This window comes from Microtus oregoni, unplaced genomic scaffold (assembly GCF_018167655.1).
Source record: "Microtus oregoni isolate MIOR12 unplaced genomic scaffold, Mior012 000048F_ref0000485, whole genome shotgun sequence".
NCBI lineage: Eukaryota > Metazoa > Chordata > Mammalia > Rodentia > Cricetidae > Microtus > Microtus oregoni.
The window spans coordinates 17,344,781-17,413,820 of record NW_024543222.1 but is presented as its reverse complement, the minus strand read 5'-3'; the positions used below and the strand labels follow the sequence as shown (position 1 = coordinate 17,413,820).

At 51.0% G+C, this 69,040-nt stretch overlaps 2 protein-coding genes and 1 non-coding gene across 8 annotated transcripts in view; 1 reads left to right on the top strand and 2 right to left on the bottom strand.

Annotated features, from left to right (window-relative positions):
- Hrob (homologous recombination factor with OB-fold) overlaps positions 1-14,233 on the bottom strand; it is a 16,651-nt gene extending 2,418 nt beyond the window's left edge. The window contains exons 1-9 of the mRNA XM_041636032.1: positions 14,044-14,233; positions 12,604-12,654; positions 7,090-8,145; positions 5,128-5,211; positions 3,443-3,583; positions 2,848-2,956; positions 2,637-2,722; positions 2,170-2,295; positions 612-726 (exon numbers count right to left, since the gene is read on the bottom strand). Of these exons, the coding sequence (XP_041491966.1) occupies positions 612-726; positions 2,170-2,295; positions 2,637-2,722; positions 2,848-2,956; positions 3,443-3,583; positions 5,128-5,211; positions 7,090-8,145; positions 12,604-12,654; positions 14,044-14,046 (1,771 nt within the window). The 5' untranslated portion in view covers positions 14,047-14,233. The remainder of the gene's footprint in view (positions 1-611; positions 727-2,169; positions 2,296-2,636; positions 2,723-2,847; positions 2,957-3,442; positions 3,584-5,127; positions 5,212-7,089; positions 8,146-12,603; positions 12,655-14,043) is intronic.
- A 17,468-nt stretch (positions 14,234-31,701) lies between these two features.
- LOC121436368 lies at positions 31,702-31,833 on the bottom strand. Its single transcript, XR_005972699.1, has one exon. It is a non-coding gene; the product is annotated as a small nucleolar RNA SNORA33 (small nucleolar RNA).
- An 852-nt stretch (positions 31,834-32,685) lies between these two features.
- Hdac5 (histone deacetylase 5) lies at positions 32,686-68,273 on the top strand. 6 transcript variants are annotated; one of them, XM_041635580.1, is made up of 28 exons: positions 32,686-32,842; positions 38,468-38,678; positions 45,289-45,360; positions 49,694-49,810; positions 56,124-56,383; positions 56,473-56,617; positions 56,702-56,816; positions 57,326-57,456; positions 57,619-57,765; positions 57,854-57,966; positions 58,296-58,427; positions 58,594-58,816; positions 60,671-60,882; positions 61,122-61,400; positions 62,075-62,240; positions 62,787-62,920; positions 63,234-63,354; positions 63,666-63,715; positions 63,870-63,977; positions 64,339-64,394; positions 64,513-64,600; positions 65,934-66,053; positions 66,314-66,411; positions 66,573-66,691; positions 67,081-67,214; positions 67,679-67,763; positions 67,899-68,064; positions 68,152-68,273. In XM_041635580.1, exons 5-28 carry the CDS (start codon positions 56,153-56,155, stop codon positions 68,189-68,191), a joined length of 3,213 nt encoding a protein of 1,070 aa, XP_041491514.1. In that variant the 5' UTR covers positions 32,686-32,842; positions 38,468-38,678; positions 45,289-45,360; positions 49,694-49,810; positions 56,124-56,152; the 3' UTR covers positions 68,192-68,273. The 6 variants fall into 6 exon arrangements, with proteins under 6 accessions (XP_041491514.1, XP_041491511.1, XP_041491512.1 ...); XM_041635577.1 differs by lacking the exon at positions 49,694-49,810; XM_041635578.1 differs by lacking the exon at positions 49,694-49,810 and having other exon boundaries at positions 45,286-45,360; positions 56,476-56,617.
- Positions 68,274-69,040: the final 767 nt, after the last annotated feature.

Here is a 69,040-nt window from a genome sequence, read left to right as displayed (position 1 = left end):
ATCTAAACAAATGGGCTTTGTGGCTTACATATTGGTATATTGTGAATGTGGTTGGTCTGAGATGCTTACCCACAATCCTACTGCCTCCAGACCATGCAGGATTGAATTTCTGAAATCGAAAGCTAAGGAAGTGATGGGACATGATGGCTCCACCTGAGGGTAGCTCCATCCAGTTGATCCACTCAGGTTTGTGTTCCCATCCCCCTGGCCACATGGGTATGTGACTCCTTGGCACTGTCCACAGCACCTTGGGGATCCTGAATGTGGGTAGAGCGGGAAATCTGCCTCCATGATCTGCTCATGAGGATTTGAAATAGGCCACAACTGTGCCATGCACCCAGGGGTTGGTGATGTCTCCTTCTGCAGCTAAGGTACTGCCAGCGAATGGGGGAGCTATGGGTCACACTGTGTGTGCTTTACCCGGCTCTACCACACTGTTACAGAGAGTGGTGGCTCTTAACAAGGCTGCAGCTTGCTCAACAAGACAGCCTCTGATTTCTGAGGAACGCTGTACCAGTCCACAGAGGTACAGCAGGAGCTGGAAGGCACAGCTAACCGCACAGCATTCTCACTGAGTGAGGCAGAAGATGCTGAGGAGCTGTGTGCCTTACCTGCCTCTGGGAGCTCTTCCTCAGGAGACACCGCGGGGTTCTGTGCTGTGCTGAGGCCCTGTGTGGGCTCGGCAGCCACATTAGGCTGGAGGTTTCCATGGAAGCTTCCTAGATTCTGAGGACAGTGGATCTGGTTACAGGTGCTCAATGCCCCGGAAATCCCTAGGGTGGGGGTGCCCCTACCCAGATGACCTCAAAGGGAGGGCCTTTCAGGACAAAGACACAATAAGGGAATGGGGTGGGGACCAGATCACCCAGGCCCAAGCTGAGGGAGAGAAATGAAACACCAGACACTCACAACAGCAATAACCAAACCAAAACAGGCCTCTAGACTCATCTTTCCAGGTTCTACCAGTGTCTGTGTCTTAGGGACTCTGCGTGACCACAGAAGGTAAAGAGGCCATTCTATTAGTGTCTAAGTCTTAGGGACTCTGCGTGACCATCACAGAAGGTAAAGAGGCCATTCACCGGTGTGTTGAGGAGCTAGCCTGGGATTAAAATAAGTGGTTATTAAGGCTAGAGAGAATGTTCAGTGTTTAAGAGCACATGCTGTTCTTCTAGAGGATTCGGGTTCACAACCACTTAAAACTCCAGTTCTAGGAGATCTGATGCACTCTTCTGGCTTCCACAGGAACCAAGCACACACATGGTACATGTACACACATGCAGGCAAACACAATGAATACGTCTTTAAAAAAAGAAAGAAATAACAAGAAAACCCTACACACACACATACACACACACACACACACACACACACACACACACACACAGGAAGGATGACTATTAAAGAGAAATGAAGGCTAGAGGTGGGGTAGCTGTAAGGGCATATAAAATGGCCCAGGGGAAAGAGGAACTATGAGCAAAAGACTAGAGATAAAGGTTTACAGTGACTGGAGGTCATCAAGGCAAACACTTGTTCTATAGATAGTACAAAACCAGGGGAAGGAACAAGGCTTGCCCAAGGTCATAGCAGAAATCATTAGCAGAACTTGGACAAGACCCAGGTCTCCTGCCCTCCTCCAGGCCAGGAACCTAAAGGTGAAGTCCCCAGGATCCGGCTGGGTAGACCTGCCTGGAGCTTTCTTTAGCTCCCACAGACACCAAATGTTCGCCTCAGTTCCTGAAGGTTGCGCTCCAGCGCATGCCTACCAGAGGCAGAAACCAAGAGGGAAGTCTCAGAGCAAGGGCCAGCTCACCTGACAGGTCATTTGTACTCCCTGTTCTGTGTAGCCATCTGGCGCGGATTTGACCCTCTATCCTTTTGTGCCACCACCCCCAGGGGCCCTTGCCTGGTTCTCAGGTGACTCCTAACGTCTCAGATGATCAAGCCTGCCATCAGACATTCAGGGATCAGCAGGAAGCCACCTGTTCTTACAGGTACTGTTACTCAGCGACTGGCAGGCGGCTGGAGCAGGGGCAGCAGAGACTCGTGTTCCCAAAGGCAGAACTGCCCCCTTCACAGTGCCTGTCCTTTACTCCAGGACAAGGAAAGGAAGAAACGAAAGAAATCAGGCAGGAAAGCTCTGCTGGTCACCGTCTACCCTGTCCCACTTACCTTGGGCAAGGGCTGAGGTGGCTCGAGGCAGTCGCTGTCCCCAGAATCTAGACTGTAAATATGGACCAGGTTGTTGGGCGTCACGTTGAGGTAGTGGTTTCTGAGTGAAGGAGAGAACACTCCAATCTGGAGGTGGGAAGGGGAGTCAGTGTCTGGGGCTCCTGGCACTGCTAGATGACCATCAGCAGCCAGCTGTCCTTTGGCTTCCTGTCCTTTGCCCCGAGCTCACACACTCACTCCTGCCTTAGCCTTGATGCCCCAACAGAACCACCTATCACCCTCAAATACAACTCTCCATCCACATTTATCCTTGACGAGTGGAGCAGCCCACTGGTCGGAGGCTTGTTCTCAGCTCCAACAAACCAGGGCCTTGTTTCTCCTAGGCTGGCAGTGGAGGGAAGGCAGCTAGCTAAGCAGGGACACCCTGGGGCTCCTCCCCACAGCAGGTCCCTTCTGGAGCTCCCTACCTGCTTCAGCAACAGCACCGAGCCAGGCTTCAGCTCATTCTGGTGTGTTTCCAGAAGAACCCTGTGCACTGTCCCAAGCATCTCCCCTGCAAAAACCACATGGCCTCCATCTCAGGAACAAGGGCACAGCAAAGGGTCTGAGCCCTGGCTGGGAAGTGGGCTGTTCATCTCTCATCTCTTGACCCCAGTGGCACCAGGACCCACTCCTTACCTGTGGGATCCTTAAAAACCACACTGGCGTCCATTGTGCTCCGAGTCAAGGACTTGATCATCACTGCCATGTTGGGGACCTTGTTCCTGGGGAGCTGCTTGAGGGCCGCCTGCTTACAAGGAGACACATGCACTGAGCTATGCCTGCATGTAACTCCCCATGGCAACCAAGGAATGGTAACAGCCTTCCTTCAGGGCAGGCCAAGATAGGTACAAGGGCAGCCTTCTGCTCCCTATAGAGGCTGGAGCTGGCAGGTCCTTCTTTCTCTCTTAGGTGTCTTTCCTCGTATCAATTTTTGTGGCTCAGTCCATCACAGTAGGCCACAGGCGGGGACTTACAGATACATGTACCAATATGCATCTGTCTATAAGAGACCACTAGGAGTTCTCAGGGTGGGAATGTGCTTAATCTCTGTCTCTCGGTCTGGTACCTGAAGTGCAGAGGTATGCCTAACACTGCTCAGAACTGTGAACAGTGCAAACAGACAACCCAAGGGACTCCAGGCTGCCCTCCAGGGACAGGACTGCAGTAAGAGGGGGCAGATGGCCTCTTTACGGTGGAGCAGGCAGCAGAGACTCATTCCCCAGACCCTTACCTTGCGCAGCACCATGACAATGCTGTAGGTGTAGAGGAAGCAGCTGGGGTCTCGCTCATCCAGGCCCAGAGCAGATTTCATGGTGAGCCAGGGACCTCGCCCAAAATCTTCTTCCACTGATCCCTGGGAACTAGCAACAATCTGGCACCACAGAGCAGAGCGGAGCCTGAATTAGTGGACCGACCTTGGGAGAGACCCTTGACTGAGGCAGGGCAGACAGTGAGAAAGTGAGTTCCTGAGGTGGGGGAGGGGGAGGAATGCCTCTCAGTTACCGCAGTGAACAGAAAGTGGTTTGTGACCGGGCTGCACCCTGAAACTTTCACTACGCAGCCAGAACAAAGGTCTTTCTCTCTTTCTTTGCTTTTTTGAGGCAGGATTTCTCTGTGTGACAGCTCTGACTGTCCTGGAACTCGCTCTGTAGACCAGGTTGGCCTTGAACTCACAGAAATCCACCTGTCTCTGCCTCTGGGGTTAAAGGTGAGTGAGCATCACCACCTTTAATTTTTTTTTTTCTTTCAAATCAGGTTCTGACTTTAACTACAATGAAGCAAAGGCTATCCATTTTCTTTTATTATTTCAAAGGATTTATTTGTTTTATGGGTAAATATATGGGCCTAAGTATGTGTAGGTACACATGTGCATTCAGGTACTCTGAAAAGCCAGAAGAGGACACCAGCTTGCCTGCAGCTGAAGTTATAGGCAGGTGTGAGTCACCTGCTGTGGGTGCTGGGAGCAGAACAAAGGTTCACTGCAAAAGCAATAAGGGCCCTTTTTTGTTTGTTTGTTTCAAGACAGGGTTTCTCTGTTTAACAGCCCTAGCTGTCCTGGAACTTGCTCTGTAAACCAGGCTGGCCTCGAACTCACAGAGATCAGCCTGCCTCTGCCTCCTGAGGATTGGGGTTAAAGGTGTGCACCACCATTCCCGGAGATGCCCCTGGTTCTAACCATAAGCTGCCTTGAAATCAACAATGGCTTTGAATCCAGACGATTACTACCAGGTTTGAGTCTGAAGTGGACAGGCAGCCCTGGGGAGCTGCAGCAAAAAGCTACACTGAGAGAATTAAAAGCAGAGGTGGGTCTGAAGACAGAATAAGCCAATTAGAGCCCCAGGAGGGAGGGAAGCTGGACCTACCCACTGAAAGGGAACCTCCCGGAGACAAGATGAGGGTGGATCCTTCCCAGCTCAGCTCCTAGAAACCCGAGAGGGTTCCCAAGATACCATCTCATAAGACTTATTACATTCTCCTCCCCAGGGAAAGATGCAGTAGCTGAGCCTGTCGTTCTCACATGGAATAGAAGGTTGAGCCATGGCATCAGGACAGGCCTCATTCTATGTCTGTAAAACTGCTGTCTTCCCCAACTGCTTTTTCCACCTGCCCTTTGGTATAGGCCTAGCAGCATCAACAGAGGCATGCAAGAATGCCCCACTTTTTATGGTTTTTTCGAGACAGTATACACATATCCTTGTTTATGTGTATTTATGTGTTAAGCCTGCATGGATGCCTGTGTGAGGGTGTTGATCTTGGAGTTATGGACTGTTGTGAGCTGCCATGTGGGTGCTGAGAATTGAATCCGGGTCCTCTGGAAGACCAGTTGGTGATCTTAACCACTGGGCCATCTCTCCAACCCCACTCCTCACTTTTAAATGTTGCCCAAGAAGTGAAGATTTACATAGAAGAAGTTACCTCAGTCTGGAGTTTAGCCAGAGCACCATGAGTTGGAGTCTGGGGTGTGGCAACCATGATCTCCTCCAAATTCTTCCCACTATGCTAAGGGGGAGAGAAGGCGAGAACAAACTCAGCAGCTGTTATTTACGAGAACAGCTCTTGTCTGGGTTACATAATGAGCTCAGGAAACTATCAGGGTCAATTAGCACATATTACATAGCTCCTAATGCAGTCTCAGGAGCCTCATGGGTAGCTTAAAAAAGACACTTTGGGGATCAGTTTGGGGATGCAAGGAAGCAGGAGCTGGCCCAGAAGCAAGGCCCAGAGCCGCCTGAAGGGGGCAGTGACCCAGATAGAGGGGTCTAGATGGGCTACTGAGCAGCTTTCCTAGAGGTCCTTCTTGAGAAAGAGCAGACCACCCCCCGGGTTTCTCTTGAAGGCCACACCAGGAAGATACCAACTGCAACCAGAGCAAAGCAATCCAGGATCTAACTCAAAACTAGTTTGAGGGACCTTATCTCTCCACCACCGCGTGCATATAAACACCCACACATATAAACATACAAGCGTTGGGTGCTTCCCTTCCAACCCCGGCTTCCTCAGGTTGGCCCCCAACACCAGCCACAGTGAAGGGTTCTGTGAGCTCCGTCTTCCCACTGCTGAGCCAGCCCCCAAGAACAGCCCCATCCCCCCTTTATCCTCCTAGTCATCTACCCAAAGCCCCTGAGCAAGGCCAAGGCAGAGTCAGTGTGCCCCCAGGAGCCGAGGAAAGACCCCTGCGCACACTGCACCCTACTTCTTCCACCCCACTGCAATGTACTCTCAGTTCCAAATAAGTTGCCGAGTATCTACCGTTTGGCTCATATGAGTGAGAAGATATTCCTGTCTAGGGCTAGCAAACAACAGATATTCTAGCACACAGCAAGAACTATTCACAGGGGGATTTTCAAGTATTCCTCCTGTCTACTTTTTTTCTTCTTTAAAGGCAAGGCTTCCTTTGACTTACAGGGACACTTGATCATTGCAGGGAACTCACAGTGGCAAGAGCCTGGTGCAGCCAGTCACTGTATCAGCGTCAGAAAGCAGTGGGGGGTGAACGCTAGCGCTCAGTCTACCTTCTTTTCCACTCAGCCCAGGACCCCACCTTCCCACAACTAAGGTGACCTTCTTACCACCACTAACCTGACTGAGGAAATCTCTTGTAGGCAAGCCATCCCACCCCATAGTGCTGGGGCTGAACGCAGACCTCTGAGCCACTCTCTTCTCCTCTCCCCACTTCTGATTTTTATAGTTTTGCAGATCTTATTTTGTACACATTATGTGTGTGCATGTGTATGCCTGTGCACACACGTGGAGGCCAGAGGACAACCTCAGATGTACTCCTTGGGAGACCTGAGGCACCATTTACCTCGTTTTTGTACTTTTTAGAATTATTCATTAAAAAAAAAAGAAATATTCATTAAATAGTAAGTAATTATGGCTGTTTTGCCAGGATATACACGTGTGCCTGGTGCTCACAGAGGTTGGAAAAGGGAGTCAGCTCCCCTGAGATTGGAGTAGCAGACAGCTGTGAGCACCATGTGGAGGCTGGGAATTGAACCCAGGTCCTTTGTAAGAGCAACAAGTTCTCTTAACCTCTGAGCCATCTCTCCAGCCCCTACTTGTTTTTGGAGACAGGGCCTTTCCCTGTCTTAGTGCTTCCCCAGTAAGCTAGGCTGCTTGGTCAGTGAAGCTCAGGAATTGTTTCCCCTCCTCACTAGAGTTAGGATTACAAGCATGTGTCTCCATGCCCAGTTTTGTCTTGTGTTTCTCGTGGGTTCTGCAGACCATGCTCGCACGGTAAGCACTGTATGGACTGAGCCGTCGCTCCAGCCTTTGCAAATGCCTTCTCCCGGCAGTGAAGAGCAGCAGTGAAGAGCGTCTAAGACTGAGCCACTGTCTTCCCCTGGATCCTAGTGTCCTGGAAAAGCAGTCACTTACCTGGTGAGGCAGAAGTCCCGCTGGGCCAGGGAAGCGGCGGCGAGTCTTAGCTCGAATGGAGGGGCGTGAGGGCTGCTGAGGTGTCCGGTTGGTAGCAGTGACAAGCTGAACCAGGTGGTTGGTGACTAGAGGTGTCTGCAGAGCTGGCTGAGGAACTGGGGTGGAGGCACCTCTGGGAGTGCTGGCAGGAGATTCGACCAAAGATACTGGGGCTCGGGAAGGCAAGGGTCCCCGAGGAAATGCTGCAGAGCTGCAGTGAGGACGTCGAGGTCCAGGAACACGGGGTGTGCCACTTGACCAGGCTCTGGGAGACTGAAATGGCCGACCAGGCAAATTCTGTGGGCTGTTTTGAATGGGCCTCCCACCTACTTGGGGAGGCTGAGGTGCAGTAACAGGGGAGCCTCTTTGATGGGGAACTGCTGAGGCAGATGGGAGAGGAAGGCCGCCTGTGGCTCGAGGTCTCAAGGAAAGTCCTGGATTCCTGCAGCGGACAATGGGATCCTTTTGGAAAGAGCCACTCAGGTCGGTCACTCTGGCCTTTTTCGCCAATACCGGATCCTCATGGTGCTGTGCGGGCAAGGTTTGGGTGGCTCCAGTGTCAACTCCAAGTTCTAGCTCCAAGTCAGCTCCCTGCAGCTCCATGCTTGCCAGGGTCTTGTCAAACTCATCTTGGTCGGGTGCCTGAAAGCCACCAATGCCCTGCTGATGGTTCTCAAAGATAAGCCCAGAGTGTGTGGCCGAGGGCCGGGGTTTTGTTGACTCCTGGAGGACCTTCGTTAGTGTCCTTCTTTGCTGATTGCCCACGCTGCTGCTAGAAATCGAGATGGGTCTTAACGACACTGCTCCTGGACAAACTGGGTCCCTGGTGATCTGGGGAAGGCTGGAAGTAGGGAGACAGAGTCCTGGGACTGGCTGTCTCGAAGAAGTAGGGTATGATGGCAATAGTTTTGATGGTGCCTGTAGAGTCTCCTGCGGTCTGGAGGACAGGTGTCCGGCATTCCCGGATGGCGCACCAGCCAAGTGGTTCTCTGTACTCTCCACAGCAGATAAGAAGTCCTACAAAGAAACAGAGAAAGCAGACCTTTTGCGTCAGGGTTTTGTTTGTTTTTGAGTCAGTAGCTCAGACAGCTCAGACAGACCAGGAGAATGACCCTGAACTCCTGAACTCTGTCTCCACCTCCCACAAGAAGGTATTTCAAGGCCAGTGCTAGAACGAGTGCAGGGTCTTTGCATCTAGGAATTTAAAACTGCTTCCAAAAAATAAATAAATAAAAATAAGTTCTACTTTTACTGTTTAAGCATATAGTATGTATGTATGCAGATAAACACACAACCAAGAAACCAAGACGTGAAAGGCAATGATGGCACTTCTCACTACTTATGATCCTCCTGTGAACCAGTGGGCCACCAGGCTTCTGTCAGAGCATTCTAAGGTTATATCTTCAGGTATTTCTCTTCAGTCTCAGGGAGGAGGCTTATTGGAAAAGCAACAGGAAAACCATTCCAGGGCACCAAGAAGCTGAAGGTACCTCACAAGGTCACATACCCATCTGAAGGAGAAGGGCTAGTGTTCAGGGAACTAACCTGTTGGCCCTGCAGCCTGTCCTTAGTGCACCCTGCCTCCACCAAGTACACCCACACCCACAATCTTCCGTATGACAGAGAGCCCCTGGATCCAGCCAAATAGAAGTTAAATATAGCTTCTCAGGCAAGTTATATTAAGTATGGATTGCATTTGGGAAGCAAGGTGAGATTGACACCTTCGAGAGCAGCAGACCTGTTCCGAGGGTGCTCTGAGTCAGAACTGCGGATTAAGTGACAGGAAGGTGCTATCCACCCCCACCCCTGCTGCTGCTCTGCTGTCTGGGTTAGCGCGAGGTTCTTCCTGTTTAGATGTTCATCAAGAGTGCCACACTCCAGCCACACCGTCTCAGGACCACAGTAACAACAACAATCAGAATGGCAGGATCCTCATCACCTTGAGGATTAATGGTCCCCTCTCCTCCCACAGAACTGACACTAAGCTGTGACACTGAACGAGAAAGGGACTGGTCTGTCACTTCCAAGGAACAAAAATGAACAGTCAGAATCATTTCTCCTAATTCCATTATTTCCCTGGACCTGCTAAAGGGTCACTTTCACAGTTCCCTTTTAGCCTTTAATGACACATCTCCAAAACCAAAAGTTAAAGACAGGGACACGGGCTGGAGAGATGGCTCAGTGGTTAAGAGCATTGCCTGCTCTTCCAAAGGTCCTGAGTTCAATTCCCGGCAACCACATGGTGGCTCACAACCATCTGTAATGAGGTCTGGTGCCCTCTTCTGGCCTATAAAAAAAAAAAAAAAAAGAAAAAAAGAAAAGTAAAGACAGGGACACATCTTGACAAAGCCGGTAGTACTGGGCAAAAAAAAAAAAAAAAAAATTGGGTGTGATGGTACAGCAATCGCAGCAGTGGAGACGGGAGGCAGGAGGATCAGGAGCTCAGGGTCATCCTCAGCCACAGCAATTCTGGTCAGACCAAGCTGAGACTGTCATTAAAAACAAAGTGGGCGGTGGTGGTGCACACCTTTAATCCCAGCACTCAGAAGGCAGTGGCAGGTGGATCTCTGAGTTCGAGGCCAGCCTGATCTACAGAGCAAGTTCTAATATAGACAGGGCCACACAGTGAGACCCTGTCTCAAAAAAAAAAACAAAACAAAAAAAAACAACAAAAAACAAAAACAACTGAATATCAACACTTTCAAACACAAAGCTGAAGTTGTCGTATTACAAAACCAACAAATACTTGGATGTCAGGTGCCAGACAAGTATCTTACTACTTGCTACTTACTACTTACTTACTCTCAGGGAATTCTTACAATGGCCCTATATTCAGAGGTACTGTGATTATCCTATGAATAATCCTCATCTTATGGATGCGGCTGGAGAGATGGGTCAGTGGTTTTTTTTTTTTTTTTTTTTTTTTTTTTTAAGTTTTTCGAGACAGGGTTTCTCTGTAGCTTTGGAGCCTGTCCTGGCACTAGCTCTTGTAGAGCAGGCTGGCCTCGAACTCACAGAGATCCGCCTGCCTCTGCCTCCCGAGTGCTGGGATTAAAGGCGTGCGCCACCACCACCCGGCTGGGTCAGTGGTTAAGAGTACTCACTAGTCTTTTAGAGAACCTGAGTTCAGATCTCAGCACTCAGGTCCAGGGACTCAAGTATCTGTTACAGCTCCAGAGGATCCAATGCCCTCTTCTGGCTTCCATGGGCATCTACATGAACATGTATTATACACACACAGAGACACACACACACACACATGCACGCACGATGATGTGGGATGTCCTTCTGGTATATGTGTTGCTTTCATTGGTTGATGAATAAAGCTGTTTCAGCCAGTGACTTGGCAGAGAAAAGCCAGGCAGGAAATCCAGAGATAGAAAAAGAGAGTAGGTGAAGTCAAAGAGACACTAGGTAGCTGCCAAAGGAGAAAGACACCAGAACAGAACCTTATCCGGTAAGCCACAGCCTCGTGGTGATGCAGATTAATAGAAATGGATTAATTTAAGATATAAGAGCTAGGTAGGAATATGCCTAAGCTTTGTCTAAACAGTATTATAATTAATATAGTTTCTGTGTGATTATTTGGGTCTGGGCAGTAGAGAAACAAACGAGCAGTCTCCCTTTAAAGCACATAATACATATATACAATTTTAAAAAAAAAGAAAGAACTTGAAACTTGGACTAGTCAAGAGCTATGGCGAGAACCCACCTGAACCCTTATTCCCTACGTTAGGAGAGGAACTGAGAAGCAAAGGTGGCTCCTGCTGCGTGTGAAGCGTGAACTTTGAACCCTAGCATGCACTCAGGAAGCAGGGGCAGGTAAATCAAGATAGAAATATCCACGTCCTCATCCTAGATGGACTATACCCACTGGTTCTGAGCATGAGGAGTTAGAAAGACTAAATACCTGTTATCAAGCACAGTGTGACATGCCTGTGAACCCAGCACTCAGGAGGTTGAGGCAAGATGGTTTCAAATTCAAGGTAAGCCTTTACTACACAAAGAGACCCTGTCTACAAACAAACAACAAACCCAGAAACAGCTCTTCTGGAAGGGTTAGGGATGTGGTTTGATTAGTAGCACCATGAAAGAAAAGCAAAGGTTCCTGTTGGAAATGGCCCGTGAAGGCCAGAGAACAAAGGGATTTGCCGTGGTTCACATGGCCAGCAAGCAACTTACTGAAATCCCCCTGCCAGAATTCTCATTTAATTGGCACGGGGTACAGCTTACACAGTGATGAGGGAGTCCAATGCTGACTTTGTATCTCCTTCAATTTCTTTTTTTTTTTTTAAGATTTATTTATTTATTATGTATACAACTTTCTGCCTCCATGTATACCCACACACCAGAGGAGGGCGCCAGATCTCATTACAGATGGTTTGGAGTCACCATGTGGTTGCTGGGGATTGAACTCAGGACCTCTGGAAGAGCAGACGGTGCTCTTAACCACTGAGCCATCTCTCCAGCCCCTCTCCTGAGACGGTGGGAGGCTAGGAAACAATCTGCCAGGATTCACATGTGGTTGTGTTGTCTCCTCCCCCACTCTGGAGCTCCATGAACCCTTCCCACCTCAGGTACGCTATTCTGAGAGGGAATGAAATCACCCTCGAGACAGCTCCCAGAAAGGCCCTTATAATTAAAAACATGACGGCTGCAATTAGGGAGCTAATTTGTTTTTTGTTTTCTTTTTTTGAGACAGGATCTCATGTGACCCAGGAGAGCTTTGAATTCTCTGTGCAGGAGAGAAGACCTTGAACTTCCGATTCTGTTGTCTCGAACTCTTAAATGCTAGAATTATAGGTTCTCTGGTTTTATTCAGAGCTTAGTGATTGAGGTCAGGGCTTCAAGATGAGCAGCACCTGTATCTACTCCCAGCCCCTTTGTTTTGTTTATTTTTTTGAGACAGGGTCTCTCTACAGGGCCCTGCCTGTCCTGGAACTCACCATGTAGACCAGGTTGGCCTCGAACTCAGAGATCTGCCTGCCTCTGGTTCAAGTGCTAGGATTAAGGTGTGTAACACCACTCCTGGCTTGTTTTGTCTTTAAGACAGTAAAATATAACTGGGCAGTGGTGGCCCAGGCTTTAATCCCAGCACTTGGGAGGCAGAGGCAGGTGATCTCTGTGAGTTGAGGCCAGCCTGGTCTACACAGCGAGCTCTAGGAGAGCTAGAACTACACAGAGAAACCCTGTTTCCAAATACAAAACAAACAAAAAACAAGTTAAATATGCTGTTGTTGCTTGGACAGTCTCTCTATACAGCCCAGGCTGGCCTTCATGTGTCAGCTTCCTGAATACTAGAACTACAAGCATATAGTGCCAATTAGATGGTTGCTCATATTTATTTACATCCCCAGCTTCTCATAGATATAAAAGAGACATATCCGCCGATGGGACTGCTCCAAATGTTCTGAGCGTGGGTGTTTCCATCATAGGGCCTCTTTGCAACCTCTCTGATCAGCAACATTTTCCTACCTCGTCTTCAAACTCCTCCTCCACAGCAAACAGCTTCTGAAAACTACAGGTCTGAAAAGGAAAACAAGCAATTGAGGCTGGAGGAGAAACAGTGCAAGAACATTCTGAATTCATTATCTTTCCCCCAGCTCTAACAAGACAAGCAAGGGTACTGTTTTTCTGCTTTTTGTTTGTCTAGTACTGGAGGAGGAAAGAGAGAAGAAATTCGATTTGGGTAAAGACTTAAAAATACTTTAGTGTAAAAAAATATAGTCATCTATCTGAATTGCTACTAGAAAAGGGGGATGGGAAAAGGGAGAGGACTGCCAAGAGAAGCAAAGGCAGATCTTCAGGGTCAGCACTGTGCCCAAGTGATTGACAGTTTTTATTGTTGAGACAGTGGGTCTCAAGTAGCCCAAGCTGGCCTTAAATCCATTATGTTGACAAAGGTAATATTCAACTCTTATAAAAAAAAAATACCTATTTAGCCAGGTGGCGTGGCGGTGGTGCATGCCTTTAATCCCAGCACTTGGGAGGCAGAGGCAGGCAGATCTCTGTGAGTTCGAGACCAGCCTGGTCTACAAGAGCTAGTTTCAGGACAGGCTCTTAAACAGAAACCCTGTCTCGAAAAACCAAAATAAATAAATAAAAAATAAAAATACTTATTTGGTGTGGGGGGGGACACCACTGTGTGGGTGTATTGATCAGAAGAAGGCAATTGGTGGGAGTCCGTTCCTCCCTCCCTGTGGATCTAGGGATGGAACTCAGTCCATCAATCACCTTTACCAGCTTAGCCACCTCCCCAGATCCTGACCTTGAACTTGATCTTTTCCTAAGGGCTGGGATTACAGTGCTGGCACCACCTCAGGAAGGCAGGCCTGAGGATTTTGCAACAACATCCCACCCAAAGGTTTGTCCAACACAAGAAAGTACCATAGATCCTGGCACTGAGCTCTTGTGTCTAAGAATCCAGGCAGTGGTTAATTCCTACAGAAGTCCAAAGCCCAAAAGCTAAGTTCCCACGAGGGTGGATGCCCAGTCTACGGTTTCTTCTTTCTATCCAGCAGGTTCAGACCAGTGTCAAGCCAGGGGTTTGGAGGGACGGAGAGGGGAGCAGGGGGAGAGGTTCAAGGGTCACGAGGATTGGGTGGACGATTCCAAAAGGCACTGACGCTTGGGGACACTATTTCTCCAAAGACAGAAAGGAATTAGAGGGGAAGGAAGGAGGTGGGAGCGAATGTCTGTAGGTCTGTCTGTCTGTCGGGGGAGGGTCCTTTCACAAGGTCTCCAGCGCGTGCGTGCCCTTCCTAAGGGCCCAGGTCTGCAGACTACACCCAGCCCCTCCCGGACAGACCCCATCCGAGCAGATTCACCGAGGACAGAGCCCAAACCCGGAGTCTGGCTTCCCTGCAGCTGGGACCCCCTCCCCCGTTCCCGGAGGCTGTGTGGGCTCAGCATTACCATAACGACGGCTCAGCTCGGGCGGGTGGATTGGCCGGGCCGTGTCAGACTCAAGGGGTTCACCTCCAGCTGGAAACAGATGCAAGTGGGGCACTGTGGCCGACCGTACTCCCGAAGCAGGTCTGAGAGAAGCGTCTTTACGACCACAGAGGAAGCTGAGGGAAGCCAAGAGACTAAGGGTGTGCGCCCAGGCTGGCATTCGAAGCCGCCGCCATAACAGTGGCTCCGCCCTCTTAAAGGGGAGGCTCTATTTTTTTTTTTAATCCGGCAGACACAAAGGCCTTCTCTCTCTGGTCTTCCGCCTCTGCCTTAAAGGGAAAACTATGAGTTCTCGGTCGCCCCCAAGCGGTCTCTCGAGTCCAGCCGGCTGCCGCGTTGAAGTGAAAACAAAGTTGGGAACTCTTGGACATCAGTCTTCTCTCTCTCTCTCTCTCTCTCTCTCTCTCTCTCTCTCTCTTTTCAAGACAGGGTTTCTCTGTGTAGCTCTGGCTGTCCTGGAACTCGCTCTGTAGACCAAGTTGGCCTCGAACTCACAAAGATCGGCCTGCCTCTGCCTCCTCCTGAGTGCTGGGATAAAAGGAGTGTGCCGCCACCACCACCGGTTTGGACAATTGAGCTTCTTTCCCACTTCTTTTATGTTGAGCGCACTAGTGACTGGTGATTTGAGAGAAGCAGAATCAGAACCCAGCTGACGGTACAGCCTAGGAGCTCAAACTCACTTTGTAGCTAAAAATAACCTTAATTCCTGATTGTTCTTCCTCTACCTCTGAAGAGTTGGGATTACGGGCACTGCTGGTTTTTCGTGGTGCTGGGGATGGAACCCAGGGCTTCACCGTTGCTAGGTAAACTCTTTACTATAGAGCCACACTCCAGCTTTGATGGAACGTCTTTGGGAGGGGCTAGCAAGTTATAGTAAGGAGGTTGTGTGTTGTGATTCTGCAGTTGGCAAGGATCCTTCCTGTCTCCCCTCCAGAGTACCTCCATATCCAATGTCTTCCTTTTCCTAACAGTGCCATTTCAACTAAGAGAAAAAGCAGGGTCTTCATGGTAAGTAGGCCTACATCATCTTCTTTCTTTTTGAAAAGGAGCATTAGTTGGGTATGGACTTACATGCATGTAATTCCAGCACTCAGGAGGTTGAGTGAAAAGTGAGTGTTCTTGGCAAGCCTTAGCTATAAGACCTTGTCAAGGAACGGATGGATGCAGGGAGTAGAGGAGGCAGGGAAGAGAGAGAAGCAAGTGTGCCAAGCTGGGCTTGAAGGTGTGCCACCTCGTAGTATATGTTAAACTCTTTAATAACTGGGTTTGAAAACGGTGTAAAACTTGCTTGGCGCCACCAGCACTCGGGAGGCAGAGGTGGACAGATCTCTGTGAGTTCGAGGCCAGCCTGGTCTACAGAACGAGTTCCAGAACAGGCTCCAAAGCTACAGAAGAAAAAACAAAAAACAAACAAACAAACAAGCAAACAAAACAAACAAACAAAATGATAACCGCCAAAATTTGTGGATTTTGAACAACTGTGTGTGTTCCAGGTACCGTTTTCCGATCAAGGTCTTGGCCACCTCACGTAGCTAGAGGAGGTGGATTTGAGAGCCCATGACCAAGGTCGTGATACTTCAGCTTAACTGTTGTGTCATTTTGCTTCTTAGAATTCCAGGGAACTGAGTTTCTAACCCGAGGCTTCAGGGAAGACAATCCTCTATAAGTATGTGTAAAACATCATGTGCCCGGACATATGTGCTTTGTTCTGAGGAAGAATCCATCTCTTTAGTCAGATTCCTAGGGGTCAGGAGGCTATTGTGCTCTGAGGAACAGGGCACCCTCTCTCTCTTCTGACCTCTTCCTTTGGGCTGCTCTAGATGTCTTAAACCAGACCTTAGCTTCCCAGCTCCTGAATGGCCATTTGCAGTAACTTCAGAGTGGTCCCCCTAGTTTCCAAGGCTTTTTGTCTATGTGTTTTGCTTATGTGCAGTGTATGTGTGTGCTGTGGATGGAACCCAGGTTTTTGCACTTGCTAGTACGGTGTTCTACCACTGAACTACACTCCCAGCACTCAGGCCTAGCTTTAACATACAAAAAGCACCCAGATTTTTCTGCTAAAGAAATTCTTTAGGGCCAGGCATATAGCTCAGTGTTAAGCATTTGCTTAGCATATACAAGACCCCAAATTGTTAATCCCTCTCCTTTTACTGGAGAATGGCTCATAAGGTTCTCAAGGTCTCAGTGATCTGGAACCTGCTTCCTATATTTTCCTGTTTCCACCAATCAGCACCCACCCTGCTAGATCACACTCATTCTTCAGGATGCTGCCTCCTCCAAGAAGCCCCCGCCCCCACGAGACAGGGATTCTTTGTGTAGCCTTGATTGCTCTGGAACTTGTTCTGTAGACCAGGCTAGCCTCAAACTCACAGAGATCCACCTGCCTCTGCCTCCTGAGTGCTGGGATTAAAGGTGTGCGCCACCACCACGTAGCTTCAAGGAAGCGATTTTATTTTCCTTTGAGACAAGGTTTCTCTGCCTCCTGAGTGCTGGGATTAAATGCATGGAAGCCATTTTTAACTGCTCAGAGAGAGACACATTTTTCTTGTCCTCAGCTCCCTGTATTCAAGACCTACTTCCATTGTAACTGATGTCTACTGTGTGTCCTGTATTCTCTTTGGGGTCTCTTCCACTCCTTGACAAATTGTGTGCTTGTTTTGGTCAGGTCTTGTTGCTTTCTTTTTAAGAGAGGGGAAAGTTGAAACAGGGTCCTCAAATCTGGCCTAGGCTGGTCTTGAATTTGCAGCAATCCGGGCTGGAGAGATGGCTCAGCAGTTAAGAGCACTGGCTGCTCTTCCAGAGTTCAATTCCCAGCAACCACATGGTGGGTCACAACCATCTGTAATGAGATCTGGCGCCCTCCTCTGGCGTGTGGGCATACACGGAGGCAGAATGTTGTATACATAATAAATAAATAAATAAATCTTTAAAAAAAAAGAATTTGCAGCAATCCACCTGCCTCAGCCTCCCCAAGTGCTCAGGTTATGTGTGTGTGCCACTATGCCTGACTTGCAGCTTGTTCATCTTTTGTGAATGAGTAGAAGACACCGTACAAGCATTTGTTGAATAATGAAATGCTTTGCCAGAAAAGTGAGCAGATCCAGGCCTACTTCTATGGATAACTACCATTGGTGGTGAAGGAGTTTCACTTAATTACAAAGAAAAAGCATACATATAAACACACACACACACACACTCACACGGTATGGAGTGGGGCTTGAAGACAGCTTGCCGCATTTGCTATGGAGTTAGAAAAATGTGTTTGAGTGTCATGCTAAGTGGCACGTGATCTTGAGTAAGTTCCTTTACCTCCCAGAACCTTTGTTGCATCATCCTTGAAATCAGAATTCCGCATCTTTGCAGGGTTTCTGGGAGATTAAGTGGAACTGCATTGAAGTGGCTAACTTCATGCCTGGCATGTTGGCAAGGCCTAGGCAAATATGGAGTCCCTTCCCCCCTCCTGGAGTTTGCAAACTTGTATGGGGATTGTTATGGGAACCACATGGCTTGGGTTTGCATCTGTTTCGGCACGTTTGCAAATGCATTTCACCCTAATTCATGTTTGTATCATATGAACAGTCGTACGTGAGCCAGTTTGATGCATGCGTATATGCCTTGTTAGGGACAGTGACAGACTGGAGAGGCAGTGTGTACATACAGAGTTTTGTGTTGTCTCGGTGGGTGGGTGTTGCATGTTAAGTGTGTGTGTGGAAGTCGATGTGTGTTATGGGCCACATATGGGAGCCGGGGGAAGGGCTGCTCTGTCTGTGTGGCTATGTGAGAAGATGGTGGATTCAGTTAGTGTGCGTGCTCTCTCTGTATATAAACCAGCTGTGCCATAGAGCTTTTGATGCTGATGGAAATGGACCCTGTATAAACTCACTGTCCGTCGGAGTCCCCACCGTCCTCTCACGGCTATTGAGCACATGAAATGTGACTAGCTTGACTAAGGAACTGAAGAGGTAATGGTATTTAATTTTTGCTGTTTTCATGGAAATAGCCACAGGGATATTAGTAGACCGAAATCCCGCGCTTCTTCTCCAGTGCCCCAGCTGATGCAGATCGTCTTCCCTTTATCAGGATGGAGTCCTGACCTCAGCACATAAGAAGCCCTGCCGGAGCCCTACCTGCGCACATATGCATGTGAGCGCGCGTGTGTAAGACGTACAGAGAGGGCTGCAGCCCTCCCTCTTCAAGTCCCCAGCGGAGCAGTGAATCAGCCTGACGACGCTGTGAGTCATTCATGAACCGCTTGCAGCCGGCCCAGCAGGCGGGAAGCGAACGTCAGCCAGCCTTGCAGCCCTACCCCCACCCTGGGTGGATCACTCAGCCCCACGCACTGCAGATGTTGGGAAGAAATTGACGCGGGCCAATCGAGGCACCGGAGCGCTTCTCCTCCGCCCCTCCCTTCGACTCGCAATCCATTCATCCCCTGGCCCCTCTTTCCCTCTCCCTTCGGGTGGCATGTGAGTCATCACAGCGTCTCTCTCTTTTCGAGGACAGCCGCATCTAGCTCAGTCCTCTGAGACCCATCCAACACCTACCTCCCCAGACTGAATTCAGTGGGTCCTTCTAGGGCGGGGGCAGGAAGGGAAACTGGATGCTAGGGGTGGGAAGTTTCCCTTTGGCTTTGAAGCCAACCCAGTCAGGGGTGTGCAGGTGAGCCAGGGTTTGCGGTGTTGCAGCTGGCTGGTCCCGGGGACGGCATCTAGCTTGCTTAGGAGGATCATGGAGACAAACATGGCTGGAGGGAAGGAGCTGCCTGGAGCCCCTGTGGCTGGTGAGGAGTAAGGTACAGGGACAGAACTAGCTTTGTTCCTCTATTTCCCCCGGGAAGTCCCACATAGTGTCTCCTCATTGCCTGACCATCTTTGGGACCTAGTGGCCTCTCTCCTCTGCACATCCCTTTCCTTGCAACCTTCGTCCTTCCCTTCTTGGACTGGACATTACCTGAGGTCTCTGGGACTACTGAGTCCTATGACTCTTACTGAGTCAGCTTTGAAAGAGCAGTCAGTGATAGGATGTTTGTCTGACACACATGAGGCCCAGGAATACATCCCCATCACTAAACCAAAACCCACTAGAAATGAGCAGGGGCCTGTAGCTCAGTGGTTTAAAAAGAAAAAACAAAAACAAAGAGAGGAGGAGATAGGCCTAGAGAAACAGCTTGGTGGTTAAGAGCACCTGCTGCACCAGTGGTGGTGGCGCACACTTTTAATCCCAGCACTCGGGAGGCAGAAGCAGGCGGATCTCTGTGAGTTCAAGGCCAGCCTGGTCTACAAGAGCTAGTTCCAGGACAGGAACCAAAAACTACGGAGAAACCCTGTCTCGGGAAAAAAAAAAAAAAAGGAAAAAAGGAGCACCTCTTGAGGATTGGGGCTCAGTTCTCAGCACCCACAGAGTGGCTCACAATTATCTGTAATTCCAGTTCTATGCAATCAGCTGATCTTCATGGGCACCAGAAGACCAAATTTAAAAATAAATTTAAAAACAGAACAAATACATGCAGTGCAATGCAATTTTATTTTTTTAAAAATGAGTACAGAAAAGATTAGAAAAGTAACTAATTGCTAACAATTATTCCTTTGGGTTATGGGTTTAGGAGTGGTTTTATTTTACCTTCTTGGTCCCTCCCCTTCCCCAGGAGTTTTTTACAATAAGAGTTCATGACTTTTTCTTTTTTTTTCTTTCTTTCTTTTTTTAGTTTTTCTGAGACAGGGTTTCTCTTTGGAGCCTGCCTGGAACTAGGCTAGGCTGGCCTTGAACTCACAGAGATCCACCTGCCTCTCGAGTGCTGGGATTAAAGGCATGCGCCACTACTGCCTGACGAGTTCACGACTTTTTACAGAAAAAAAAATCAACCTATTAAGCATTTGAAAAGTCATCTGTGGGGGAGGTAATGAGAATTAACTGTAAGGGCCATTTTTGGTGGCGATGAAAATGTTCTAAAATTGGATTGTGGCAATGGTTGTGCAATTCGGTGTATTCACTCAAAACTATAAATTGTATACTTAAAATGGTAAATTTCATGTTATGTACATTATACATAAAGTTTAATTTTTATTTTTAATTTATTTTTCATAACTGAGTGAGTTTTTTTTTTAATTATGTGCATGTATAGGTGTCTGTGTGAGGGTATGGGCACAGGTCTCCTTGGAGGCCAGGGGCAGTGGCTCCCTTGGAGCTGGAGTTACAGGCAGTTGTGAGCCACCCAACATGAGTGCTGGGAACCGGCAGCCACTGGGTGGAAAGCAGATGTTTCCTTTGAAAGGCTCTGCCACAGATCTGATTATTTTGGTGGCAACTCTAGAAGATAGACGGCATGTGCTCCACCTTCCAGATACGGAGATGGAGTTCCGAGATAGTCGAGTCATCAGTGAATGGCTATTCAAAGAAGAGCCCAGGACCGCAGAAAGTCTTCCCCAAGACTGAAGGGGCTCCCCTCAGGAGCCAAGATCACCATATCTGTTCCATTCACAAGGACGTGGGACTCCCCAGACAAAAGTCCTCCATTGAAGGAATCTGGAACATGTTCCTTCATCCTTAGGCAACAGGACCCTGAGCATACCTGTGTCCAACCATAGAGAGAAAGAACAACAGATAACCCGTACCATTGTGTTAATCTTTCCAACAGCTCTTCAGGATGGGCATAGTTATTATTATGGTTTTTATTTTTTGGAGACAGGGTTTCTCTGTGTAGCTCTGGCTGTCCTAGAACTCCTGTAGACCAGGCTGGTCTCGAACTCAAAGATTCACCTGCCTCTGCCTCCCAGGGGCTGGGATTAAAGGCTTGAGCCACCACCACAGGCTAATTTTTTATTTTATTTTTGTAATTTAAATCATTTTGTGTGTGTCTGCTTGTGCCACAGTGCACATGTAGTTCAAATTGAAGAGTTAGTTTTCTGCTTTCATTGTGTGGGTCCCGAGGTCATCAGACTTGGTGGGGGGTATCTTTACCTAATAAATCATCTTCACTGGGACTGGTAAAACTTTCCTTTCTTTTTCTTTTCCTTTTCTTTGAGGAGAGGGGATGGGGTTCAAGGCAGGGTTTCTCTTTGTAATAGCCCTGGCTATCTTGAAACTTGCTTTGTAGAACAGGCTGGCCTCGAACTCACAGAGATCTGCCTGCCACTGTCTCCCAAAGGATGGGAGTAAAAGCTTTTCTCACCATGTCGAACTACAAAATCTTACAATTGGGCATGGTAGTGTGTGCCTGTAGTGCCAGCTCCTTGGGAAACAGAGGCAAGAAGAGCACAAGGTTTTGTTGTTTTCAGCCTTGGTTTTGTTTTCATCTTTTTAAACTTTTATTTTTTGTGTATGTTTTTTTTAAATCGATTTTTATTGAGCTCTACATTTTTCTCTGCTCCCCTCCCTGCCACTCCCCTCCCCTTCAACCCTCTCCCAAGGTCCCCATGCTCCCAATTTACTCAGGAGATCTTGCTTTTTTCTACTTCCCTTGTTTTTGTTTTAAATAAACTCTTTAAATTATTTTTGTTTTATTTGTATGGGTGCTTTGCCTGCATATGTCTGTGTACTATGTTTGTGCATGGTACCCAGGGAAGTCAGAAGAGGGCATTGAGTCCCCTAGGATTAGAGTCACAGATGCTATAGATGGCATGAGCTGTCAAATGGGTGCTGGGGCTCAAACCTGGGTCCCTTGGAGGAGCAGCCCATGTTCTAACCCATTGGGCAATCAATCTCTCCAGCCTCAAAAGATTGTAATTTAAGGCTAAACTGGGTAGTTTAGCAAGGCCCTATCTCTAGTAAGAAGATCTGGGAATATGGATCAGAAGTCAAGCAGCTGACTAACCTGTAGAAGGCCCCGGATTCAACCTCCAGATTGAAAAAAAAAAAATCTCCACATTTAACTCACCATTTGGGAGGCAGAGGCAGGAGGATCTCTGTGGACTCAAGGCCAGCCTGGTCTACAAAAGGGAGTTCCAGGACAGCCAGGGCTGTACACAGAGAAACCTTGTCTTTTTTACATATATTATTTATTTATTTATTTATTATGTATACAGTGTTCTATCTGTGTGTATGCCTGCAGGCCAGAAGAGGGCACCACACCCCATTACGGATGGTTGTGAGCCACCATGTGGTTGCTGGGAATTGAACTTAGGACCTTTGGAAGAGCAGGCAATGCTCTTAACCACTGAGCCATCTCTCCAGCCCCCGAGAAACCTTGTCTTGAAAAACAAAGAACAAACAAACATCTCAGTAGATATTCACGGAAAGGGGTGCAGAATGAGAGAAAGCTTCAGGCAATGTTTGTTTGCTTGACTATTTCTGAGGTAGCATTTCAAAGAATAACCCAAGCTAGCCTTGCTTTTACCATCTTCCTGCCTCAGATCCCCAAGTTCTAAGATTCTATTCATGGACCACCCCATCTGATTTAGGGCCAATTTTTGTGACTCAAAAGTCCCTATTCTCCATAGACTTGGCATGGTGGGACACACTTTTATCTATCTATCTATCTATCTATCTATTTTTGGTGTTTTGTGATAGGGTTTCTCTGTGTAACAGCTCTAACTGTCCTGGAACTTGCTTTGTAGACCAGGCTGACCTCAAACTCACAGAGATCCGCCTGCCTCTGCTTCCCAAGTGCTGGGATTACAGGCATACACCACCACCACCACCTTGCTCAGGACACATTTTAATCCCAGCATTTGGGAGGCAGAGACAGGAGGATCTCTGTGAGTTTGAGACCAGCCTGGTCTACGTATCAAGGTCTAGGACAGCCAGGACTACACCTAGAGACCATGTCTCCCCTCACACACATACACACACAAAATAGTCCATACATCTCCATGTAGGATGTTCAGTCTATTGGGTCCAATTCTCCATTGTTTTTTGACATCAAAATTCCAAAATCATTGAGAAAATCTAATCATTGAGGGAAAAAGGAGAGGAAAAGCGATTTGCTTGAACTTCTATAGTCAGGTGATAGGATGAGAAGTTGCTCAAGAAAAGGTGCTTTTACACCCTCTGCCCTCTCCCAGTGTCCTTGGGGCATACGCTGCACAGAGAAGATACTCTGTAAGAAACTACAGACGGCGTGAGGGACACTTCGGACAACAGCTCATACTGGCAATGTCTCACTCATGTGACTTGGACTCCAACGCAGTTAGGGGGGACCCTGAACACTCCAGGAACTTCTTGGTCCCAGCTCCAGGCACCAGCAGGGGGGGTGTAGGAAAACAGGCTTTCTTCCCAGCCAGCAGGAGTCTGCTCTTCTTGCTGCTGGAGGCGTAAGCAGGCTCCCTGTAGTTCACTCCAGGTGCCTCCCAGAGTGCTGGATGCTGAAGCCTCATCCCAGGGTCCAGCCCATGCTGCAGACTTCTAATCACCTGCTCTTCTTTTAGCCCCTGTCCAGTGGTGGACAGCTGAGAAAGGGTCTCCATCAACATGTGCCTGCAGACTTTATCAGCCCTTCTTTGCCCTGTTTCCGGACATACATTTAAAAATCATGTTTTTGAGATGCTATGACCGATGGGTGGCAGTTGTGCCTGGAGTAATCTTTATTTTTAAACATTACTTGTAGGGCTCGGGGTACTGGCTTTCCCTAGGCAGTGTCATTACCTAGTGTAGCAACAGTGACCTGCCCCCAGTCTGCAGATCAGTAAGGTAGGAGGCAGGAGGTGTCAAAGGATAGGTAACGCTGTCAGCGAGGAGTGACTCAGCGCCCACACCGCTAGTCTAGTCGTGCTTCCTGTCTTGTTGTTGTTGTCTGATTGCGTTCAATTACAACTCCAGACCAGAGCTAGCTGGAAGGGACATCCTCAGACACCAAGGTCATCGATCCAACCACCACGCCCCTCCTCCCTGCCTTATATCTGAGTCTCACTCTTTCGTCCAGGCTGGCCTCAAACTCATGATTCTCCTGCCTCAGCTGAGACTATGCCGCCCTCATTACCCCCTCCCTTTTAAAGATTTTTTTATTTAGCTGGGCGGTGGTGGCCTTTAATCCCAGCAATTGGGAGGAAGAGGCAGGTAGATCTCTGTGAGTTTGAAGCCAGTCTAGTCTACAGGGTTAGTTCCAGGACAGTCAGGGCTACACAGAGAAACCATGAAAAAAAAAAAAAAAGCCGGGTGGTGGTGGCGCAGGCCTTTAATCCCAGCACTCAGGAGGCAGAGGCAGGCAGATCTTTGTGAGTTTGAGGCCAGCCTGGTCTACAAGAGCTAGTTCCAGGACAGGAACCAAAAGCTACGGAGAAACCCTGTCTCGAAAAATCCAAAAGAAAAAAAAGAGAAAAAAAGGGGAAAAAAAGATTTATTTATTATTTATTTATTATATATACAATGTATGTCTACTCATCAGAAGAGTGTATCAAATCTCATTATTGATGGTTGTGAGCCACCATGTGGTTGCTGGGGATTGAACTAAGGACAGCAGCCAGCGCTCTTAACCTCTGAATCATCTCTATAGCCCCAGGAACTATGCCCTTTTATAGACAAAGACTGAGGCCCAGCAGGGTAGTAATTTACCTAAGGCTCTTGTCTCTTACCATTGTCCAAGCATTGTAAGGTCAAGTGTGACTGTGTGTAAGATGCTGGGCTTCATTCTGTGGTGAAGGCCCCAGGGATGAGGAGGAAAGGGAAAGCCCTTGGGTTCCATTTTAGTACCATAGAAACTGGACATAGTGAAGAGTGATGCATTTCTGGAATCCCAGCACCCATCGAGTGGAGGTCGGAGGATCAGAAGTTCAAGTCATCCTAGAATAAATGAGATATAGCTCTAGCAAATGGGAGGAACAGTCAGGGAAGTCATCAGGAAGCTCATGGGCTAACTAGCCTGGAATACGGGGCAAAGTGTCAGAAACGAGAGAGATCCTGCTGCAAAAACAGGATGAAAGGCAAAACCCAGTTCCCAGAAATTGTCTTCTGATCACCAAACACACACTGTGGCAAATACATAACCTGCACTTCCTCATACGTCATAGGCACCCCCCCCACACACACACACACTAACTAGAGTTAGTCTAACTTTTTCATCAAATGGATGGATGGATGGATAGATAAGCAACCAGATGGTCCTATTCATACCCCATTGGTGGTGCACGTCTTTAATCCCAGCACTATGGAGGCAGAGACGTGCAGATCTCTGTAAATTCGAGGCCAGCCTGGTCTACAGGTCTACAGAGTGAGTTCCAGGACAGAAAGGCTATACAAAGAGACCCTATCTCTGGGAGGCAGAGGCAGGTGGATCTCTGTGAGTTCGAGGATAGCCTGGTCTACAAGAGCTAGTTCCAGGACAGGCTCCAAAGCTACAGAGAAACCCTGTCTTGGAAAACAAAAACAAACAAAAACCACAGACACCCTAAGACCCTATCTCAAGAAACAAAAACAAAACAAAAACAAAAAAAGAAAGAAAGAAAAAAGAAAAGTTAGAGAAAGAAAGAAAGAAAGAAAGGAGAAAGAAACTCCCGCCTCACTCTTGTGTGACAGAACCACAATTTTTCCTGGGGAGATCAACACACTGATCTGCTCATCCCAGACAGGGAGCAGGTTAAAGTACGGATACCACCCAACTCTAACTTGGTGAGCCAACAAGTTGTATTGGGGCTACTTAAAAGAATATGGGTGAGGGGCAGAAATGGCTCAAAGACAGCTGCATCACCAAAGCCCACCCCAGCATGGGCGACAGCTCCCAAAGGTGGGAAAGGCGGAGCTCACAGTGTGGCTGGTAGGCGTTTAACAGGCTGGCAAAAGTCCTTCCCAGGTGCCTCAGTTGCTCTAAACCTCCCCCCAGGCAGCTCCTCTCCGCTGAGAGTCTTTCTTTGCTTCTCGGCTCTGCTGACTGGCAGGGAGGGGCCTACTGAATCTGGTCAGTTTCAGAGAGTTCTCTAGTGCAGCATAGAATGTTTTGATCTCGGAGGAAACTGTTACACAACACTCAGGTCCCCAAGAAAGAAACCAAGAGGGGAGGGAGAGAGCACTCAGAGATCTTAAAGGACTTGTGTAAGGTCACACAGTGAGACCTATGCCAAACCTAGGCTTCTTAGGGACAGTTTTAGTGTACCCTGCAGCTGTTAGTCATGAATAATACCACGTCTCTCCTTTCCTTCTGAAGTAGGGTCTCATAGAGCCCAGGCTCCCAAACTCAATAGTAGCCAAGAGAACGACCTTGAATTTCTGCCGCCCCGGCTTCCACCTCCCTCGCTGAGGATCAGACCCAGGACTCTGTGCACGTTAGGCAAGCACGTCACTAACTGAGCCACATCCTGGCCCCTGACATAAACTTTCCTCCAGCTCCAGAGCTTATTGTAAATAGTCCTGAGGCAAGGCTGGCCTTGAGCAACCTGAGATGAAGGTACGCCATAAATTTCAAAGCTTATAACCGTGCTGGACATTGTCGTATCTGCCAACATATCTAATTTTGTACTTACTGAGTGTCAGGACTGAAAGAAACCTCAGAGAACAGAAGTCAAAAGTCCTGTTTTTCAGATAAGGAGACCAAGACCCTGAGGGGAAGTTACGTCTGCCCGTTTTATCTCACTCACCGTGATTCAAAGGCTCTGGGCTCCTTTACCTCCTGGCCTGTCAAGTCTTCTGGACTTCTCTATAGACCCCCATAGTGTTTAGCATCACACTGGCTTTGGGACTTTTCAATATTCTCGATGAAGTCTTGCGGAATGGAATATGTATGCCTTTGTGTGCAAGACGCTTTGGGCAGTTGATAAAAGCTCTGGATTGTCTTTGATAAATATCTGATAAGTGACCATTGCTTGGGTTAACCAGCTCAGTCCTTCCTCATTCTGTATTAGTTTCTGCCTGTGACCGTATTGAGCAGAACCATACTGTTCCTACTGCAGTCACTCAGAATACAGGTCTTCTTTGGAGGCACAGGGGACCACTCAAATATGGTCCCACTAGGGACCAGAACCATGGGCTAGAACTCTCTGCCCTCTGGAATCCTGAGCGTGGATCTAAAGTTTTTTTTTTTTTTTGTTGTTTTGTTTTGTTTTGTTTTTTGTTTTTCGAGACAGGGTTTCTCTGTGGCTTTGGAGCCTGTCCTGGAACTAGCTCTGTAGACCAGGCTGGTCTCGAACTCACAGAGATCCGCCTGCCTCTGCCTCCCGAGTACTGGGATTAAAGGCGTGCGCCACCATCGCCCGGCTAAAGATTTTTTTTAACCTACGAAAAATTCTAGGTGATAGTTTAAAGATGAAGGCACATCAAAGCTGGGTACCCTGTTTGTTTCCAGGTCATAGCAACCCTACAGGACACAGACTCAGGGCACCTGAGGGGTACTGAGATTGTGGGTGCTGCTAGCCTTCGATCATGGAGGAAGATGGCTTTACCTCCTGCCCCAAGACATGGCCAGAACATTTTCTTGATTTCAGATAGGAGGGTAGCAACCGGCGAGCCCCTAGCAGTGACACTTAACTGCTCCCCATCCCTCTCCCAGCCCCTGTCCAAAGTCCAGATGTACCACCAGTTGTTGGGCTCTACATTACGTGTGTGGCTCTCCACTGAGACATACTTCCTTCTACCAAGAAGCCAAATTCACCATTGGTTCCCACAGTCGGAAGTTCCCCAGTCAGCTACTGGGTTCCGTTTGCAGGCTCACTCTACCTGGAGAAACTGAGGGAGTGGCTAAAGAGTTCTCTCAACTCCAGTTTCTATGAACAGGGTGGACAAGAATTCTGTTTTCTGTAAGACCCAGAAAAGAAGCATTTCTGTCTCCCCAGAAAGGAGCATGCATAGAACGGATGCTGAGTTACTCAGCATTGACTCACTTGAGAAGGGGAGAGCTGAAGACTTATCTTCAGTATGATTAATTCTTTTTTTTATTAAAAAACTTTTATGATTTTATTTATTTTAGTGGGCTCTCACTATATAGATCAGGCTGGCCTCTAATTCACAGAGCTCCACTAGCCTCTGCCTCCAAAGTGCTGGGATTGAAGGTGTGTGCAGCCAAACCCACCTTGAATTCTTCTAAGATAGTTTCCTCTAGCACAGGCAGCCTTGAGCCTGCTGTGGGAGAGACTGACTTTGAACTTCTGCCCCTCCTGTCATCACCTCTCAAGTGTTAGGATTACAGACACACACCATCATGCTTGCTATACTTTTTTTTTTTTTTTGAGCCGGGGCCTTGAAGATTGAACCCAGGGCCTTGTATAAAATAAACTCGTTCTGCCACTGAGCTTACCCCCTCGACCTCCCATATGGCAAATTCTCGTGACTTCTGGGGCATTTGGCTGCTGGGAGCCAGAAGCGATGATCTAAGAGAGCTTCAAAGGAGAGGCCTGGAGTTTTGAGCTTCAGAGCCCTGCTTTCCACCAATCTTGGCCCCCTGTGTGTGAAGAATAGAGATCTGGGTTTGAATCCCAGCATTGCTTTTCTGAACTTTTGGCAGCTATTTTTAACCTCTTCTCGTTATGGTTCTTTCACGGATAGAATGAGATGTGACTGGCTAAGCTGTCCCTTGAGATAATTATTGGCCATCTTCTGTTATACAAGGGCCTCAGACTGTACTTGGTACCCAGGATTGTGTGAGGTGAGAGCCTAGATGCTAGAAAGGCAAAAGGATGTAGGGTCTTGTCATCTCCCTTTCTCCAAACAGCCCACAAACAACTTAGAGACTCAAGACATAAGCAACTGAGAATTCCAACCCACTGCAATGAAACAACTTCTTCTTCTTCTTCTTCTTCTTCTTCTTCTTCTTCTTCTTCTTCTTCTTCTTCCTTCTCCTCCTCCTCCTCCTCCTCCTCCTCCTCCTCCTCTTCCTCTTCTTCTTCTTTGTGGTTTTTTTGAGACAGAGTTTCTCTGTAGCTTTGGAACCTGTCTTGGAACTAGCTCTTGTAGACCAGGCTGGCCTCGAACTCACAGAGATCCGCCTGCCTCTGCCTCCCAAGTGCTGGGATCAAAGCCACTATGGTTATGGATCACTATTGTTATGATGAAGCACCACACATGAAGCGACTTGAGGAGGAAAGGGCTTTTTATTTGATTTATGCTTCCACATCATTGTTCCTTCATTGAAGGAAGTCAGGAGGAACTCAAACAGGGCAGGAACCTGAAGGCAGGAGCTGATGATCCAAAGAGGTCTTGGGAGAAGTGCTGGCTTGCTCTTCATGACTTAGTCAGTTTTCTTTTAAAAATTTTTTAAAAATATTTATTTATTTATTATGTATACAATATTCTGTCTGTGTGTGTCTGCAGACCAAAAGAGGACAGCAGCTCTCGTTACAGATGGTTGTGAGCCACCATGTGGTTGCCGGGAATTGAACTCATGCTTAGTCAGTTTTCTTATAGAAACCAAGACGACCAGGCCTGAAGTGGCACCATCTACAAGGGTCTGGGCCTTCTGCCTGGATCACTGATTAAGAACATGTGTTACAGGCTTGCCTGCAGCTGATCTTATGGTGGCATGTTCTCGGTTGAGGCTTCTTCCTTTCCAATGACTCTAGCTTGTGGTCAAGTTGATATAATATTAGCCAGCGCAATGGGTTTGGTTTACAGGAAGAAGACTGGAAGACCCCTGACTCAAAGCCGTGTGGGATGTCTACACTGGAGTGGCCTTTCTGCTCAGAGTCCACGGTCCAGTCTGAGGACACTACCTAGTTTACTTTCTTAACACTCATCCATATCAGTCAACAGAGTTCATCAAGTCTCTCCAACAGCGTTGGAGATGTGCAGATTCTGTGTTCAAGACCCTCGTTTCCTTAGTGCGTGGAGGGGGGAGCTCAGTAGCAGAGCTTGTGCTTAGTATGTGTAAGGCCCTGGTTTCATACTTAGCACCTGCCCCCCAAAGAACTTATACCAATAACGCTAAAGATAATGCTACATGGTTATAAATTATTATCAGAGTCGGTGAAAGCAAGCATATAAAACGAGGGGATCTAGTTTAATTAAAAGACAGACTAATGGCCTCTTTCGGGAAGTAATATTTAGTTAAATTCTGGCAGATGCATTAGAGGCAAAGAGAAGGGAGGAGGGGCATTCCAGAAATCAAAAATGGAAGAGGAAAAAAAAAGTTTGTGTAAAGGCCGGGAAGAGCAAGGGGCACATTCTTCAAGAACTGGGGAGAATGATGTAGAGCTAGACTAGGGAAAGTTAAGCTTAGGCAGGAGGCTGGGGAGGCAGGGATCATGTCCTGCTCAAGCTTTGGGCTGGTATTTTTCCAAGATCCAGGAGAGGACCAGCTGCGGCAAAATCTCCTGGGTTTGTATTAAAAATGAAGATTTCTGGGCCTCTTTCCCACTCTGAACAACAAGCTCTGGGGGTGGGGGTGCCCAAGAATGAACATCTATGAGCAAGTTTCTCTGGCGAGTTGTTGTACACATTCCTGGACTGGTGACAAGTTTAAATGACAAAATCAGAATTGTTTTCAAAACTGCTCTTCAGTAGATTTGCATTCTAAATTGTCACTTTGGAGGAGGCAAGAGGGACGCAGGGAGGGTAGTCGTTGCCAGGAGGCAGCTATGGCACTTCAGGTAAGGTGCCCTTTGGCTAAGAACGAAGTGTGGGGATAGAGATATATGGGCGTGGGGCATTCATGACATACTTTATAGGAAAACCCTTTACCATTTATTACAGGGTTTTTTGTTTTTGTTCTTCAAAATAGGGTTTCTCTGTGTATCCCTGGCTGTCCTGGAATTCTCTTTATAGACCAGGCTGGTTTCGAACTCACAGAGATTCACCTGCCTCTGCCTCCCGAGTGCTGGGATTAAAAGCATGTGCCATCACTACCCAGATATTACAAGTTTTTTTTTTTATGCATGTCTTTTACTTTAATACATGGTGGTTTCAGATTTCAGGGGTTCAGAAAAAGACCACAAAGAAAGTAAATGTTTGGTTGATATTTCCTAAGGTTTTATATGCATATCGACTCAGATCCATGAATTTAGTTTGCTTTTGCATATACTACTGGTACTATTGAAACAAATCAATATTCTTGTGGGGTCTTGCTTTGATCCATCCCCCATATAACTTTTTATTTTTGAAATAGGATCTTGTGAAGCTCAGGCTGGTACTGAATTCAAATTCACTATAGTGGAGAATGGTCTTGGTATCTTTATATTTATGGTTGTGAGCCTAGCCTTTAACGGCTGAGCCATCTCTCCAGCCCTGGTCTTGGTATCTTTATCTCTCTCTCATTTGGCTTTTTCGAGATAAGTTCTCTCTAGGAAACTCTGTTTGTCCTGGAACTTGCTAAGTAGACCAAGCTGGCCTTGAACTTGCAGAGATCCTCTTGCCTCTACCTCGCAAGTGCAGAGACTATAGGCATTTACCCACACCCTCTGCTTTAGAATGTGTGTGTGTGTGTGTGTGTGTGTGTGTGTGAAGTCGGGCAGTAATGGCAAACGTCTTTAATCCTAGCACTCAAGAGGCAGTGGCAGGTGAATCTCTACGACTTTGAGGCCAGCCTGGTCTACAGAGAAAATTCCAGGATGGTCAGGACTTTTACACAGAGAAACCCTGTCTGGAAAGGCAAAATAAAATAAAAGTGTGTGTGTGTGTGTGTGTGTGTGTGTGTAAAGTGAGCATGTCAGTGTAACCATGTTGTCTTGTTTTGGGAGCTGTGTATTGAACACAGGCCTCATATGCTAACCACATGTTCTACTTCTAAGCTATGCTCCAGGCTGTAGATCTATATAATATTTTTTTTTGCAATATCGTGGTTGTTTTTAGGGATCTTAAGGACAGTCACATGTCCTTTAAGGCTCATTACTTGACAATGCTATTGCCAGCTCTTTCTAAATTTTTGCAGAAACATGTTCAGATAAGCAGATTAATTGCTGGCTTTACATATAATTTTTAGCATCTGGATGATAGCTCGCTGAATGGACTTCTCTTAGCTTATTTGCAGATACCTACCTGATATTTAGATTGTTTCTAACAGTTCACATTATTATAAACAATCTCTTTCTTTGCAATATTTCCTGACAATACATTTTTGCTAGGGGAATTGCTAGGTCATTGAAAAAACTATGTAGGTTTAAAAGCACAGCCATGTCCTATTGACATGTAGTGAGGATGGCACCAAAGTTGGAGACCAGCAGTCTTTTAGGTTCTTGGTTTGCTTCTTTGAAGGCCAGGGGCAGTTAACAACCAATGCTGGCTTTCTCCAAGGATTTTCTACACCAAGATGCAGCGTTGCTGCGGTTTAGGCATGGTGGGCTAGAGACCTGTTCAAGCTAAGCTTCCAGCCTCGCTGCCCCTGCAGGGTCTTCCACTTCCCAGGCAGGCCCTAGGATTCCCCCCCCCCCCGTCCTACTCCACACCCTCCCCCTAGCAGGGGAAGGGCGTGTTAGGGAACAGCTCAGGCGAGCAAAGATTGCACCATCGACTGTTTGTAAAGGAAGTCGACAAAGCGCAGAGAACAAAATCATAGATCCACACATCCAGGTCCTGCAGCAGCCGGGATCCGGGTTACACTCATTTCATTACTTGGCGCAGAAGTCGGGCCCCTTCTTGGCCACCTCCGCCCCAGCCTAACCTTGGGTTGAGTACCGTCCCTTTAAGGAGCTGTCACGGTGGCGCTATTGGCCCCTCCCATCTGGGGGGAGGACCAACTAGGAGGGGAGGGGTTCGTGGCTGAAGCCCGAGTGGGGGGGGGTCTGGGTCTATTTTTAGCTCGGGGTCGGGTCACGTGACGGGAGTGACGTCTCTGAATGTTGTTGTTGGTGGCGGCGGCGAGCGGAGCCGGAGGAGCTGCCGCAAAGATGGAGGAGCCGTCGAGGAGGCGCTGCCGCCGCTGCTGCCGCCGCTGCTGCCGCCGCCGCCCGCGAAGCCGGAGCTCGAGCCGCAGCGGGTGAGCGCGCCGCATCCGCCGGGACCTTACCTCCCGTAGCCCCGGGACGCCCAGCTGCGCTCGGTCCTCCCGCCGTCGCTGCCCGCTGGCTCCCTGCTCCCCTGTCCTTCCTCCAGGCGCGCGCGCCGAACCAGCCCGCACCCCCAGGGGGTGTCGTGGGGCTTGGGAGCGTCGCCTCTGACTCGCCGCGCGCGCCCCTCCCCACCCCTCCCTTGCAGGGCTCCTTCTCTGCAGGTAAGGGAGGGGCCGATCTTCCCGCACCCCGCGCCCCTAAATGGCCCGCAGACCAGCCGGGGATGTCTGATTTGTCTCCTCCCTGGCAGTTCATAATCCGTTGCAACAGCGATTTGAGCCTTGCACCTGGATTCTGGGCAGACCCTCTTTTCACTGGACACCCCTTTCTTGTTACTTTGCGGTGAGGGGCGCAGCCCACCCACCGTGCTTCTCCAAGTGGCTAAGAATCTACGCTTGATTTTATGCCCTTGACGTCCATGCAGGTGAAAGGGGACTGCGGGGGGCCACCTTACTTCTCTGTGCCATTAATCTCACCCCCTCGCCTGTGAGGCGTTACTGCGTTCATTACCACCCTCTTCTGTCTGACACCCTTGAGCTCAGGAAAAAGCTGGGAGATGAATTGGTGGTCTTCCTTGGCGAGGGTAGATCCCTACCCCCCACCCAGTTTTCATCTTGGGTTTGTTTCTCATGGGGCAGGGGTTCTGATAGTGCCTTGTTAACTTGGGGGAGTCGGCTTCCCCACCCCACCCATCCCTGAGGCCCTCAGGAAGATGAGAACTGGCTGGGTGATAAGTAATTGATCTAGAAGCTGGGGGCGGGGAGTAGGGTGTGCTTCATTTCAGGGAGAAGGTGACCACTTGATGTCCCTGCGTTTGGCCCTTCTAAGATGCGCTTTGTTCCTGAAGAGGAAGGGTAGAGGCTGCAGTCGCTTTTGGGGTGTGAGGAAGGGACTCAGCGCTCTGACAGTGACCACTATGCTTCTGGGACCTGGAATTAGCTTTGGATCTTGGGGACAGGAATGAAGAGAGGGGTTTAGGGTTCAATGGGAGGGGAAGATAGAGCCAGATCCTAGGAACAAAAGGAGGTAGGGGGTGGGAGATTGAGAGGACTTTGGGTCCTGTTGGCTCTCCACTTTGGTGCTAAGGTTGTAGGCAGGGAGGCACCTCAGTTTCTGAAGCCCAATAACACTGGGAGCCAGGAGCCCATGTAGGGTGTTGAGAGGGGTCTGTGGATGAGCCATGTTGGGGGCTGCCTGCTTTTTTCTTCCAATCTTCCCTTTCCTTTCCTTTCCCTCCTTGAACAACAAAGCTTGGGGAGAACTTGGTTTGCTTCCTCCTTCTTTCTTAAACCTTCTCTCGCCCTCCTTCCACTTAGACTTGGATCTGGACTAGGTCTTGTCAAAGATGAGAATAGCTGAATTAAATGAGTAGGCTCCTAGCATCTCTTGACACACTGGGGGCCAGAGAGGTCCCAGATGCACGTTCCGGGCAGGGGGCGGCACGTAGAAAATGACTGGTCTGGGCCAGTCCCTCCTCTTCCTCAGTGTTGTCCTCCAAGGAACATGAAATCTGGAGTGGGGGTAACGGTGTCACATGCACCTCCCTCCCCAAGTCGCAGCAGAGATAAGAGCTTTGCTTTCCGTTTCTTAGGGGTGATAGCGGTGTGCTTAGATATGGGGGCTTGGGGATGGGGTGCCCTTGTTTCCGTATGGCAGAGGAGGGGGCGCAGCCTCAGGAGCTGGGGGTCATGCAGTTGGTGCTGAAGTACCAGCTGCTCTTTAATAATGAAGTCTTCCTACTCACATCCCTTTGAGGAGGGATGTCTGGAACACAGCATCAGGCTCAGCCAGCCTGCTAGAGGACTCATTCCTGTTGGGGGGTGGTGTGAGAAAGACAGTGGGGGGGGCGGCAATTTTTGGCACTTTGGAGCGTGTTGCTTGCTCATGAATGAAAACCTGATGCAGCCCGTGAGGGGCCTATTGTAGCTGACTTTGGCTAATTAAACTTTCTCTCCCTTTCTTCTCCCCCTGCCCACCTCACCCCAGCCCCAGCCTCAGCCCTTTCTTGAATAGGAGCCCTGTCTGGTAGTGCTGGGGTGGGGGGAGTATCATCATTGTGTCTGAGGTTTTAGGGCAAACAGACCCTGTCTAATGCCCTCTGTCTCCACCTCCTCCCTTCCCCCTCTTTTTTTTTTCTAGAAATAGCAGCCTCCTCCATCTGGCTTGTGCAGATGCCTGGAGCTGCGTCTGAGCAGACAAACAGAAATGGGCCGATTGCAAAAATGAATTTGTCAGCCTGGTGCCTTTTTTCCCTCCCTTGTTGCCTTCCTCCTTTCCCTAGTTTGGGGCCTGCATGGCTTCCATCCTCCTGGACTTCTGTTGGCTCAGCTTGGGGGGGTGGGAGGCCCAGGGTAGTGGAAGCTCCAGGAGGAGGCTGGGAGTAGTTGTCTACCATGGCTGGAGTTGGAGGAGCTGAGATGAGAAACCGCTGGTGCCTTTGGGTGGGATACGTCTGGGCTTTGAGCTTTGCCAGGCAGTGAGGGTTGGGATAAGTGAAGCCTGTCTCATCGATGCAGAGGCTGTGTTTCAAACTGCTGGGCCCTGTTCTCTATGACATAGGGTGTGGCCCCTGACCTGAGAGTTGGCCCTGGGCTGGGAGTTCAAGCCTCTCTCAGGCTGAGAGTTGGCGCGTGGGGAGTGGGAGGCATGGTGATTGTGGAGGGGAATTTGGAAGGAGCTGTCTGAGGGACAGGATCTCTGTAGGAAGCTGTAGTGAACTTGTGGCCCTTGGACATTGCACGGCTCTGGTCACCTTTTCTTGTGTGCACGACCTCCCACCTTCCGCTGGAGTTTTTATTGCTAGTGACTGAAGTGGGGTTGCCTCCCTAGGGTTTCTGCCTTCTTCACCTGAGCAGAGCCTGTAGGTGGAGGTTCTGCCCTTCCCTGCACTATTCCTTGCCCCAGTACTCTGGATGGAGTACAAGGTAGGTTCAGACCCTGGACTAGTCAGGAAAAAGGACAGAGTTGAGAGGGGAGCAGGGTCTTGGGGGTGCTGGAGGTGTACACTGGGTTGTTGTCCCTGTGGGGGGTAGTTCATCAGGCACAGAGCTCCCAGCCCCCAGCCACCCACAGAGACCTTCTTGTGACAGTAGTGGGCCACATCTCTGCTGAAGAGGCACGAAGGGCTCAGGCTGTCCGCTCTTCCCTTGCCCCATCCTAATTGGGCTGTGAAGGCTTCTTTGTTTCCCAGGAAGTCATGCTGGTGGTTCTTGTTCACTTGGCAGACCTGTGAAGTGGGGAGATGCCCTTTGCAGGTGGATAGGGCCCCTGGGTCCCATGCTGTGAGGAGCAATGGAACATAAGTCCACCCTGAGCCCACTGTGTGAGTCCAAGGGGCTGTCTCCTTCCACAGTGGTGCTAGGTGAGGATGAGGGGGTTAAGGGCTGAGCGTCACCAGTTATGGGGCCCTTGGGAGCTATTCCTCTCGAGTGTCCTGCCTTGGAGGTTTCTCTCACTAAATAGATGGGTTGTACTACTTAGGCTGCTGCCAGCCGTGGGAATTTCTGAACCTGTGCTCCTCAACCCACGGGAAAGGGTGTGAGCGGGACTGGGCGCCAGCCCTGGTGTGGGCTCCGGCTGAGCTGGCCTGCCCACGCGGGCCCTGCCAGGGCACCAGCAGCCCCACCTGCTGCATTCCTGAACTTGGTCCCAGACCTGTGCAGGTTCTTCTGTCTTCAGCTTCCATCTTTCAGTCCTGAATCCTGATCTGAATATACCTTTCTGTAGCCACAGAGTCCCAAACAGCAGGGAGCAGTGGGCCCAGGAGCCCTGCGTCTTTGCCTGCATTCTTTTGACCCTGCCAAGGAAGGTTGGGGGCTTCTAGGCTCCAACTGGACCTCACCCTTGGGAATCTTTGATGAGGATGGAGGGTTTATAGAGATTTCATACTGGCAGGAGGAGCAGCTATCTGGGAGATAGAGCTGATTGCCTGCTTGGGGTTGGGGAGCAGAGTTAGGGCTTTAAGATTGGCAGCTCTGGTCGCTTCCTGACACTTGCTCTCATAGGGCATTGGAGAGCCTGGCTTCTTTTGGAAGCAAATGAATGAGATCATGTCTGGGTGCATCGAGGGCTGTTTAGGGATTGGTCCAGGTGGGTGCTGCCTAGTGTCTAAGGCTTGAAGATTAACTATGGGGCTAGAGTGTGGACTCTGGCATGACCATGGTTCCATTACTCCGTTGACTTTGGTTACTCTGGGCCTTTTGGTGCCTTTGTCTAAACTGGGGAAAGGTGTCCTTTTTTCTGGGAGAGTCAGTACATGTCAGGTCATTGCTTGACAGGCAGTACACGGGCTGGATTTCATGGTTGCTTCCATAGAGCACAACCCAAGCAACACACAAAGCCCTGGGTTGGGGCCCAGAAACTTCAGCACATCTACAGTGAGTGCTGGGCCTGTTTGATTTTCCCAGTTCATAAAACACACTCTTGTGCCCTGACTCATTGTGGTGTTGGGAAGACAAGAAAGTATGTTTCATTTCCAGAGATGGGTGGCAAAGGCTTCGAACACATGGAGAAGATGCCTGGCCTGAGAGTCCCAGAACTGCTGGTCTGGGTGTCAGTTCCTTCCTGAACTTAAAAAATTGTTTGTTTGGTTTTGAAGAAAGGGTTTCTTTGTGTAGCCTTGGCTGTCTTAGAACTAGTTCTGTAGACCAGACTGGCCTCAAACTCACAGAGATCTGCCTGCCTCTCCCTCCCAAGTGCTGGGATTAATGGCATGCACCACTACCACTCAGCTGAATTTTAAGCATTTTATTATTACTATTATTATTATTGTTGTTGTTTTTGTTTTGAAACAGGGTTTCTTTGTGAACTAGCTCTGTAGACCAGGCTGGCAGCAAACTCAGAGATCCACCTGCCTCTGCTGGGATTAAAGGTGTACACCCCCCGCCCCGCTTATTAATATTTTTAAATTACATTTATTTGTATGTGTAGATGTATATGTGTGGGTGCGTAGATGGCACAATGAATACATGGAGGTCAGAGGACAACTTTTATGAGTTGATTCTTTCCTTCTACCATGTGGGTAGGACTGAACTCAGGTCATCAGGCTTGGCAGCAAGCACCTTTACCTGCTGAGCCTGCTCACTGGCCCTGCCTGGTGTTTTTTGGAGGCAGGATCTCCAGTAGCCCTGGCTAGCATTAAGTTTACATAGTCAAGTTTGACCTTGAACTTCTGATCCTCCCAAGGCGTGTGCCAAGGTACCCAGTAGCTCTCTCCCTGAACTTCTGTGAGGGATCCCAGGTCAGTTCAGTCTTTCCCGTTGCCACAAATTGTGGCCAGAATCTTCCTATACATTGTTGGTGACTTAGGCACCTTCCGGAGTCTGTAAGGGCTCCACACCTGGCAATGCCTGCAGAGATTGATGTGGCCATTTCCTGTCCCTTGGGTATCAGGAAGAGAAGAAATAAGAGTCCAGTCCAGTTCTGTTTTTCCTGTGTGCCCTGGTCAGGTGGCCCTCCCTCTCTTCCCAGGTACAAGCTGACCGCTCCAAGGTCTCCCTTGGCTCTCAGAGTCCCGAGTTAGGGACCGCTAACCCTGCTCCGTCTCTCCCCAGGGATGCCGTTCTGAGTGCCTGACTGCCTCACCCCGAAGGATGGCCTTGGATGGGCATTAGAGGCATTGCGGCCCCGGGCTCCTGTCCCATCCGTCTGTCTGTTATCGTCTGTCTCTCTTGACATCACCGCAGCTCCACCCCCTCCCGTCCCAGCCCCCAACGCCAGCTTCCTGCAGGCCCAGAGCCGGCATGAACTCTCCCAACAAGTCGGGTAAGAGCTGTGAGGTTGGAGAGGAGCCTCCTGGGGCAGTTTTGGATACAATGGGCTGTGTGGGTTTCCTGCCCAGGCCAGCTGACTGCCAGTGTCTGAGCTGTCAAGGATTGAAGGGGTAAAGAGTAGAGAACTCACCAAAAAAAAAAAAAAAAAAAAAAAAAAAAAAAAAGGCCAGAGGCCAACTGTGAGGCAGACCTGGGAATCAATGGCTCTGGGCCTGGGTCTCCCTCTGCCCCCATGCCTGCCTTCAACATGAGAGCTTTGGGTACCTGAGATGGTGGTGTGAATCTCTCCGGGTAGCCTGGGACAGTGTTAGAAGCATTTCCCTGGATGCAGCTGAATGTTTGTGCTACTTCTTGTGGTGGTGGCTTTTTCCCTTGCTGGAGTGTCTCTTGTTCCATACCTTTTTTCTGGTGGAGCCTCTCAGGGCCTTATGCCTTAGGCTTGGGTATACATTGTGGGGAAGTCTTGGCCTTCTGCTGAGTGCAAAATAGATCACCCTCTTCCTCTTGGTAGATTCCTAAGCTGGGGTCATGGCTCCCGTTCCTCTCTGTTGGGACCCTGCTCAGTGCTGCCAGGAATAGTTTGTGGGTGGGACTCTAGGTAGCTTTCTGTTTGGGTGTGTCCGGATGTGTGCCCCTGAGGATAGATCCAGAAGTCTCGAGCTGGACCCTCCAGAGTTTCCCAGGAGGTTACAGGTTAGTGTGGTCAGAGTAGTAGCTGCCTTTTGTCCTCAGCTATCTCGTCCTGCAGTGTGACAAGTCCTGCATCTATCCTGTCCAACTTCAGTCCTTCCCAGCACACCCTGTCCCTGCATCGTTTTCTGCAAGCATGGATAGATGAATATTTTCCCTCTTAAGAGAAAGGGAAGTTGAAGGCATTGGATAAAAACTGAACTGCAAGAAGAAGGGAGAATCCCACCGCAGCTTTGTTCCCTCGTCACCTTCTTTCTGTGTTTGTGGCTCCTCCTGGGGTCGACCTGTTCTTGCTTTTGTTCAGCCCCTAAGGGTTGCACCAGGCAGGCTCTAGAGCTCTGGCTTCCTGTCTCATCCTCTTAGGCTGGATGGTGAGAGGGATGGAAGAGGCCCGATGACTGTTCACCGGTCCCTCAGTTCTGCTCTTTGCACGTCAGGCGTGACTGGCAATAATGCTGCTTGCTTCCTTTCTCTGAGCCACTTTCATATCTGCTTCACATGGGGGTTGGGAGCTGACCCTTGACCAGGGGCACAGAAGCTGCCCGGGGACATCTGTTGGTGGCTTGGGAAGGACATTTCTTAGCATTAAGTAGGGTTTTGTTCTCTAGCAGTGGAAGGTTATCATAATCCACTCAGGGTGAGAGATTTACTAGACTGTATTCTAGACACCAATGGTCCAGGTTCTCCTCCTGCCATCCTCCCAGAGCTGGCAGATGTGCATCAGCTTGGCATCTGAGCTCTGGCAGGATAGGCATCCTTGGTGACCTGCCTCCTGGTTGGCTTTCCAGCTGCCCCCAGCAGGGGGAGATGCTGTCTTTTCCATGTATGGGAGGGGGGGGACACAGAATATAGAACTTCTTTTTAGGACCGGTGAGAGGCATCAAAACAGGGGTCTTTGCTTATGGCAAGAAGTGAACTGCTGTGGCCCTTCCCATAGTTTTTCCTACGGTTCTGGGGCTGGCTACTCTAGTGGGCTCCAGCTGCCCTCTGCCATGGAGACAGCCAGTCTGTACACAGCTTTTCCTCTTTGAGGGGCTCAGCATCTATTCTCTGAGTTCAGCTGGCATCTGGATTGGGGCTGTTGATGCCCAGAGGCTGGCAGAAGCTGAGAATACATGCCTTGGAATTCCACAGAAATAAAGTGAAACCCCAATTTGTAACCAGAGCCCCTACCAGAGCCCCTAGGTGTCCAGTTCCCTGTGGACATCTAGCAGAAGCCCCCTCCCCGCCAAAGAAAGAGAGATTTGAAGCCCTAGGGCAGGCAGCAGACAGGAAGGAGTGATGAGTGTGACCCATCGCCTCCACATCCTGGCCCCACTTGCTCTCTTCTCCCTAGGGCAGTCAGACGCAGGGTAGGGTACAGCAGTTCGCTTTCTCTCTGTCCTCTGCTTTCTCTCACCATAAGAACTTTTGGTTTGACAAGTCCTTGCTTGGCATCACCAACGAGGCTGGGCTGGTGGAACAGAGCAAGAAGCCAGGAAATAGTCCATCCCTGTCATCCCAGCCTGTAAGTCAGCATGCAAGTTCCTGCTGAGGGGTAGCAGGTGGAGATTAAGTGATCTGCTTCTGGGCCCACCACTTCAGGCAGTGGGCACTCAATTTGTATACTTCTGGGATGGGCTGCATGCCAACGCTTGACCTCATCTACCTCTCTGTTCATCTGAGGATTCTGCTTCCCAGAAGAGGCCGCTCTGCTCCTGTCTACTTTCTACCTTTCTCTTTCGGCAGAAGAGGGTGCTTTTTTTTTTTTTTTTTTTTTTTTTTGAGGCAGTGTTTCTCTGTGTAGCTCTGTGTAGTCCTGGCTGTCCCAAAACTCACTCTGTAGATCAGACTAGTCTTGAACTCACAGAGATTTCCTGCCTCTGCCTTTGAGTGCTGGGATTAAAGGCGTGTGCCATCACCGCCCAGCTCCCCCCCCCCCTTTTTTTTGTGGTCAGGCATTCTTTATTTTTCTGGACCCAGTGCTGTCTATACATTCTCCTCCATGGGGTTAAAGACCGATCGAATCTGTAGCAGTCTGATTTGGCCTCACTGGCTTGAAGGAGCCTCCCTGGGACCTAGGACCTCGACTGCCCTGGCCATACCCTGTTCTTGGTGCCATTGCTCATAGAGGGACAAGAATGTGGCCTGCCATGTGATCCTGTCTGGGTGTTTGTTGGTGGGGCCCTGGAGGAGGCATCCAGGTTCCCGATGCCCAGCGTGGGAGGGAGATGAGCCTCACGATAACACCTGTCTGCCCAGCACCTCCTCGCACCCTCTACACTTTCTCTCCTTCCCTTTCCCAGGAGGGAGGGCGGCTGCCCCCTCCCTTTGGGGTGACCAGAGAAACTGGGGCATGGGTGTGGGGTGGAGCCAGGAACCTTGGCGTCCTGTCTCCCTGCCTCAGGCTCTGCTTCTGAGCCCCTGGGAGGGCAGCCAGCCAGCCAGGAGGAGAAAGTGGGTCAGTGCTGGCCTGGGCAGGGGTCTGGGGAAAAGACCCTTGGTTTCCTTCTCTACTGAGGTGCCTTAACAGGTTGGAATCTGTTCTTTTTTTCTCTGCCTTGCTTCATCATCCTAGAGGAATTGAAGGCTTAGGACTGGATGGTGAGAGGAGTCAGGGTCAACCCAGAGGGGAGGTAGATGCCAAAGGAGATATCCACATTTTTCTTGTAGTTGGTTTTAAATGAGAAGATTCCGCCAGTACCTAACCGTGGACCTGGCTCATGGTAGTTCCTAGGCCATAATGATGGGTCCCAGCATGACTGTGTTCAAAGGATAAAACTAGAGGGTAGTAGGCAGGGTTGATGTTTCCGAGGCATCTCACAGGCCAGGGTCTCAGGGCCAGCCTTAGGCTTTTTTGACTGCACGAAGCAGTACTTCTCTGCCTATTCAGTCAGGGCTCCATGCCAGCTTTTGGGCCAAGGAAGTGAGGGCTGGAAGAGCTCAAGGAGGTAGCATTGGGCTCTCCCGTCTGCCCCAGCTTTAGAGGAATTGGAGGCCATAGTGTAGCCTTGGAGGAGGTGGAGGTAGTGCTGCTGGGGAGGATAGAGCTGGTTCTGTAGCCCAAACTGGGCTTGAACTTGATACTGCTGGCTATGGATGTGTTTCATGAACCACGTCTTTAGTTGAGTACTCTGTGAGATTTGTGGGCTAGGACTTCAGAGTTGGAGATAGGAATGGAGATGCAAGCAGAAAGAGGGGCATTGTAGCGGTGAAGGTTGAGGTTAACTATTAGGAAGACTTTGTTACATTGTCTCCATCTTGGAAGAAGAAAGATGCCTGTCTTCCCTCCCGCTAGACCTGTCTCTCATGTTTCCTTGGGGGATTTTGGGAACTGCATTGAAGACATTTTTCTTCCTAGTAGAAGTTATGGTGGGGCTGACTGTTGTCCCTGAGCCCACACGCGGTAAAAAAGAGAATCCTTGTTACCAAGTTTGATAGCTTAAACCTGTAGTCCCAGCAGGGGTTAAAGCTGAGTCAGGAGGATCGCAGTGAGTTTGAGGCTAGTCTCTGCTACTGAATGAGACCCTGCCTCCAAATTTAAAAAAAAAAAAAAAAAAAGGAAGGAAGAAGAAAGGGAGTCCGTTTTGACATCAGGCTAATCTAGAGTCTGAGGGCCTTGCTCTCAGGTTGTCATGGCTGCTGACCTCCCTTGAGCAGGACTCCCTGCCTCTCTCCTGTGCCTGGGGCAGGTAGAGTGAGCCAGGACAGGGCTAGCCAGCCCTTCTGGTTGTTCCCAGCGTGGGTGGGTGGAGTGCTGGCTGGGAGAGGCTGCTGCCCCTGGCTTTCAGGGCTCCCTTGTGTCTGCTGCCTGTGGCTCTCTTGGAGGGCACCCTGGTCTTCCCTCCTGTTCTCAAGAGGACCTAGTGGGCCAGGATGCAGTTGGGGAAAGGGTGGTCCACAGGTGATGTCTTCCAGCACCAAGCGCCTGGGTTGCTCAGCTCTGCTACCTTTTCTTCTAGAATCTGCCCTGGCTGTAGCATCAGACCCCTCCCAGTTTGGTTCCTGGTCTCCCTCTGGGAACCAAACTCCTGTCCCCATCAGCATCTGCCTCTCACCATGCTCAGGAAAGCTTGCCTCTACCATTCTCATCTATGGTTTTCCTACCTGAGGGAGGAGGCCCTTGCTATCCTGGCAGAAGCTTGGGAGCCACAGCCACCGTGTCCTGTCCTTGGTTAGACAGCTTCTCCCAGGCTTCTGACAGTAGGGTGAGGTCATCCAGTCTAGAGAGAGGACAGGTGTCCCTGGCTCCATGCCTGGAGTGGGGGGCAAGGAGGGGCCAGGAGGGGTCCAAAATAGCAACTGTGACGTCAGACAAGGGGAGGAAGATACAGACCCAGGAATAACCAGTCTATTAAAAGGCTCCTGTGAGGTCAGGGGGCCAAGTTGGTAGGAGGCACAACCTGGGGAGAAGGGGCAGGTCATCAGTGGGGAGTGCTGGCAGGTGGCACCAACTTTGGTGGCACAGTGGCCATGGCCCAGAGAGCTGAGACTACTCCACCAGGCTAGGATGCTAATAGTTTTATGACTAACTGGAAGGCCTCCAACCCCAAGGCTTTCTATTTGGGCTCTGGAGATCCTTGTCCCTGGGGCAGACTGTGTATGTCTTTGCCTGTCAGGTATGGTGGTCAGAACCTCAGAACTGCATCCCTCTCATGGGAGCATCTCTATGACCGGAGTGACTTTCATCTTGCTGGACCTCAGTTTCCCCCATCTTGGCCTCTTTCTGGAGGTCACTGTTAGCATGAAGGCGATGGTGTTTGTGATGCCCTCAGCATGGGCACTGGGTACCTTGCCAGAAAAACATTGATTGAGCTGAGAATGGGCAGGTGCTGTCCAGCCCCCTGCCTGGGCTGGGCAAGGCCTGCCCAGAGAGTCTCTCGGCTCTGGATCTCTGAAAGAAAGCCCGGAAAGCCCGACTGCCAGAGGTGGCACTCTAGAATGGGTGGGAGAGAGCTGCCACCCTCCTGCTATTTAGGGTCCCCCTGATAGTAAGAGTGTAGGGAGGCATCTCCCAGCTCTGTGGGAAGGCAGCAGTTAAACAAACTCCACAGGCTGTTAGGAGGAGGTGTGAGGTTAGTCCAGGTGGCTGGTTGTCTGTCACCTCTCCCTAGTCTTTTTGATTCTTTTCCTTACTTTGCACGGAAAGGGGGACAGTGGCAGATCCAGGCTGGCTTCTTGGTGTCCGATCCATTGTTTGCCCACAGCAGTAACCAGAGCTGATCCCAGATGCTGGGTCCCCTGCCTGCACCCTTCACTAGTCCAGCCACTGGCCACCCAGGTCTGTGGCCTTGGCCCTGAGTGCAGGCCACCCCAGTCCCCCCTCCCCCTTGACTGGCGCTTCCTCCTGGGGTGGAACGCGCCTCCCCCCATGGGGCCTCCGCCAGGCCTGGGCTCCTGGCAGCCAGCCGGCGGCTCCCTGAGCATGCTCCACCTATTTATAGACAGGGCCCTCCCCCAACTGCTATTTCAGTCTCCTGCCAGCTGCCGGCGGCTCATTCGGGGAGGAGGAGCAGGGAGCCAGGCCCAGAGCTGTCACCGGTGGCGCTGGGAGGGAACACAGAGAGCCTGCCTGCCCACTGAGCTCCCCTTCCTGTCCCCTGAGCACCCAGCCATAGCCCAACTCCTGGAACCTTTGGACGGGCCTTGGTCCATGCTCCTGTAGTAGAGAGCCCGCCTACAGCCTCATTAGCCTCCCTGCCTCCGCTGCCTCCAGAGCGCCCAGGCCGGATGAGGCGCCTCCTTGCCTTGTGGGTCCCAGCGGCAGTGGCCTGAGGGAGTCCTTGAGCAGCCAGCTGGCCCAACTGACCACCTTCCCCTCACCGGCTTCCGCCTCGGGCGGCCCCTCCCTGGCATGCTGCTGGTGCCCAAGGCACAGGGGCTCGTGGAGATGCTGCAAACCATCTATGAGACCGAGTCCTGTTTCTCAGCAGATGGCATATCAGGCCGGGAACCATCCTTGGAAATCCTGCCACGGACTCCTCTGCACAGCATCCCTGTGGCAGGTAAGTGGCTCTGTGTCCCCACCTGCCCTCAGATCTCGGGCATCCTGCTACCTGGATTGAGCATCTTACCGTGAGCCTTGCCCCACTGGGGTCTTGCTTCAGACTTTCTTGAGAGTTCCATGGATTGGAAGAGCTGTGCTTCTAGGGCAGTCTCTCTTCCCTCCTTTTCACCCTGCCTCCTAGCCACCTTCTGCTGCATCCCTCTGGTGCCTTCGCCTCCAGCAGGATCAGCTCAGCTGTGAGGGGCTGGGGCTTTCTAGAGGATTCTGGCCTAGTTGGCACTATGGTCAGAGGGGAGGAAGTGGGTCAGTGACCTGTGTTCAGGCTCTCTGCTTCCCACAATTGAGCAGAAGAAGCATGCACCTGGGGTACCTATAAGAATCAGAAATGTCCTGGCTTTTGTGGCTTGGTTTGACCTGGTCAGGGTACAGTGACTTTGGCAAGTTTTTGGTCAGGAGACTTCTGCGATTGGACCTTTAAGGAGGAGGCTCAATGGGATAGGATAGAGCAGAGACTAGCAGCTGGGATGTTAAAGGATTGTGGCTGCCGTAGTTCCTAGCTCCCTGCTGTCTCGTCCAGTTCCTGACGACAGAAAAGTGGTACTTTGACTCAGGTGTGCTTGAAGATGCCCTAATGTAAGCTTGGGGATTCCTAGCCCTGCCACCTTCTCTGGGGAAACTTTTTTGATCCTTGATGGGAGGTGGAGTCACCCCAGAGCTGGCCACTCCTTCTTTCACTCCCAGGAACCTGTTGGCAGCATCAGGCCCTTCTGGTACAGCCTCCCTACCAGGCTGGCACCACAAGATGCTTCCTCCAGGGAGGGGCCTGTTGGACCCATGCCCGCTTGGCCCCTCCTGGCAGTGACTGGCTTGGTACTTCTGAGAGAGAGAGAGAGAGAGAGAGAGAGAGAGAGAGAGAGAGAAAATATATGTGTCTGTGTGTTAGAGCCCTTGACTCTGGATATGTGGGTGTGGATCTGAAGGGTCCAGTTAGAAGGTGGGAGCTGTGTGCTTCTCTGGGTACCTGTGATTTGAATGATTGGCTCTCAGCTGTCCAGGGATAAGGTTGCAGTAGGTTTGGGAAATGTCAGAAGGGTGTTTTGAGAAGATTCGGAGACTCCTAGGGACATGATTTGCTGTCTGCCTGGACATGGATGAGGATGTCCACTTAGTCCCCTCTTCTAGGGCATAGTTGTGGAGACCAGCCCAGCATTGTGCCCACCAGGTCTCTAGGATGGAGCTCCAAAGGCTGTTTCTTGCCCAGGGCTAATTGAGCTACAGCCCCTGTCCTCAGCATCCAAACCTGGGCCTGTGGGTGTTAAGGTGGGCTCCTGGGAGGTGAAGGAATGTCTGAAGAGCATCACCTAGGGTGGCCACTAGTTGTCCACTCGTTCTGCATTGAGCCACCAGATGACCCCAAGTTTCCTCTTATTTACTTGTCTTCTTTGAAATTGGACCCCAGAAATCCTGAGAGTTTAGGGCCATGTTCTTTCTGTCCCTGAGTATACCCCAGCCAATCCCTCTCTCCAGATCCCCAACCTGCCTTCTGAGCCATGGCACAGCCCCTGCTGGCAGGAGGGAGGTGTGAGTCACCCAGGCAGCTCAGGGAGAGGGCTGAGAATGTTCCCCTGAGCAGCTCTGATGCTGTGTCTGTGACGCTGCTGGGGACAGATATAGGCCTGGAGCTTGGCTGCCTTTTTTTTTTTTTTGGACTCTGGAATGTAAATAGACATTTCAAATAGAAACACTTTAACCTTTGGGTTAAGAAAAAAAAATCCACCCTAGATAAACATGGCCATGAGGGCCCAGAAGCCTGGTGTTTCCCTCCTGTCCCTTGTCCCTTCTTACACGCTCTTCTTCTGATTTCTTGAGCAGCCTCCAGACAAGATGCAAAAACCTAAGACTGAAAAAAGCTGGTTTCCAAGGGTGCTTTCTTGGATGGTGTTTCTGGTTTCCCCAGCCCAAGGAACTGGAGAAGTAACTCTTCCAAGTTGCTGCCTCTCTGACCCTTGTAGCAGCAAGTCCTGGGAATTCTTATTTGGGGGCAGCTTTTGCTCCCTGTGCTGTCTTGTTGGCTGCCAACACCCAGCACCCAACACAGTGGGTGGCACCTAGATGAATGAGTGTTGCATGAGGGGGCGGAGGCCCAACCTTTTGGCAGGATGCCCGGGCGCTATTCTGGGTCTTGACCTGGTGGCTGAATAGAGACAGCTACGGTGGGCACCTAAGGGTAAATCAGTTCAAGAGGGACAGACACACTCTGCTCTTCCTGCTTAAGGAAGGGACAAGGAGACAGTTTCTGCTCCCACTGCTGGTGACTGGCGGCCTCTCTTGACAGATGGGTGGCTCTATCTAGCTACCCTGTCCCTGCCCCGTGCACAGTGGGCACCTCCACTTGGCCTTTAGCTCCACTGTGGGATTCCCAATGACCCAGAGTTGGGCTCTGATTTTCCCGTTTCTTTCTGGTTGAGCTGAGTCCTGGACACTATGAGAAGGAATGGCAGAAGAGGGAACTTCTCTGCCCCCTGAGGAAGGTATGGATCTGGCGTGTGCCAGGAAGGAAGGAATGTTCTGGATGTTGGGAAGTCCCATGGGAAACTGGGGCTTTCCCTGGCTGTTCTTATTTAGGCTCTTGAGGCCATTCCGAGCATGGCTGTGTGTCAGGAATGTGTAGGTGTGAGGATGCCAGGAAGGTAGGAAGGGCAGGACTTGAATGGAACTAATATTGTAACACACGAGGTGACGAGGATACCCGGGACTTTCCTCGCTGGTCTCTTTTAAGAAGGACATTAATAACCCACATTCCATAATTGAGAAGGACCAGAGAAGTCAAAGAACTTACCCAAGATCACAGAATAAGTAGGCATTAGGCATTAAGATTTGAATTCAGGTCTGTCTGTGTGGGGCCATTGTAAATCCTTACAAAAACTTTTACTCACGTTTCTCTCAAGAATGGTCCTTTGTCTGGGTGGGTGTGTCCTTCTACCTAGTGCCTCTATGACTTAGCAACCAGAACATGGACTAGGTTTAACTCCAGTTCATCCCTTCAGCTGGGTGCCCATCTGCAGTATACAACCTTGACAATCTTATGTGGTAGGCCTGTCTGTGTGCCTCCAAAGATTGTGCTCCTAGAGAATGGGCCCATTCTGGCTCCACTCCTGGGCTGTTTAAGAGTAGTTGTTGTTTTTTTTTTTCCTCCCTATAAATGCTTGGAACCACTTAGCCAATTATCTCTCTCCCTGCAGGCACTTTGACTCAAAGGAAGATGAGGGCTTGGGAACAGAGTAAAACACCCACCCGTACAGACAGCCTTCTTCTGCCCCTATGTCCTCCTACCTCATCTTGTTTTTGAGACCCTCAGCTGTCCCTTCCCCTCTGCACAGCTGCCAGACAGGAAATCAAATTAACCGTGTCCGCACACAGCTGTAACAGCTGTCAGACTGTCAACAGGAGAGAGCGCAGGCAGTCCAGGAAAGCTGTGAGACAGTGGATCTTTGAATTGCAACAGAATCACCAAGGGGATGTGTTCGGATGCAGGTTCTGAGTCTGTGCGCAGCTCAGGAGGCAGCATTTAAACTCCTCCTCTGGTGGTTCTGATGTAGAGCGGGTTGGAGTCTGAGCTGTCTCACATGTTCAGTGGCAGACCTTGGTGGGAGAAAGGCCTATGCAGGGAGAGGCTGGCTGTTACCCTAGACAGGCAAATACAATTCCCAGCAGCCTGGCAGTCTGGACAGAGGATGTTTTGAGATGCCAAGAGCAGGTGTCTGAACTTGAGCAGGGTCGGGGGATGATGGCAAGCAGCCAGGTGGACAGGGTGCCTTGCTGGACGCTCAAGCCTGGGTTGTGCACGGAGAATGGAGGCAGGCCTGCCCTGGGGCCCCTACCTCCACCATTTCCTCCAGGTAGGAGTCAACAGTCCCAGCAACAGCTGCAGGTTTTGCGTGATTATTGTGCCTTTTAATCGCCTGCAGCTTCTGTGCCCAGATCTTTTTGGGGATGGTGGGGAGGTGGGAATCTTCTTTTCTAGATAGTCTCCTAAGATCAGTGCTGACTCCAGGGATACCTTGTGTCCTCCACCTGGATTCCGCATCCCTATAAGGTCATTCAGAGTCTCAGCCTGCCTCCAGCTTCCCCTCCATTTGTCCTCCTCTCTCTTCTACCTTTGGGCTCTGGTAACCTTCGTCTGGATTGCTTGATCCTTAGGGCTCCTTGTTGAATCTCTCACTAAATTTGGCACCAGCCTCCAGGCTTTCCCCTTTTTGCTTTGTAGGGAGCGGGGCAGAGAGAGCCAGGAGAGTCTAGATTAAGCGCTGGCTCCTCTGCCTCCTTTTCAGGTGACCTTGGACAAGCCTGTTCCCTCTGTGGCCTCACTTTCCTCCTCCTGCAGCTGGGGGCGTTGAGTTGCCGAGCTCCTGGGCCTTTTCCTTACTGACATTCTGAGGGTCTCTGAGGTCAGTTTCGTGTTGCTTCTGCCTTGCTGGAGGAAGGGCTGAGGGTCTCCTAGCACCTTGCCCCAGGAGGACAGAGAATAGCCTTGGGAAGAGGTGTCACATAGTGGGACACAGTAAGGTCAAGGATGGGAGGATTTCAGGCTGCTTCAGAGTGTGGGGGTTTGAAAGCAGGATCCAGAGTTTGTGTTCATTGTTCCAGGTGATGTTTTGGGGGGGGGGGGGGATGGATGGGATTCCACCTGCTGAGTTCTGAGCTGCAAAAAGCAGGCAGCGAAGCCAAGGAAATGGCCCTGAAATGCTTAGAGTTGAGAGGACACAGCTCCCAGAACCTCGTCTCTTTCAGTGGCACCTAGCTGCTGGTTTGTAGGAAAGGCTCTGAGGGGACAGGACCACAGAGTAACCTTCAGACAACCTGGATGAGAGCCAAGGCCTTACTGTGGCCGGAGTCTGAGCCTAGTATTCATACAGCCCAAGTGATCTGTGAAGTTGGCCTTACATTTTATTTTGTGTGCTTTTTTTTTTGTTGTTGAAAAAATCAAAACAAAACACATTATTTATTTATTTATTTTAATTTACCTATGTGTATAATTGTTTTGCTTGCTTTGTATGCCTGTGTACCATGTGCATGTCTGGTGCCTGAGGAGGTCAGAAGAGGGCACTGGATCTCCCAGGACTGGAATTACAGGTGGTTAGGAACCGTCGTATGAGTGCCAGGAATTGAACCTGGGTCTCTAGAAAAGCAACTAGTGATCCTAACCGAGCCATTTCTCCACTCCTCTGTGTGTGTGTGTGTGTGTGTGTGTGTGAGAGAGAGAGAGAGAGAGAGAGAGAAAGAGAGAGAGAGAGAGAGAGAGAGAGAAACAGAGAGAGAGAGAGAAACACAAAGAGAGACAAACAGAATGTCTATGTTTGTAGTCCAGGTTGACCTTGAACTTACCTTGTTGCTCAGGGATTCTCCTACCTCTACCTTCTGAGTGTTGGTATATGCCATCATATTTACTGGGTTTTTTTTTGTTTTTTTTTTTTTTTTACCATTTTATTTCCTAGACAGGGTCTGACTATGTAGTTCTGTTTGTCCTAGAACTTCCTGTGTAGACAAGACTGGCTTTGAACTCACAGAGACATTTTTGATCTTTTGAGACGCAGTCTGGCAATATAGCTCAGGATGGCCCCACTCCTACCCTGAGTATTAGGATTAGGCATATACTCCCACACCTGGCTATTTTGTGAACTTTAGAAACTTATTTGTGATGATGATGATTACTATCTTGGTGCTGGTGATCATATACAGAGCCTCATATATTAGGCAAGCACTTTATCACCCTGGTCCATTCTGAGCCCATAGAAACACTCTGAGTAGTAGTCTATAGGCTTTGCTGGATTGCCAGAGTGAGGAACACACATACACGTGCACACACACACACACACACGCACGCACGCACGCACATGCCAGGAGCCATTAATAATAATAGCCCTGACTAGTTCTTCTGAGATCTTCCGAGCATTCTCTCGGGCTTGGCAGCCTGGGAGGTAGGTGCTGTGCAGATGCTTGCAGGAAGCATGGGGAGGCGCCTGGAGCCTTGACTAGCAAGTGGCACAGCCTTGAGCCTGGGCCACCTCTTCCAAAGCCCTCACTCTTAACCATCATCACATGACGGTGTTCGCTTGCGTTGCTCGACGAGTTGTGTAAATTGCTAGGTGAGAGTCGTACCCGGCCTGCACATGTGGAAATGCTGTCTAAATTGTGGTAGAACCTGTTGAGCCTCAGTTGGCCTCCCTAGTCACGTAAGAGCACAGAAATAGATCATGGGAAACCATCCCTGGTGGGGAGGGGTCATCGGCGTCATGGGCAGAGGCGTGCGAAGTGTGTTCCCTGCCTCCTTCCAAATTCTCTCAAAGCCAAGGCAGGGACAAGAGCCTTTTTTTCCATTCTCCAAGGGGTAGACAAAGTAATTAGGCATTTGAAGAAGCTGCCGATTGCTGGCAAAGGTGGCTACCTGTATACTGGTGGGGCGCGCCGTCTTCTTGGGCGGGCTTTCTGCCTGTGCTCTCTGGAATGACGCCCCACACTGGAGCCAGGCTGAGCACACGCTTGTGCTTTGGAACATCCTGCTCACACTGGGAGCCAGGCCACCTGGGTTTGGACCCCTGTTCTGCTGCTGCTTAGCCTGTGGGGTCTTCTGCACTGCCATCTCTCTGTGAAGCTTGGCTCCCAAAGCCTGTTGCTGAGGGCTGAAAACAGATGGTCTCAAACGACCCCTCCAGGCAAAGTGACTCCAGAATCAGGAGTGGTCTCTATAGGCCTTGTGTCAATCCTGAGTGTCACATAGCTTAATGCTGCTCCCTTGTAAGACAAGATTCCCTCCTTCCTAACTGGCTCCTCTCTTGAGTCTTCTTGGTAGATCTGAATCTTGGGCTGCTCCAGGGTCCGTCCATCTGTCCATCCGTCGTCCTCCCGTCATCCTCTCCCCCCCCCCCCCCCCCCCCGTGGAATAGAAGGCACCCATTCCCTGCTGGTCAGGGTTTGTCTGACTTGTGATGTCTTCAAGGGAGGGTGGAGCATGGCTTGCAGAGTGTTCTAAGCAGGAGCAGGCCCTTTCCTTTGTCCTAGGGTAGCTAGATCTGTTGCTTTGAGCCCTAATTCCCAAAGGTTCTGCCAAAACCTGTTTTTGTGGGCCAAACCTCTTATCTGCCTAGAGGCCACACCCCTTTGCCTGGGATTTGCTGTTTTTACTTTAAATTTTATGGTTTTTGTTGTTGTTAGTTGAGATAGATAGGGTTTTACTCTGGAGTTCGGGCTGAACTAGAACTCTCTGCAGTCCTCCTGCCTTGGCTTTCTGAATGCTGGCACGAGCCCCCATGGCTGGCTGTGGTTACTATTTTGTTTTTGAGGCAGGATCTCACTGAGCTACTCAGTCAGGCTTTTGCCTCACAGTCCCTTGGCCTCAGCCTCCTGCACATCTAGGATTACAGTGCGCAGCCTCCGGTTCACCCCCGAGGCCAGGCTGGCAGTGGGCACAGAGTTGCCCCATTAGTCCCGCCTTCTGAGGGGCCTGGGCATCTCGTATGGTATAGAACCTCCTGGGCTAGTGGGATTCATTCTGCTAGTGGCAGAAGAGTCCGACTGGATGAGAAGGGAATACCAGTAGGTGTCAGCTCTGCCCAATTATACCCATGAGTTAGGCAGGTCTCTGCCTTCTGAGCCTGAGCTTAATATGAGCAGGGCCACACTGACGGCTGGACACGGATGGCACTGATCCTAAGGCCGCCATTCCCTGCAGGAAGCAAGGGTTTGAGTCCTTAGTGTAGGTGGCCAGTGCCTGTCCCTGGAGTCCTGGCACCTCTCTCCACAGGAAGCTCCTGGCATTGACACTGTTCTGCTCTCTGCAGGACAGCATGAGGCCTGGGGTGGGGGTGGGGTAGGTGAAATAAGGACCCAGGGTTTTCTGTCCCCTGTGATCTTGGCCTATCAGGGGGCTCTGCTAGCCTGAGCTCTCACACTCACACTGTCATCTGAACACACCTCTCTGCCCACCCTTTCCTCCTTCCCAAAGTTCTCCAACCTTCCTAGGTCCACCAGGAGGCAACCAAGAGCCTCTTCCTGTCCTGACACACCCACTTCCCGTTCCAAGTGCTTGACTTGAATGGCAGCTGCTGTCACCTGCTCTGTTCTTGCCAAGCTGGCAGAGGGCACAGATCCTTAAGGAGATGCCTGGTCAGCCAAGCTCAAGGTTCTGTGCCAGGCAGACTATATTTTGGGGACCCCATTCTCTTGCTTCCCTGGCTTCCATCCTGAAAGGAGCCGGGTTGCTGCCTGGCAGAGCCTGGTTTGTTGCATGCTACAGATAGGTGTTCTTCTGATTCCTCCTTGCATACCACCAATGTAGGAAAGTCCTCTGGCTATCCTGTCACCTCACCTGCAGACCAGCGGGGCCCTGGTGCCCACTGCAGCACACAGCCAGGCATCTCAGCAGTGCTAGCAGCAGGAGGATCCCCCCACTCATGTGAACCCCTAAGCTTTCTGTAAGAGAAGATACCCCTCCCCACCACTGTTCCAACCTGACTTGAGGCAGGATCTTTAGACTCTTACCCTCTCTGGGCCGATGGGCTGGCATCTACCTCCAATAGCCATAGTATGGCAAAGGGACTGGTTGAAGCCAGTCTACATCTTGGTGGGATGATCAGTGTCAGGCTTGGAACTGATAACCCTCCAGCCAGTTTAGGGCTTTGCTGAATGCTTGGGGGTGGAGGGGGCTGGGTAGACTAGAAGCTGGCCACCAGCTCCCTTGCTGCTACCCTGCTTTTTCACCCTGATGTAGAGATGGTCCTCTCCAGAAAGGCCCTGGGAGTTTTCGGGCATCTTTCATCAGGGTGCTGGTCCAGGGCATGGAATAGGAGGGAAAGTGAGAGAGCGTGCCACGAGGGGTGGGGGGTTGTGTTTGTCTGTGTGTGTGACTCCACCCTTTATGGCCTCATCTGGCCACTCCTGCAGATGTGGCTCTGGCCTGGTGGCCACAGAGTCGTCAGTGTGGCTGACAGAGAAACCACAGAGGAATGTGCTCAGCTTATGTTGGGGGAAGACAGGGTACTGAGAGACATCTGCTGAGGCTCTCCCTCCCACCCCCACCTCCCACCTCTAGTGGGTCTCCCAGGCGAAATAAGCTTAAGGATCATATATGGCTTGCTCCAGGCCTGGTGATGCCCTCCAGTGCTGTGTTTCCTGAGGACATGTGTGTGTGTGGGGGGCTCTTTTTAGTCCCTACCACTACATCCCCGTCACTCTTGATGTAGGGTCAGGTGTAGGGGGTTGGGGTTGGGAAGAATCCTGAACACTGGCAACCATCAGGATATCAGGGTTGTGTCCTCTCTGCCTGGGATACAGTGGGCCCCTTGGCTGGGCAAGTGTCTTCCTGGCCCCATGTGCCTCCCTGGGCTGGTGTGAGGAACATAGGATTTTTCTTTGGAGAAGTGGAGAGCAAAGGAGATGATCTGGTGTCGCCTTTCTCGCTTCCTTCTTCCCAGGCAGCGGTATCCTGCCTTCCCCTTCCGGTTAGCTGCAAGCGGCTTTGTGGGGTGTGGGTTGGGTTTGGGGCTCCCTACTGGTGTGGTGTTTGCCCGGTCGCCCTGGCAACCATTGGGCAATGATGCGGAATGACATTCAGTGACCAGAGGACAGTGTACAGGGATCAAGAGGTCAAGACCCAACCTTCCCATAAGCCGGTTGGAACTTTTCCCGTCCAGTGGCCCATTGTCCATGCGGACCTTAGAACCACCCGGTGGATCCCTCTCCCTCTATGCCCTTCCCAAGGGTTCCTCCCCTGGCTGGAGACTGAGGTCCTTGCCACAGCTCCAGCCCTCCCCCTGCCATCACTCTTCCTGTCTGATTCCCTTTCCTTTCCTGTCTCCTCCTCCCACCTCCTCCCTGCTCTCCCATTCTCTCATCCCCCTCCCCCCAACACAGCTGCTGTTTGGCTCCCGCTATATATAGCGGTAATTACAATAAAAGTGTTGAAAGGAGATAATCCAGCAGAGGAAGCCAGGCTGACTCCCAGCCCTCTCCTGTCCCTGGCCTGGTGCTATCCTGCACCCCCTTTTCCCTAAGGCCTCCTGTTCCCACCCTGCCCCACCCCACACCATGCTTGCTCCCCCTCATCTGCCTCATCTGCCCCAGCTGGGATTAGACTGAGAGACTTACAGAGAACAAGCTACCTGGAAGGTCTTCACAGGCCCTATCCCTGCCTCGGTTTCTCTTCATGTACAGGCTTAGGTGGGGTGAAGGCGAGGGACAGCGAGTGAAAGCGTAAGATTTACATTCATAGCCTGGTTCCTCAGTCACCTGACTATGTTTGGTCAAGTTACTCAGCACTCTCTCTCTCTGCCTCAGTTTCCTTATCTGTGAAAGGGATACTAATAACAGAATTGAACTCATATATCACTGCAGTGTAAATGAGCTGTGCATAGAAGATGTGTAGTATTAGCTGTCAGTGACCATATCAGGTGTTGAGTTCTGACTCTTTCTGGCTGCTCCTCTTCACACTCATGCATAGATACAGTTTTTTCCTCGAACCCACGGCCTTATGCATGCCATGCCGCCCCTTTCTGCAGCCCTGTTGCATACATAGTTTCTTATCGAAGTTCATGACTTCAGCCTCATTTAAAGAAAGTGGACGGCAGCATCCATGGGAGGAGAGATTTATGTCATTAAGGTCTAGTGGACCTGTCTGGTAGTCTCTTGGGCCGTGGGCCAGGCTGTCAGGGCCAAGGGCAGTCTGGGGCTGGACTCACTCACCACCTGTGTGTCTTGTGCCCACAGTGGAGGTGAAGCCGGTGCTGCCAGGAGCCATGCCCAGCTCCATGGGGGGTGGAGGTGGAGGTAGCCCTAGCCCTGTGGAGCTTCGGGGGACTCTGGCAGGCCCCATGGACCCTGCGCTACGGGAGCAGCAACTGCAGCAGGAGCTCCTGGTGCTCAAGCAGCAGCAGCAGCTTCAGAAGCAGCTCTTGTTCGCCGAGTTTCAGAAGCAGCACGACCACCTGACGAGGCAGCATGAAGTCCAGCTGCAAAAGCATCTCAAGGTGAGCAAGGGGGGCTCGGGGCCCACCAGAGTGGCAGCCCTGCCTGGGCCTGGCTCACCACCGCCTCTGCCCTTCTGCACCCCCCGCAGCAGCAGCAGGAGATGCTGGCAGCTAAGAGGCAGCAAGAGCTGGAGCAGCAGCGGCAGCGGGAGCAGCAGCGGCAAGAGGAGCTGGAGAAACAGCGGCTGGAGCAGCAGCTGCTTATCCTACGCAACAAGGAGAAGAGCAAAGAGAGTAAGACCAGTGGGCAGTTCCTGGGCCTTACCACGCCGTGGCCCCAGCTCCAGGCACCCAGCTCAGCTGTGCCCTGTCCCATAGGTGCCATCGCCAGCACCGAGGTCAAGCTGAGGCTCCAGGAATTCCTCTTGTCGAAGTCAAAGGAGCCCACGCCAGGCAGCCTCAACCATTCCCTCCCACAGCACCCCAAATGCTGGTAATGGCTCTGGGGGGCAAGGGTTGGCAGAGGGGCCCTGCTCAGGGGCTGCCTGGTTATAGGTTGGCTTGGGGCTCCCTGTTTTGCAACCGTTCTCGAGTTTTGCAGTCTGTCCTAGTAGGGAGCTCTCCATCCTATTTCTCTCCTCCCTTTCCCAGGATTCATGTTTTTTTCCCTCTGTAATTATGTAGACCCCTAGTTCCATGAGGGAGAGGGGTGGAAGTAACCATCCCCCATGTGGCCTTTCCATAACTCTCCTTTCCTACGCTGTGTGTGGTACCATATGCCTATAGATGTAGCACTCAGGATGTGGAGGAAGAAAGACTAGGGGTTCAAATTTGTCTTCAACTACATAGCAAGTCTGAGACCAGCCTGGGCTGTATGAGACCCTCTTTCAAAACATATATAAAAACAAACAAAACAAAATCTTGCAAATCAAACAACTTGCCTTCGGTGGCAGGTCAAGTGAGCAGGTGGTAACCCAGATCCTGCTTCCACCCCACCCCCAGGGGAGCCCACCATGCTTCTTTGGACCAGAGTTCCCCTCCCCAGAGCGGCCCTCCTGGGACGCCTCCCTCCTACAAACTGCCTTTGCTTGGGCCCTATGACAGCCGTGATGACTTCCCCCTCCGCAAAACAGGTGGGTGAGTCCTGGCTTCCAGGAATATGGCTTCTGGGGTGGAGGTGGGCTTATGCCAAGGGCAGTGCTGTCGCTTTGAGTTGTCCCCCTCCCCCCTCCACGGGTGGGCTGGGCTTCAGGTTGGTGTGTAGATCGATCTGAGTCCAGCCGCTTTCTCTCCAGCCTCCGAACCCAACTTAAAAGTCCGTTCGAGGCTAAAACAGAAGGTGGCGGAGAGGAGAAGCAGTCCCCTCCTGCGTCGGAAGGACGGCACTGTTATTAGTACCTTTAAGAAGAGAGCAGTTGAAATCACAGGCTCGGGGCCTGGGGGTAAGGCCTCCTCTCCTGTCCTAATTGTGAAGGTCTGGGAGGAGGGGTGGCTCAGAGCAGGCCCAGGTGACAGCCACTTCTCCTGTAGTGTCGTCCGTGTGTAACAGTGCGCCCGGCTCTGGCCCCAGCTCTCCCAACAGTTCCCACAGCACCATCGCTGAGAACGGCTTTACTGGCTCAGTCCCCAACATCCCCACTGAGGTACAGGACTGACTGAAGCTGGGATGGGGTAGGGGGCACAGAGGTGCTCTTTCTTTTGGAAGGAGGAGTTTGCTCCTTCTGGCCTAGCTGAGTGTTCAGCCTAGATGCCTCTATGTACATTTGGAGGGTCTTGCCTGGATATGTTGCCTTGAAAAGAGATTTGTCCCGCAGGCCCCTGAAGGAATCTGATCTCTCTGTTACCTCCACTTGGGGCTCAGGGTTGGGGGAGTGAGAGACCATTCAGAGCCCTTGGCCTTTGTCCAGGTCGCCCCTCTTGGCTGTCTCTCCTTTGCCTGCTTTCATGTCTGTCTCTCCTGACTGCTCCCCAGATGCTCCCCCAGCACCGGGCCCTCCCTCTGGACAGCTCCCCAAACCAGTTCAGCCTCTACACGTCTCCTTCTCTGCCCAACATCTCCCTAGGGCTGCAGGCCACAGTCACCGTCACCAACTCACACCTCACCGTAAGTACAGGGCACATATCCTTCCCCAAGGCCCTATGAGAGCTGAGCTGGCATGACCTGATCTGGTGGGTGGGCAGAGGGTACAAGAGGGATGCTGGTCTGAGTTGGCAAGACAGGGGCAGTATCAGTCTGTGCCTTATCTACCATCACCCTCCAACTTCACCAGGCCTCCCCGAAGCTGTCGACACAGCAGGAGGCTGAGAGGCAGGCCCTTCAGTCCCTGCGGCAGGGTGGCACGCTGACTGGCAAGTTCATGAGCACATCGTCCATCCCTGGCTGCCTGCTGGGCGTGACATTGGAGGGCGACACAAGCCCTCACGGGCATGCTTCCCTGCTGCAGCACGTTCTGCTGCTGGAACAGGCCCGGCAGCAGAGCACGCTTATAGCTGGTGAGTAGATAACTGTGTGCCTGAGAAGGGGTGTTTGACTCTCACGGTAGCTCAAGTCAGACCTATCTTGTAGACAAAAAGTAACCAGGGGTACTCTTTAGCCTTGCCACAATCATTAGCAACATCATTGATTTCTCCCATGCTCTGAAAACATCACGTACCAGTGTTTGGTATGCCAGGCACTTGACTGAACCTGCCACTGTTACCAAGTTCATATTCCATAGCAGAGCTGGCCAGCAGGAATAACGCAGACCACACTGAGTTTATTCAGTTTGGTGGGTTCACTGTGTCACTATGTAGCTCAGGTTGACCTCAAACTTCTGACAGTCCTCTTTCCTCTGCATCGAGAGTCCTAGGATTACAGACATGACATATCATACAAAGCTACTAACCATACACTTGATTTAAAACTTTCCCCACATTTAACACTTTAAAGAGGACTGAGAAGGTGGCTCACTGGGTCAAGGGATAGCCATGCCGGTGTGAGGACTTGAGTTCAGATCCCCAGTTTGCATGCACAGCCAGACACGGTAGTTAGTACAAGGTTGTATTTCGAGCACTCCCACGTGAGATGGAGGCGGAGACAGGGGAATTCCTGGGAACTCGCAGGCCAGCTGGCCTGGTGTACATAGCAGTAAATAGTAAGAATGCTGTGTTAGGCAGGGACTGACACCCTAGACTGTCCTCTGGCTTCTACATGCTGCACACACACACATGAACATGTGCACACAGAAACAGCACGCAAACACTGTTTTACTTTTTATTTATTTTTTTGGAGACATCGTCTTACTATGTAGCTCTGGCTGGCTTCAAACTCACTGTGTAGACCAGGCTAACCTCTAACTCGCTGTGTAGACCAGGCTAACCTCTAACTTGCTGTGTAGACCAGGCTAACCTCTAACTCGCTGTGTAGACCAGGCTAACCTCTAACTCAATGATCTAATGTACTTTGCTGTGATTAAAGATGGGTGCCTCCAAGCCTAACATATTTTTTTCTTAAAGAAATGGGTGGGGCCGGGCTGTGGTGGCGCACGCCTTTAATCCCAGCACTCGGGAGGCAGAGGTAGGTGGATCTCTGTGAGTTCGAGACCAGCCTGGTCTACAAGAGCTAGTTCCAGGACAGGAACCAAAACCACAGAGAAACCCTGTCTCGAAAAAACCAAAAAAAAGAAAAAAAGAAAAAGAAAAAAGAAATGGGTGGAATTAATCTAATAATACATATTTCTTTTTTTTTTTTTTCCTGAGACAGGGTTCCTCTGTGTAGCCTTGGTTCTCCTGGAACTCATTCTGTAGATCAGGCTGTACTTGAAGTCTTAGAGACTTCTGCCTCCCAAGTGCCTGGCTTATATATTTAACTTCTATCTAGAATATTATTATCATTTGAGCTTTTGTTTCATGTAAGCCTTGGAATCCCATATATGTTTCATTCTGGTAGCGCATGTCAATTTAGGCTGTGTTTCAAGGGCTTACTTATTGCCCATAGCAGTGACATTGGACAGCATTAGACACTTGGCCCTTAGTACTTGCCAACATTCTTAGGGGCTCTGCTAGAAAGACACATGGCCTTGGCCCAGAACTTCTCAGCCTGGCAGCATCTACAAGGTCTACCGGCAGGGGGATCTTGTCGCAGATGGAGAGAACTGGTCATTGTACCTGCGTGTGGTGGGCCCAGGACTACTTGTGCACACTCAGACAAATCAGAGGGACAGAAAAGTGACCCTAGGAGGGCTTGCTGTGCCCGTGGCTCAGAACTCACTGTTAAGGTATAGGGAGGAGAGAGAATGGGGCTCAGCCTCTGGGACAGGGCCCCCCACTCCTCCAAATAGTGCTTACTTACCTTCTCCACCTCCATAGTGCCACTCCATGGGCAGTCCCCATTGGTGACGGGCGAGCGCGTGGCCAGCAGCATGAGGACAGTGGGCAAGATCCCGAGGCACCGACCTCTGAGCCGCACTCAGTCCTCTCCACTGCCGCAAAGTCCCCAGGCCCTGCAGCAGCTGGTTATGCAGCAGCAGCACCAGCAGTTCCTAGAGAAGCAGAAGCAGCAGCAGATGCAGCTGGGCAAGGTACATGTAGACAGGCAATGTCCTGGGCTACCCGGAAGTGACCCAGGCTGGCGAGACACACGGGGCAGGGGGGGGGGGGGGGGGGGAGAGGGGGGGCTGAACCTGGGGAGCTGAGTGCTTGGAGGAGCCACCTTCACGGTTTCCAATTCCCATTGAGTCCCGTGGACAGGTGCCTGGCTGGGACAGGGAGAGAAAGGCTAAAGGTTCCCATCCCCAGACAATGCGCTTTCTTCTCCCAGATCCTTACGAAGACAGGGGAGCTGCCAAGGCAGCCCACCACCCACCCCGAGGAGACAGAGGAGGAGCTGACAGAGCAGCAAGAGGCCTTGCTGGGGGAGGGGGCCCTGACCATGCCCCGGGAAGGCTCCACAGAGAGCGAGAGCACCCAGGAAGACCTAGAAGAGGAGGAGGATGAAGAGGAGGAAGATGAAGACTGCATTCAGGTCAAGGATGAGGAAGACGAGAGTGGTCCTGATGAGGGACCCGACTTAGAGGAGTCCAATGCTGGTTACAAAAAGGTACCTCCCACACATTGGTCTCCACTGACTGTCCTTCCCCATCCCCTGATTTGCTCTCTTGATTGTCAGTCCCCAGTGGTGTGGTTGCCAGTTCTTGAGCAGCTTTCTAAAGAACAAGAAGGGGAGGAGAGACTGGGGGGAGTAGGAGGGGGATCCTGTATGGTCCCTGAGGTGTTCCTGCCTGGCATTCTTCTCCCTTTGTGACTGCCCTTGTCTCTTAACTGTGCGAGTGCGCTTCTGCGTGCACAGGGCCTGTGTGTATCTGCTTTTGTGCCTGCGTCGACTGGTTGTGCGTTGGTCTCTGCGTGCATGCGTGCGTGTGTACACACACGCCCCCACTGTTACTACAGTGTGCCTTGAGCCTAGTGCGCTCCATTCATTGCGGACACAGCCCCAAGCCCTTAGGCCTGACTCATCCTGCTCCCACCCACCCACCCACCCCCGTCCTTCTCAGCCTCTTACCTCAATGCTACTAACTGGAGTGACTCATCACATGCCCCATCTTCCCCATCTTGCCGGGAGATGGCAAGGCTGGAGTGTCTCCTGTCCCTGGAGGGAGCAAGTGGGAGGAGGTGGGGGAAGGAAGAGACTTGGGGGCCCTCTGGAGGCTGAAAGGACCCTGTACTCAGTGCCATTCAGACTGAGCCTTACCCAGCTGTCTTATTCCTTTGCAGTTGTTCACAGATGCCCAGCAGCTACAGCCCCTGCAGGTGTACCAGGCACCCCTCAGCCTGGCCACTGTGCCTCATCAGGCCCTGGGCCGCACCCAGTCCTCACCTGCTGCTCCTGGGAGCATGAAGAGCCCCCCAGACCAGCCCACTAAGCACCTCTTCACCACAGGTAAGCCCTACCACTGTCCATTCCATCCATCCACCATGCACCAGGGGCTTGGATATGTAGCATGTGGTGTCCTGCATACACACTGCATGGAGGGGAAACGGGTCTTCATCTCTTCCTGTGCCCCACAGCTGTTCGTGGGAGCAGCAGCAGCTTCTCTCCAAGGAGGAGAGGCAGCCTCGCTCCTACTCTCTGGGGGGCAGTATCTTCTCTGTGCCTCCTGGCCTCCTTCCTCCCTGTGGGATTGACAGTGAGGCCCCAGTAGACCCAGAAGGCTTTTACCCATGAGGCTGCCACATGCTTGGTTCCTCACCAATGGGGCCAGTGCATGGGCAGATGTGATGGGGAGAAGGACTGTACCATGGGGGTGGTAAGGGGGTTGCAGAGGACAGAGAGTGGGACCAGCTTCAGCCAGGCTGGGTTTAAAGAGAGGAGAGAGGGTTGTATGTGAATGTTGGCGGATAGCTAGGGTAGCCATAGATAGTCATTAGGACCGGGGTGCAGCAGGGTTCAGAACAGTTCTGGCTGACACAAGGGTCTGTGGCCCAGGTGTGGTCTATGACACGTTCATGCTGAAGCATCAGTGCACGTGCGGAAACACACATGTACACCCGGAGCACGCCGGCCGCATCCAGAGCATCTGGTCCCGGCTGCAGGAAACTGGCCTGCTCAGCAAGTGTGAGGTGAGGGAGCCCCCTGCCTTCAGCTGGGACTTCCATCTGAGTGATGCCTTCACTCCCCTCCTAACAAAGCCTCACCCACACCCTAGCCCTCCAGTCAGCTCTAAGACCTCCCCAGTTCCATCCCTTGTGATCTGCTTCCCTCATGGTCCCCAGCTAATCTGGGAAAGAGTCCTGGAGTGGGGTCTCTCAAGGGCCAAGGCGTAGTTACTCCAAATCCTTTAGTTCTGGAGGTTGGCTCTGTGAGCATTGGGCTGTAGTTGTCAAGAGAGTTGAGCCTTGTCAACGCTCTCTGGCCTCTCTTGACCTCTGGCAGCGGATCCGGGGTCGTAAAGCCACGCTAGATGAAATCCAGACAGTACATTCTGAGTACCACACCCTGCTCTATGGGACCAGCCCCCTCAACCGGCAGAAGCTGGACAGCAAGAAACTGCTTGGTGAGTTGCAGGGCATGGTCCCACGTGTGTCCTGAGTGTGAAGGGGCTGTCATAAAGACCACCGAGGCAGAGTAGCCAGCAGTCCTAGTGGGTCACATCCCCAAGAGGGTGCCATCAGCCTAGACGCAGATTGAACATACTGTAGGGTATCAGGCTTAAAGGTGGACTTGATGGTGGTCTGTGTTTCTTCCCAACCTGCCATGTCCCTACCATAGCAGAAGATAGAGGTCTCAGCTGGCATGGACTACATGGCCCATGCCAACTGGCAAGTGGGACACCTATCAGAGCATCTCTGTCCCTCTTCTCTGCAGGCCCCATCAGCCAGAAGATGTATGCCATGCTGCCTTGTGGGGGCATTGGGGTGAGTTGGGTATGTGGGAGTGGGCAAGTGGCTCTCCTAGCTTGGCCCCTTCCTCCCTGCCCCCGTGGCTGCTCGCCTGCTCTCTGGTGCCCACTCCCATTCCTCCCCTCCCCCTGCAGAGGGCACACTGAAGCCCGATCTCCTGCCCCTGCAGGTGGACAGCGACACTGTGTGGAATGAGATGCACTCCTCCAGTGCTGTGCGAATGGCAGTGGGCTGCCTGGTAGAGCTAGCCTTCAAGGTGGCTGCAGGAGAGCTCAAGGTAAGGTTATACTGTGGCCTCTGCGCTCCTGGCTGCTTCCTGTGTCTTTAGGAGCAGGTGTGCAGGGGCAGCAGTGACTTCCGCTCACCAAGACCATTGTCCTTTGCCACATTGAAGTCTTGAGTGCTAGGATGGGGACAGCCATAGTTTGAGGGTCATGGGGGACCAAGTAGGCACTGAAGCCTGAGGCTCTTGTGTGTATCTGCAGGGGAGAGACAGCTGTTTGCTGGGGGTCCTGCAGTTGGCATTCATAAAAGTGCATTTCTGTGTTCCCATTCCTACTTGGCTTGTGCTTCTCTCCTGTATCTACCCTGTCGCTGACATGGCTTTCCTGACAGTTATCCTTCTGCTTGTACTTCAGAATGGATTTGCCATCATCCGGCCCCCAGGACATCATGCTGAGGAGTCCACAGCCATGTGAGTACCACTCTGACCTGACCCTGGCCCTCTGCCATCAGCTCTTCCTATCTTTTACTTGAAGCAAACCTCATGTCACTCAAGCTGACCTCCCTGCCCTCTCCTCCTCCCCACACAGGGGATTCTGCTTCTTCAACTCCGTAGCCATCACAGCTAAACTCCTGCAGCAGAAGCTGAATGTGGGCAAGGTGCTCATCGTGGACTGGGTAGGCAGTGGGCTGGGATGCTGGGCAGGGATGGGTAGAGCTGCCAGGGAAGGCCTTCAGAAGTGCCTCCACCTCTGGGTGGCACTAGGACTCACTCCTTGGCTTCACATGTTCAGTTTATATCCTTCCTGTTTCATCATCAGACAGGTCCTTTTTTGTTTTGTTTTGTTTTGGTTTTGGTTTTGGAGGCAAGGTTTCTCTGTGTAATAGTTCTAGCTGTCCTGGAATTAGCTCTGTAGACCAGGTTGGCCTTAAACTCACTAAGATCCGCCTGCCTCTGCCTCCTGAGTGCCACCACCACCCAGCTCATCAGACGGGTCCTTTCATTCAGTGGGATGGTTCCTCCCTGGGACACCCCAGTGTGTTTTTAGCCTCATTCACCATATCTTTTCCCTAGCAGCCTACAACATCCAGATGATTTCCTCCCCTGAGCGATAGGGACCGGGTGTGACCACTACTACCAGAATCTTTTTCTCCTTGCCCTTACCATTGGGGCTGCTGTGTGCCAGGAACATGACACTGTGCTACTCACAGCCGCCTCTAGCAGTGCAAAGTATTCCTCTACTTCTCTAAGTGAGGACACTGTTTGGGTTACTTAGCAAAGATGCCCCACCTCTGCTCCTGAGGCTGTGGGTGTTCCTCAGCCTTCTGTCATGGTAGGGAAAGTGAACACACCACTCACTGTGCCTGAGGACTCACTGGTCATTGACCAGCAAGAGCAGAATTTTTGAAATCCAGTTTTGGTTTAAAAATATGTATGCAAGGGCGCTGGAGAGATGGCTCAGAGGTTAAGAGCATTGCCTGCCTGCTCTTCCAAAGGTCCTGAGTTCAATTCCCAGCAACCACATGGTGGCTCACAACCATCTGTAATGGGGTCTGGTGCCCTCTTCTGGCCTGTGGGCATTCACACAGACAGAATATTGTATACTAAATAAATAAATATTTAAAAAAATATGTATGCAGCGTGGTGCACAACTATAATCCCAGCACTCAGGATTGAGCGTTCAAGGCCAGCCTGGACTACCTAGCGAAACCCTGTCTCAAAATAAAACAAATTCATGTAAATGTTGGATCCCTCTTCAGAATTTATTTGCCTGTGTTAAATTTCTTACTTGCCTGGGTTTCCCTTGCACTTCAGTGAAATGGGTTCTGCAGGGAGACAAACCATATCCATCCATGGCTGTAGAGCCTGGATTCAGTGTCACGGCCCCGGAGCCATTGGTGGGCTCATCTGCAGAGCTAATGGTAGGGTGGGCGGGGAACAGGTGGCATGTTAGCCTTTGGATTAGAGCTTAGACTGGTACCCAAAGCACCCTCCACTTATCCTCATCAGGACATTCACCATGGCAACGGCACCCAGCAAGCATTCTACGATGACCCCTCTGTGCTCTACATCTCGCTGCATCGCTATGACAATGGGAACTTCTTCCCGGGCTCTGGGGCTCCTGAAGAGGTACAACTCCTGGGCCTTCATGTCAGCCCTTCCCAGAGGTAGCACACTGGGACCTGGCAGGATGGGACTTGGCAGGAAGCCACAGAGGCCCATTCATGATGCTGGTCCATGTGGCATTTGAGGGCTCCCAGGGGGAGGACCACACAGGTCTGATTGCCAGCTGGGTAAAACAGGTCAATGGAGTGAGACGTTGGAGGCAAGGGACGGGGCAGTGGTTGGGATCCAGGGCGGTGACAGTAACCTCTCTTACCTTATGCCAGGTTGGTGGAGGGCCAGGCGTGGGGTACAATGTTAATGTGGCATGGACAGGAGGTGTGGATCCCCCCATTGGAGATGTGGAATACCTGACAGCCTTCAGGTGGGGACTGAGAAGGGCCAGAGGAGGGGTGGGACCCGGAGCTGGCAGGGGTAGCAGGCACTCAGTTGGGGTGGTGGAGGGGTATGGCCTCAATGGAGAACAGAGCGTGGCAAGGCTCAGCCTGGCCTCTGTTGGCATTAGCTTGGGCCATCCCTTTACAGGACAGTGGTGATGCCCATTGCCCACGAGTTCTCACCTGACGTCGTCCTAGTCTCCGCTGGGTTTGATGCTGTTGAAGGACATCTGTCTCCACTGGGTGGCTATTCTGTCACCGCCAGATGTGAGCCTACTAGGGGTCTGGGAGGGTGTGGAACACCGAGGCACAGGGGACAGGGAATAAGTTGGCACTGCAGGGAGCAAGTCTAAGACTTGCTAGCTCTGCCCACCCTTCTGCCAATCCTGCCATGGGGACTGGCAGGTAGAGGTGGAGTAGCAAACAAGTATCTTCCACTGGAGCTCGCTGGCCTTGACCTACCTACCGGAAATGCATCTCATCTTAGCCTGTCCTCCACTAAGTTCACTGACACTTTACTTCATTGTAGCTGTATTGGGGCTTAAGTCTGCTGTCATATTTTGTACGATATGTTTCATTTCTTGTTTTTTTTTTTCTCCTTCTGTCTCTTTGATACAATTTACCATTCAGCTTTTTCTCTTTACTCCCATGCAAAGGTTTTGGCCACTTGACCAGGCAGCTCATGACACTGGCAGGGGGCCGGGTGGTGCTGGCCCTGGAGGGAGGCCACGACTTGACCGCCATCTGTGATGCCTCTGAGGCCTGTGTCTCGGCTCTGCTCAGCGTGGAGGTGAACGGGGGACAGAGAGGTGGACAGCAGGTGGGGCTGATGGGTCAGCAGCGATATCCACTTCGCTGGGTCCAGTGGCCTCAAAGGCTCCTTGAGGTTTGCCTAGGTCTGAGAATATTTGGGGGCTGGAGAGATGGCTCAGTGGTTAAGAGCATTGCCTGCTCTTCCAAAGTTCCTGAGTTCAATTCCCGGCAACCACATGGTGGCTCACAACCATCTGTAATGAGGTCTGGTGCCCTCTTCTGGCCTGCAGACATACACACAGACAAATATTGTATACATAATAAATAAATATTTTTTTAAAAAAAAATGAGAATATTTGGCCAAGGAAGACTTTCTGATCAGGGCTTCCTCCCAAAAGCCAGTGCTTGCCAGCACAGGAATGTCTGGGCTGGATGGGGTCAGCTGGAGAGCTAGGCATTGCTCTTTATCCCATTCTGAGTCCGCTCTCCTTCTCTCTGCAGCTGCAGCCCTTGGATGAAGCAGTCTTGCAGCAGAAACCCAGCGTCAATGCAGTTGCCACACTAGAGAAAGTCATCGAGATCCAGAGTGCGTGGGGACAGGCAGAGGGGTTCATACTTCAACCTGCTCGGCAGACGAGGCATATGGGCAGTGGGGTACCAGGGCTAGCAGGTACATATGGACCTGTCTGCTCTCCCTGAACCTGTCTGTCCCTCTCCACAGGCAAACACTGGAGCTGTGTACAGAGGTTCGTCACTGGTCTGGGTTGCTCTCTGCGGGAGGCTCAGACAGGTGAGACGGAGGAGGCCGAGACTGTGAGCGCCATGGCCCTGCTTTCCGTGGGGGCTGAGCAGGCCCAGGCCGTTGCCACTCAAGAGCATAGCCCCAGGTAGGCTTCTCACCTGGCATTCCCCTGTCCCGGCCTAAGGTAGTGAGTGCTCTCTACTCAGTGGCATCCCTGTGCTTGTCCCCGCAGGCCAGCAGAGGAGCCCATGGAGCAGGAGCCTACCCTGTGACACCCTGGCCCCCATTCCTCTGGGCTTCATCATTGTGATTTTGTTTATTTTTTCTATTAAAAACAAAAAGTCACACATTCAACAACGTGTGCTGTGTGGGTCTCTCAGCCTTGCTCCCCCAAGCTGCTCCAGCCCTCCCGCCACATGGCCCAGGCCCCAGCTTTAGCAATCCCTTCCTTCTGTAGGGGGATGGGTGCAGCGTCCACGTCTCCCCTGTTGTCATCTCGCCCCAGTTCTCTGTACTCTCTCCTACCTTGGACAGTACTCCCAGATAGTACCTCCAATTCTGGAGCTACCGAGATGGGAACAGTAAGTTGGTTCCTTGGCTTCAGCTGGCTTTTGGGAAACGCCTTAATTTCACCTCTGCCCCTCTCTGTCCTCAGGAGGATCCACTACTAGTTAAGACACGGAGTGGAGTGGGGTAGACTTCCACCCTATACTCCCCTTCCTTTCTGTCCTCAGCATTCTGCAGACCCCTCTCTTCTCTGGCCTCAGCACTGCAGACGTGTGCCCAGGATGTGGGTCTTAGATTTGCTGCCAAATTTCTTGCTTCCTACTCCCAGGAACCCAGAAGGTACAGGGGGAGCTGTGGCTGGGTTAGGAGGAGCCAGGAGGACCTGTGTACACAGGCAGGCTCTCCACTTCATTCTGTTGACCTCCCTGCGTAGAGAGGGGAAAAGCTGGACTCTGTGTGGGGGCTTCAAGTTCACGCAAGCCCTTCTGATGTTCTGGACCAGATTTGCTCAGCCATCACCCGGAAGTGGAAGTGCAAGCGATCAAGACTCGGATCTCTTCCAGAGCCTTTTTGCTTTGAAGCCTGGGGATGGTGAAAGAGGTGGTTCTAGGATA

Excerpts from the sequence above, each read along its gene's own strand:
- Hdac5 (XM_041635574.1), top strand. The coding sequence starts at position 45,210 with ATGCTGCTGGTGCCCAAGGCACAGGGGCTCGTGGAGATGCTGCAAACC. Across the intron at positions 62,921-63,233 it reads GCCTGCTCAGCAAGTGTGAG|CGGATCCGGGGTCGTAAAGC; the intron begins GTGAGGGAGCCC and ends GACCTCTGGCAG. Across the intron at positions 66,692-67,080 it reads CTATTCTGTCACCGCCAGAT|GTTTTGGCCACTTGACCAGG; the intron begins GTGAGCCTACTA and ends TCCCATGCAAAG.